This window comes from Homarus americanus, unplaced genomic scaffold (genome assembly GCF_018991925.1).
Source record: "Homarus americanus isolate GMGI-L3 unplaced genomic scaffold, GMGI_Hamer_2.0 scaffold21823, whole genome shotgun sequence".
In the NCBI taxonomy this organism is placed as follows: domain Eukaryota; kingdom Metazoa; phylum Arthropoda; class Malacostraca; order Decapoda; family Nephropidae; genus Homarus; species Homarus americanus.
The window spans coordinates 1-52,500 of NW_024735317.1; the positions used below are offsets into that span (position 1 = coordinate 1).

The 52,500-nt window shown below is 43.1% G+C and overlaps 1 protein-coding gene across 1 annotated transcript; it reads left to right on the forward strand.

The window, feature by feature from the left end:
• Nucleotides 1–4,282: 4,282 nt before the first annotated feature.
• LOC121870845 (vegetative cell wall protein gp1-like) lies at nt 4,283–29,421 on the forward strand. Its single transcript, XM_042372814.1, has 2 exons — nt 4,283–4,776; nt 21,770–29,421. The coding sequence occupies exons 1-2, from the start codon at nt 4,772–4,774 to the stop codon at nt 23,196–23,198; spliced, it is 1,434 nt and encodes a 477-aa protein (XP_042228748.1). The 5' UTR covers nt 4,283–4,771; the 3' UTR covers nt 23,199–29,421.
• The last annotated feature ends 23,079 nt before the right edge of the window (nt 29,422–52,500 follow it).

Sequence of the window (52,500 nt, forward strand, 5' to 3'; positions counted from 1 at the left end):
TCGGAACGTGATTCCATGGTTGGTTTAGATTTTGATGTAACCAGGTCGGACACTTCTGCCACCAGCACCACATATATACACACTACCCCACACAAACTCACATACACCACAGTCTTCGCCCACCTCAAGACGAATTCTGTATTTTGCGCTCAACTTCAAACTTAAAGGTAAAATACAGATTTCGAGGGATTGAGTCGGACGCCGCCCCCACCACCACCAGACACACACAGTCAGCGTTGACAGGAATTCTGTATTTTTCCTCAAAATCAAAATTTAAACCAGCCATGGAATCACGTTCCGATGCGCTCATTAGATGCGGCATATGCAAAAGCCCTTTCTTTGGTAAAGGTTTCTCTGCTCTTAATTAATTTCAGGTAGATCAGAGCAATATTAAGTGAGATATGGAGCATTTACCCTTCAGCACTCGCTTCGTTAAAGGTGAATAAAACCGTGGTTGTTATTGCTCTAAGGTGATGTTGATTTGTCAATTAGATAGAATATTCATTGTTAATACAAATGGATTGCCCAAAGTTGGTACCTCTCATCACTCTTCGAGACGGTATACCAGTCAAAATTCTACTACATCGGCAAACCTACATTTCGAAATGAAATTTGGGGGTATTATTTACTTCCGAGATCAAGAAAATATATCCTGAGGCCTGTAATAGCAATATTATGAGATGACACTTCCTGGAAAGTAATGTAGTTGTTATTCCTTTAATATTTCTCTAATCGCTCTGAAATTTATTTAGTTTAGGTTAGATTAGGTTAGGTTAGGTAAGATAATGACTTTCCACTCGAAAATATCGAAATTATGACTTACTCCAAGACATACCCTTCTCGCCATCACTGGACGATATAGACTGCACTTTGACTGATCTGCGTGACCGACCAATACGAAACTAATTTTAACCCTTATAATCCATTTGTAGGCACTCCGCTGTAGTCGAACTGGATTACCTGACTTGTATGGATATTCTTGTGTGATTTTTAACCTCTTTTAAGCCTTCCAGCTCACAGGACATGAATACCAATACTTTCTTATGAGGTGACATCTGTGTGCGGCCGTGTTTACAGCGGGCAGACAACTGAACGATGCATTGTTGTATAAGTCCCACGAAGCAGTGATCTATATACCTAGTGATGACAACGCAGCCTAGAATCACTCATGCAAATCTGAAAACAAAAGATAAACAAATTGCGGATATTCTGGCGGATCATATGAAGATTAGACACCCCAGCTTATTTTACCTGGTGTAATTAATTTAAACATCTTAACGCTACCTAAGAGGGTTGAATTAGATCAGGTTAGATTAGGCTAGATTGTTAGGTTAGGTTAGGCTAGGTTAGCATTGGAAAGTTTAATCAAAAGGTGAGAAATAAGAATCTTCAGGTTAAGAAATAATACACCATGATAAGAACTTCAAGATGGTTATAGTGTTATAATTTGTTGCTTTAACTTGTGTTTTTGTTGTTAACTTAGAGAATTAAGAAACCACTGTAGCAGAACAATGGCCGCACCTAAAAGAAATACAAAAAATAACTACTACATCAATAACTAAAGTACATACATTAGGCAAAAAAAATACCCTACAAAAATTAATTAAACAAAATTAAATAAATACACAAATATAAGTAAAATTAATCAAAAACAAAATGTAATGGGGGGGATTTTTTTGTGTATGATAGAATATTTAGTTGTAGGATGTAAAGTGAGGAAGCTCTTAGGGGAAATCTTTTTCTAAACACCGCTTTCAATACAACTATTTATTATTCACTCAATGACACAGACACATTAATAGAACATTATGTAATGAGACATAACACAATAAGAAGCTTACATATATAAGTAAGAATAGAGAGTAGGAATGTAAAGATAGGAACTTGGTAGCGTGGCCGGGATGTTATTTACTCAGCGTCAATAAGCTTATCTTATCTCGTATGTCAATACCCATATATTCCTTCTTAAAGGGACAACTTGTTAAACACCTCTCCGATACAACTATTTATTAATTCACTCAATGACATGGACACATTAATAACGCTATTATATCGGGGTACTAACACATTATATTTTACGTTACTCGACACTGACTCTTGGACACACCTGAATGAATACACTTCCCACAGTAGGTAACTCACCCTAGGAATCGTTCTGACAAGACTCACGTGTACCCTGACGTAGGCCCAGTGAGTGCTGGCTGGGCTGCCTCCTATGGAAGAATCTGCTTAGCTGGCGATGCCGTGGTCTGGTCGGGAAGTCTCCCTCCCGACTTGGGGAGGGGACGTGCGTGACTCTGCTTAGTGAACCGAGTGACGACTCGAACGGGAGAGAGATGACAGCAACCAGAATGAGAATCAGTATGACCAGAATAAGAATGAATAATGCCCGTGGACGGGACTGTAGGGCCTTTATATGGGGTCGGCCCAGCCGGCTTCTGACCTCTGACCAATTATCACTAAACTGGTTTGATCTGGATAGCTGTGTGCAGGTGTGGTCCTGCCCAGGTGTCTTGGTTAGGTGAGGTTGTAGGTCACCCGGCTAACTCACGTCATTAGCGGGCGAGGTCAAGTCCCTAGGGTCGACCTGAGGTGTGTCAACCCGGAATGTGGTGGTACCACGAGGTCTGTAGTGTACTTGCTGTTATATGTGACATAATTCTGGGCTGTAAGCTTTGGTCTGACAATCAATCATTACAATTATATCGCAGTTACTAGACACTGACTCTCGGACACAAATATAAAATGGATACACTTCCCACCGTAAGTTTCTCTCCCTAATGGATCGCCCTGACAATGATCAAGTGTGACCTGAGGGAGGCCCACCAGCTGGGGGCTCTGACTGTAGGGCCTGTTACTCCCGGCGGGCGCTGGGCTCTGTCTCCTGTGGCTAGGGACTCGGTGCTGGGAAGGGAAGTCACCCTCCCGACCTCGACTTGACGAGTGTGACTCTGTCCCCTGGGTTCTGTCTCTCACTCCTGGAAGGAACTGTAGGGCCCTTTTATTGAAGTGTCAGGTCGGCAGGTGTCGTCTCCTAATTATCACTAATCTTGGTGTGTCTGGCCAGGTGTGTTTTATCAGGTGTCGGTTTGCTGACTGGAGGGCCATTTCTTGAATTAACAAAATCATGTCGCCTGGTCTCACTCCTTTTCCCTTCGTGACCAAGGCCTTTGTTGGATCAGGTCTTACTCGCATTTAATTACTGTAGGGTGGGTCGACTGACGTGGGTGTACACCTGCTCATCTAGTTACTGCTGTATGTGCTGTTGTTCTCTGGGCTGTATGCTATGGTCTGATAGACAATCATTACACTATGTATACATGCCTATATTCATACATACACACCCACAACTATGTATAGACGTATACAGCCGAGTACTCACGCCTACAGCTATGTATACACGCTTTAAATAATGTATGGATGACTAAAATTGTGTATATACAAGACTACAACTATGAATATACACACCTACGAATATGTATACACGCCTACAACTACGCACAATATTACCATAACTTTTCCTATCATTTACAACTACTAAATATCTTGCACACACACACACACACACACACACACACACACACTCACACACACACACACACACACACACACACACACACACACACACACACACACACACACACACACACACACACTCCCAGTCAATCTTACTTCTTGCACTGTCACTATGTTGAGATGCCCTGTAGTTTGAGCTTCTCCCCACCTAGTTATTATATATCATATTTGTATCACTTATGTTACTTGTATATTATTTGTAAATCAAGTGACCCATTCCCCAATTATGTAACTGAATATTTTCAACCTTCCGGCTGCCATGCTCTTCCAATTAACTGTTAATTATTATTATTTATTATTATTATTATTATTACACAGTATCATTGTGTCGTGGTAACATGGTAACATATATTACATGGTCTGAAGATGTCTTAACCGTGTTACCTACCACGACTTATGGCTTCTAATTACATCATGTCTTAATGTCTCTTCTTCTTCTTCTTCTTCTCAAATTGTAGTCGCCATAACTCACATAAGGACAAAACAAATAAACACACACACACACACACACACACATCTAAAAGCCAAGCATCATCACCAAACAATCACACACACACGAAGGGTTTATCACGTACGTACACACCAACACACACACACACCAACACACACACACACACACACACACACACACACACACCTCCCCAGCCTCCCTCCCTCCCTCCCTCCCTCCCTCACAACACACACAGTCACACCGCCGCCAACAAGCCCCTGTGTAACATCTACCAGTTCTCACACAGACTTGAGCGAGGGTGGACGTGCTCATCTGCTAGTCCGCTCCACCATCACTGGACGGCCCATTTGCCATACACTCTCACGGAGATCGCTCGATTTTCCGACGCAATCCGCCCCTCATACATGGATTATAAACGTGTATACATAATCCCAGTGGTGTATACATGATCTCTGTGGTGTATATCCTAACCCTAGTGATGATAAATCTAGGTATATTGTATATTTATGGTGTATAAGTGATAATTTAATACACCTATCAACAGCATTGATTCTAAAGTGATGTTAGTTGTGACCTAAGTGTTGAAATCCCACAAGCATCCCTAATCTGTAATCCAAATCCTTCGACACCTCCCTCATGTGCCGGGAGTCTCGCCAGGATTATGGTGGTGCTTAAATCCCTGGAGGGGATTAATGGGATGTGTTTACATCTGGTGCGCTGACTCTGCTGACTACCCACAGAAAAATGAGGTGAGGATTAATTACGGGGTGTTATTGAGTCCTTGTGGTGATGGGATTTACCTTAATTATAAATGGTAGTGTAATCCCGAGTTGGGTTATTGATTTGGTGATTTATTCAGTAATGGGATTTATCTTAATTATAAATTGTAATATAATCCCGTGTTGGGTTATTGGTTTGGTGATTTATTCAGTAATTATGATTTAAATCCTAAAAGCGGTGATTTATCCACATTTAATCGATAATTTTGAAGAGTAATTAATTCCAATTAAATTTGTGTGATGATTATTAAGTAATTAACTACCGAGGATTTAAAATCTAATTCAAAAGCGGTGATTTATCTAATTAGAAACAACGAGGGATTAATATAACAATCTACCTTAAGGATTTACCTGTGGAAATATAAGTGACGCAATTAATCACATTTGAGGGGATTAATTAATAAACTATGAAATTAATGCGGATTTATATATACTGACGCCATGAATTAAATAGAATTAAATATATTAGCGAGTTTGAATGTTTTTCCGATTAGTTTTATCAAACCTGAAAAATATAGCTAAAGAAGGATTTCTTTCATACCAAAATAATCCACCGTCACTGTCTTATGAAAAGGTAATTAGCGATAATAAATGTAATTAAAGGGAAAGAAAGGTTAAAGTAATTCAGGGGGAGAAAGTGCTAAAAGTAATTTATCGGACGAAAGATAAAATAAGGTAACTAACGGGAATAAAGTTTTAAGCTAATCTATGGGAATAAAGTGTTTAAAAAGATAATTTATAGGAAGTAAGTGAGAAAGAAATAGAATTCACGGGAAGAATATGTTAAGTCACGCGTGAAATCGGTCAAAAGATAATTTGGTTCGGGTAAGAATAATTAGATCCTTAAGGGGAAATATAAATTGATATATAAAAATTATGTAAATCTGCCACCATGTGCTTACAGATTATAATGTAAATCAATCATTGTGTAAATAGGAAGAAAGTGTAAATTAGGTATATGATTTACAGGGTGTAAATCTGTAAAAAAAAAAGGCGATTTCTTGTTATAATCTACAGGCGTAAATAAAAAATAACGGTGATTTACAGGTGAAAATTGGACAAAGATGGTCATATGGACGTCACAAATGTAATCCACTACTAATAGAATGACAATCACACAAATACAAAATAACTCACAACTTAAAACCAGTCACCAGTTACCTTACGCAAATTACAAAAATATAATCAACCCTAAACTCAAAATATAATCACAATTACATTCAGAAAAGGGAATTAATGGTGGTAAGAAAAGGGGAATTATTAACCGTGGGAACGAAAGGGTTAACTGAATGAGTCACCTTTTCATCACCATTAAAAAAGGTGTTTATGAGGTAACGAAATATGTCTGTATTGATGACACCTGTTAGTTGTTAATGAGGTCTGGGGTGAGTTTAATAATAACAATAACAGCACCACTTCTACTACAGCAATAACAACAAAAACTAAGGTACTACTACTACTACTACTACTACTACTAATGATAATAATAATAATCATAATAATAATTCCACCAATTATTATCATGGAAGTGAATCATCAGACAGGCATATTAATAATCAAATCAAAACTAAAAAAACAATCCCTAATTAAACATCACCATTAATTAAATCAGAGACACACCTGTTAATCACCTGCGTTCAATCACACCTGTTGATAGTAAAAAGTCATCCTCAGATAAGAAAAACAGATCCGTCATATCAGAACTGGACGGCGATGGGCTGACTCAAACCAACTCAGATGAAATAATAAGTAGTTGCTATTTTTTTTATCTAAACTACGTCAATACTTATACTTTTTTGAGTCTTATTTACTTATACTTCAACTTCTCATTACTTAAGTGGCCTATGTATATGTTAAGTAGATTTACAGATACTTTAAGTGACTAAGTTTATGTTTATAAGTAAATAAGTTAATAGATTGGATGTTTTTTCGGGGTTAATAGTTATGTGTTGTCCGCCCGCCTATACTGACCTAACTGGAGCTGTAAGACCCCGTTGAGTTTTTTTGGGGGTCGAGTCTTGGTATATTCCAGACGGCACTTTGTTCGGCATCTTTTAATTTGATGTCGGGAATAGAAAGACGACGTATTACCATCATAAACAGTCCACAAGTAACGCCCGATACCTACATCAACTCATACGCATCAAAACAAACTATGGCACATCCCGTAACGCATCTCAAACTACGCATCCACACGTACATGCACTAATTAGAGAGCCCACTTATCGATAATTACCCACACGCTTCACGGACATGTGCACACTGGAAAACTCACATACACACACATACATACAGACGATTATACTCATATACACGTTTTGAGAAGGATTCATACGCCAATGTGTAGGTGTGTACTGTAAACGCACACAGACGTAAACACACACACACACACACACACACAGGCGCTAACAGACATGTGTACGCGTCTATTAGTGACCGGGAAAGGTTTCTGGCCAATCTTTCATCCTGGGTTAAATATTTAGTAAATACATCTCTCTCTCTCTCTCTCTCTCTCTCTCTCTCTCTCTCTCTCTCTCTTTCTTTCAGCCCCATACACACCTGTTAAACACACCCAAACGCATTGATTATTTCCACACCTGTACAAGAATAACTTTGAACGCATTAACTAATTGCTTACCTTAACGGAACACATGGCCACACCTTCCATACCTGCAGAAACTCACTCCACACCTGTCTGAGAATGCTGTAATCCTCCCCAACCCTTCCATACCTGCAGAAAAACAAGAATTCCTCACAGCATTGCAATTCCTTCTTCCGGTCTCGCCTCATTTGCATACAGCGAATGAAAATCCCTTCTTTTTATGCGTACACCTGTGCTGGAGGGGTGGCTGGTTAGATGCCCTCTGTTCTATTAGACCCCAGTCCTAATAGGCCCCAATGCTAAGGGGGTCTGTTCTAATAGGCTACAGTCCTAATAGGGTCTTGCTCTAATAGGCCCCAGTTCTTTGGGTTTTAGTTCTAATCAGTTCTAAAATGGGATAAGAGAGAGAGAGAGAGAGAGAGAGTCAATCTTGCCTTCACTAAACCTTCATTACAATTAACAACATTAATGAATTAACCCCAATTACTTAACTCCATCAAAAACGAATATAATTAATCACACAAAAGAATTAAATAAACACATTTCACAAGACGTAAATGTATACAAAATTTACCATTAATTTTTTTATTCACTTTTTTTATGCATTTTTTACCCGTTTTCTATAAAGTGAAGTTACAAGAGGGGAGACTAATCACTTTTTTTGATCCAACTGGTGATTTTTTTTTTATGGAACGATTGGATTAGTTAATTAATGATTGGTATATATAATCGTTGTTTGGGAGAGTATAATTAAATGTTGTTCAGGTTTTTCTGCTAATTATCAGTAGTGAGAATTTTTTTTTAAACAGGTAAGTTAGTGGTATTGTGGTAAGGTTTGTGGTACGAGGGTGGTAGATGAGGGACAGTTGTGTTGTGGTAGTGTGGGTGTGGTTGTGGTTGAAATGGTGAATACAAAACACAGACTCAGGGAGAACACATGATATAGTTATGAATGGTAGTTGATGGTGGTAGCGGAAGTGGCGTAGTGATTGTGGTCAATGACTGGTGGGATGGCGTAATAGTGGTTGATAATGGTAGTTGTTGTTTTTTAGTGAAGTGGTGGTAGTAGTAGTGGCTATTGGGGGAGGATGGAGGCCACGTTAAGAGAAAAAAATAGTAGTAGTAGTAGTAATGATGATTGTGGTTATACTGGTTATTGTAACGATAGTGGTAGTCGACAGTAGTGGTAGAAATAATCAACGGCAATGGTGGCTGTGATAGTACTGTTAATAATGGTGGTAGCAAAACAATTTAATAGTAGCGATGGTGGTAGTTCAAGAGGAATCGTGGTAGGTCGAGACAGTGGTGGTGGTGGTAATTGTGGTAGGCGGCGACAGTAGCGATGGTGGTAGACAGGAAGTTAACGGGGGGTGTTGTCCTGTCCTGATAGATAGAACCCCTCCCTCCTCTCCCTTCCCTCCTCTCCCTTTCCTCCCTCCTCTCCCTTTCCTCCCTCCTCTCTCCATTCCCATTCATTAACCCTCACCCTTCACATCCCTTTCCCTTCCGTCATCAATCCCCTTTCCTCTGTCTATCTATTTATCTATTCCAAAGTCACCCCCCGCAATCACACGCTTAAAATCATTTCCCTCCCTCAATCACCTTCTCAAATCACCCCTCTTTCAATCACTCCCTGCAATTAACCCCTCTCCCTCAATCACCCACCCCCGCAATTACCCACCAAACCCTCTCCTCAGTGATGGAAGGGGAACTTACTACCTGTGTTTTTTAACGTTACGTCACCAAGGTAATTTAAATAACAAAAACCATTCCTCAAGATTCCCAGGAGTGTTACGGTGAGATGGCTTCCGTAACACCGTAACATCTTGGAGGAGTGGATCGTGTTCGTGACGTGAAGTACTGACTCTGTGACGTGTTATTTTAGGGAGGGGAGTAACGTAACGCTTTGTTTTCGTTGTCTGTTTTTGTTTGTATTGTGACTTGTCTTAAATGTAACGTAATGAAGGATGGAAGGTCTCCGTAACGCATTGCTTACCGTAACGCATTATCCCTGTAACGCATTGCCTCCGTAACGCATTGTCACCGTAACGCATTATCACCGTAACGCATCGTGTTCATAATCTCAAGCCAACGTAACACCGAAGGAGTAATCATCACTGCGTTACCCATTACTGCGCATGCGTAACGCCTCACAGGTAAACATTTATAGCGTAACGTGATATTTTTTTTTAGTTATTGGGAGGGGAGGGGAGAGAAGTGGTGAGGGAAGGGGTTGAAGTGAAGGGGAGGAGGGTTAAAGTGATGGTCAATTCCCCCCCCCCCCCCATTCTTTGTTGATGGTGCGACGTGGGGAATAGTGTACAAGAGAGTTGAATGCATGTTTCTTGTATAATTGGGAAAATGGAATAGGGAAGGTGTAAGGAAGGTGTAATTGGGATATATATATATAATAGGGAACAGGTGTAGATAGAAAGTATTTTATTATCGTTACATATCTACCAATAGCTACCACAACTACCACGATCATTACCACAATTATCTGGATCATTATAATTATTACCATCACATTACTACCACTACCACAAAACATCACTACCACCATCACCAATTTAAACAACACCACCACCACCACTACCATCCCTACCAACCACCACTACTACCACCCCTACCAACCACCACTACTACCACCCACATCACCACCAGCATCCGTCATCTGGCTTACTTTCACACAATAAAGCTATCTCACTCCCTTTCTCACCCCGCCCCTCCTATCATCCATCTCACCCTCACCCGACCTCTCATCTTTCAACACAAGATATATATAGAGACACTCACAATGAATATATCTTTCAATCTCTACTCATCACCATTAACTATTCCCTGTGTTATTATCTATTTCCATGAGTAATATCGTCGTAGAGAGGGAGAGAGGGAGGGAAGGAGAGGGAGAGAGGGAGGGAAGGAGAGGGAGAGAAGGAGAGGGAAGAAGGAGAAGTGGATGTTTATATTGGTAATCATTTTCGTTTTTATGAGAGGGAGTGAGACTATCCAACCCGCTTCCTCTAGTATTTCCCTGGATGAGTGAGTTTTAATTAGCACGCAAACCCTCATTCCCACGCCGACGTTACTTTTACAATCTTCTTGGACCAGGTTGTGTAATTATGTAATGTCGAGGAGTAATGTTTATTTCCTTTGGGTTAATTATCGGTTGAAATTAACGCAAAATTGAGCGATTTCCCGGAGGAGTTTGCGGTTTGGGCGCCAATGGACGTGGGAAGGGTAGTTTGTCAACATCGGGGTTGTGTCACAGAGATTAATATAATTTTCTCGTTTAAGTAATTATTATCTTGATTATCTTGTGTCTATAATTCATTAATGTACGGTAATTATTACTTAGATGGAACATAAGTAATTTAGAAACAGACAAAAAGTGATTCTCATTTAAATATTAGCTACTATGTGATACGGAATTAAGAGTCATTTCTTATAGTACTTATCTTAATCTGAATTCAAAAGCATCTGTATATATCTGGTCTAATGGGACTGGCGCCTATTAAGACTGGAACCTATTTGAACAAGCCCGTATAAGAATCCATCAAGACTGGGGCCTACTAGAACAAGCCCCGATAAGACCCTATCAAGACTGGGGCCTACCAACTAAAATAAAACACCTCAAAACTGGGGCCTATAAGTACTAGAACCCATCAATACCTATTCAAATTAGGGCCCATGAGGACAGGGGCCCAACTGACCATAGGCAAATTGAAGTACTCTCTTTCAACACAGCGCCAACAGTAGACAAAGCTCAAGTACTTTGGTGGTGAAGAGATGAAGTGTTTTAGTGGGTGATCGCTGGGGTGTAACCTGTGGCCATGATAGATAAAGTACATGTTTGATAAAGAATGCGGGTGAGAGAGAGAGAGAGAGAGAGAGAGAGAGAGAGAGAGAGAGAGAGAGTCTAACACAGTCTTACACAATCGCTCAAACACCAAATTCCTACCACCCCCTTAGCCTCCTCATCCACCCCACCCACCCCACCCCACCCACCCCACCCACCCACCCACCCACTCATCCCCTTAACAGATGTCGAAACGCAGCGCCTAAACTTCCCACGAAAATTAATATCACCTGAAATATATCTAATAATAATTTCAATATCTCCTCAATATATATCGATCGTTTGTCACCCAGGAGCTCCAATTTATGTGAAATATATCCCGGTATTAAACGCATTGAAGCAGATATCTTAAAGGCTCTATGAGAATTTCCACTCTCTTGGGGGAAACGAAATTGTTAACGTTGGTGGAAATTGTTGAGGGTAAGAAATTTTGATTTGTGAGGAAATATTTGGATCGTAATGGATTTTCAATTTTTCAGGATGTAAGATTGAGGAGGGAAGAGGAGAGTGGGTGGAGAAGGAGATGAAGGAATGCATAGAGAGAGATAAAAGAAGGAGACGAGATAGAGAGAAAGTGGATCGGTAACTTTGCTAATCGGACGAGAGAGAGAGAGAGAGAGATCCCTTGCCTCTATCTTCCCATCTCTACGCTTCATGTAACCCTCCTCCCCCCCATCCCCAAGAAACACACACACATCAACCCTATATTTACCTATTCCTCACTTCACTTTAACCACGACAAAAATAACCACAACAAAACAAAAAAACATTCACCTATTTTTGACTCTATTAGGAAAAATTACTCACCTCTTCCTCTGTTGCTTCTTAATTCACGCTCACACACACACAGGCGACCAAATATGGCGTCTTCTCTCGCTATAAAACATCTTTCGGTCCAATATTGACTCGTATTTAAGCAAAACATCGCCTCGTAACCCCAAGCGCCATCGTGAGAATGAAAAAAAAAGACTTGTTAAAAAGAGAAGACGAAGGGGAAGACTCGAAGCCATTATCATAAACACACAGAGAAGTATAGACTCCAGGAAAAAAAGAGTATAGACGCCAGAAAAACAGTGATAGTTTTACCATTAAGTTCCTGGGATAAAACAAAAGAGGATCTGGAAAAGCCATTTTGATCTCAATGGCAAAACAAAAACACGTTGAAAACTATAAACGCCAGAAAAAAAAACTTCATTTCACAATTTAATTCCCTGGGATAAAACAAAAGACGAACAGGGAAAGCAACAACGGCGCCATAAAATCATAAATCCCTAAAACCATCATTTATAATCAACACAGGAGAGAGTATAGACGCCGGAAACCTTTGATACATATTCAGAAATAAGTTCACGTGGTTGAAACAAGGAAGCATCGGAGTCGGTGACCACTTGGGGACGTAAGGGAGGGCGCCAGGCTGATGGTGGGAAGGGGGTTTATGGACTCTGCTCCCGGGGTTCGACTCTCCTCTTGCAGACTCCAGCCAGAGATCACAGCTCGTGTTTGACCAGGTGACGCGGCAGTCTCTCGTGCACACACACATACACACACACACACACACACACGAACACATACACGCACACACACGTAATCACCAACGCTCAAAGAAACTTAGAGTGACTTGGAGGAGAGGTGGGGGGGAAGAGGAGTAGCAATAGGGGGGAGGGAGGAGAGGTAGGGGTGAGGAAAGGGCATGGGGACGTGGGGTAGGGGAGCCGGGGGGAGTTTAACCCTTATGGTCTATTTACCTGTTACTGTTTGCATTTCGTATCTCACACTCACCACACCTGAAATTCCTCTTTCTCTTCCACCCTCACCACACCTGTTATCCCTACCTCCTCACACACCTGTCATTCTTCCCCTCCTCACATACCTGCCGTTCTTCCTCTCCTCACACACCTGCCATTCTTCCCCTTCCTCTCCTCACACACCTGTCATTCCTCCCCTCCTCGCCACACCAGTTATTCCTCCCCCTACCCCTCCCATTTCCCCCTCACACACCTGCTGTAGACTTAACAACTGTCGATAATTAGGGGTCAGTGTTGAGAACTGCTGAGCTAATTAGTGAGTGTTTTGATAGGTTTGGATGTACTCTCTCTAATTCATTTACATTATTTACTGAGTAACTTTTAATTTCATTCGACATTATTATTTTACATTATATGGTTGACGTTTATTCTCAATTATTAGTCTCTAAACGTGACCTTAAATCAGTGACGTCACGTGACACGATCAGCTGATACGAATAAACACGTGCCTCAATGACGTCACGTGACAATCAGCTGATACGAATAAACACGTGCCTCAATGACGTCACGTGACAATCAGCTGATATAGGTAAACACAACCGCTTAGCTTCCGCCTCAGTTTTTCTTGTTTTTTTTCTTGTTGTTTTGTCTCATTTTTTGCGGTTAACCAAAAGTGCTTGAGACGCGAGAGTTCCTGGAAAACCATCGAGGAAAAATTGTGGTCGGAGGAGGCTGAGAATATCGGTAATTCTGACGTTTTTTTTTTTATGATTACCTTATCGCCCGTGTGTGTGTGTTTGTGTGTGTTTGACTTTTAATTTGTTTAGGTTTTTTGCTGTTTGTCTATCTGTTTCATATCTTTTAATCTTTTTTTTTTATTATTATTATTGTTTGAAAGATTACCGCTATCACCACCACCACCACTACTACTACTACTACTACTACTACTACTACTACTACTACTACTACTACTACCGCCATCACCACTACCACCACCACCATTATCACCACCACTACCACCATCATCACCCCAGTCATCACCACTCACCACACTACTACTACCGCCATCACCACCAATCACTACCACCACCACTTCACCACCACCACCAACCACCACCACCGCCACTCACCACCAACCACCACCATCATCATTATCAACTCCACCACCACCACCACCACCACCACCACACTACACCACACCACCACCACTACACCACCACCACCACCACCACCCCACTACCACCATCACCACCACCATCACCCACCACCACTACTACCACCATCACCACTACACCACTACCACCACCACCACCACTACCACCATCACCACCATCACCACCACCACCACCACCACCACCCACCACCACTACTACCACCATCACCACCACCACCATTAACTATTCATGTCTCTTCCCCACAACATTATTCTGACTTTTCTCTTACTTACACAAATTTAAAAGTTTATTATAGTTGTAATGGCGGACAACTAGTACACTTATGTCCATCAGTGGTGATAGAAGTGTACAGTACATGAATTGGTTTATTTTTTCTTTTAATGTTTCTTTCTCGTGTGTTCAGGTGAATGTTCTAGAGGAGGGAGAGATGATGGTGGTGAATAATGTATAAGAGGAGGAGGGAGGAGGGTCGTGGTCATGATGAGAGAGAGAGAGAGGTGATTGATGTATTGAAATCACTTACTACAACTACTGATAACTCTCTCTCTCTCTCTCTCTCTCTCTCCCCGGCGCCTCCTGACCACACCCTCCACGTCCGCGCCCCCCAGCAGGCATAACGGTGTACTGGGGAGGGCGTGGGAGGGACCACACCCTACCCGCGACCTCACGCCTTCTGCTGGAGACACCTGTTTACGTTACCTGCTCGTCCCTGATTGGTGCCGTACCTGATGACGTAGCGATGACGTATCTTTTATGCCGTTACATGATTGGTAGCGTAGGTTGTAAAGTATTTTAGCGGGTTTGACGTAATTGGTGATGTATTGTTCGTACTGAAATTTGATTGATGGCGTGTATAGTGACGTATATTTCAACCTGTTAGGTGATTGGGGCGTGCCAATGACGTATCTATCAAACTGTAACGTGATTGGTGGCGTACTGATGACATATTTCCTAGTTTTAAGCTGATTGGTTGAGAGATTGGTGACGATTATTCCCAACTGTGACGAAATCAATGACGTCTTTTCATATCTGTAACGTGATTGGTGGCGTAGGTGATGACGTTGTGGTATGTTAATGTTTATTTTGTAGAATAAATGTATGGTATTGTGTAGCCCTTACTTCATTTCTCATACCTCTCTCCCTTCATTATCTCTATCCCTCTCGTCCTTCTTCCTTGTTTATTAATCTATCCCCTCCCTATCCCCCTGTGCTTTATTAACACTCTTTCTTCTCTCCCTGCTTTTCCCTCCTTCATTATTTCCCTCTCCTTCTACCCTTCATTATTTGCCTCTACAATGCTCTCCTTCTCTCACTCATTCTACCCTCCATTATCACTCTCTCTTCTCCCTCTTCTCTCCCTCTCTTCCACACTTCTCCGCTCCCTCTTCTCTACTCCCTCACCTCTTCCACTTCTCTCCCTCTCTACTTTACTGCCTCCCCTTTCCATACGCCTATCCTTACCCCTCTCTACATTTCCCATTCTCTTATACTCTAATGCCACCCTTCCTATCTCCCCATTCCTTTACGTTTCCACCTCTTCCCCCTTTCGTTATTGGCTTCCATCTCCTTCTTTCGTAACACCTATTCCACCTTATTCTTCCTCTTTATCATAAAAAGGTGGGTGTAGAAGAGGGTGTAGAAGAGGGTGTAGGACGGGGTGTAGAAGAGGGTGTAGAAGAGGGTGTAGGACAGGGTGTAGAAGAGGGTGTAGGACGGGGTGTAGAAGAGGGTGTAGGAGAGGGTGTAGGAGAGGGTGTAGAAGAGGGTGTAGGAGAGGGTGTAGAAGAGGGTGTAGAAGAGGGTGTAGGACGGGGTGTAGGAGAGGGTGTAGGAAGAGGGTGTAGAGAGGGTGGAGAGGGTGTAGGACGGTGTAGGGAGAGGGTGAGACGGGGTGTAGACAGGAGGGTGTAGGAGAGGGTGTAGGACGGGGTGTAGACAGGAGGGTGTAGGCTGGGGCTCGCGTTACACCTGACGCCTGCGGGTGTTGTCTGTCTTCAGCAACAACGGCTCCTTGACACCCCAGGCGCCGCCCTGTCCACGGCTGGGGGGTGGGGAGAGGGGAGACGGAGGGGGGGAGGGGAGGTGAGGGGAGGTATCTGGGCACCGCAGGAGAGTAAGCCGGTGGGGAGGGTAGGCGGGGAGGGTAGGGGAGGGAGAAGATCAACCAGTAGCAACAGTGGGGAGAGAGCGGGAAGGGGGGGAGGAAAGGGTAGAAGGAGGAGGGAGTTAAGGCGTCGTATCAAATTAATGTAGAGTTGTAGTGTGATTTTGACGCCATGTTGGATGTTGTTTTTATGGCTATAAGATGAGTGTTTGTCTGTCGTGTTTAAATGATGCTACTGTATGACAACAACAACAACAATAATAATAATACTGTATAATAGCTATTCACCTGTTTATTCATATATACCTGTAAATTTACCTGTAATCTGTATCTCTACCTGTAACCTTACCTGTAGCTGTACCTTTCTATACACCTGTACTAATTACACTCAGGTATATGTAATTAGTTAGTAAATGATAACAAAAACGCCAATTAGATGTAAGTTATGTGGACTATGTTTATTAAGTGAGAGAGAGAGAGAGAGACAGAGAGAGAGGATGAAATTTTGTCCGATAGCTAAACCTTAGAGAGACCGATACACTCACTGAGCGGTCGATAGGAAGGCGGTGAAGGGGAAACACAGGGGTAGGTGTTGTTATGAGCTGCGAGGGGAATTAATCTCCATGAGGGGACCGCAAGAGGGGAGGAGAGAGAAAGAGAGTAGTGAGGGGGAAAAGGAGGAGGGATAAACGATAGAAGGATAAGAGAGAGAGAATGAGTGAGAGTGGTTGAGGGAGGTAGTATTAAAGCCACCTTGTTTTAACACTGTTCCTCACTTTGCCGTCTGTTTACAAAATTAACCAACCCAATAATTTCACATCGTTAATACAGTTTTATTTCTACAAAACCGTACAGTAAATATGTAACCCCGAAGTAGTTTACAGTTATTCTTGTAGTACTCAAGCTATTATTCCCACTTGTACTCTAGCTGAACTCTTGTTTCACACAGTTCGCGGTTACCATCTGTTTACTTAAGAGTCTGACGATTATCTTACACTGTTCTCACTTTGCGATCTACTTAAAGGGAGACATTTTTTATTCCCGGCGCTTCCTGTGTTGTATATCTTAAACTATTCTCGTTTTACTTTTCCGCCTATTTACAAAACAGTTCACCACTTTTATGTTCTTCCGTTTCCGTGCTGTCGCTTAATTCAAACAGTTCTCACTTCACCGTCTGTTTGTCAAGAGTTTGCCGTCCGTGTCACGTAACATCTACAGGTCTCGTCTTTCGACTAAACGCCAGGCAGGCGCTCATGTTCGCCATCCCCTCCCCCATCCCCTTATTCTACAGTCTGTTTACAATGAGTGGAACCTTCCCCGTCACAGTTCCGAGTTTGACACTAACTTGTAAAGGGAATGTAGAAGTCAATATGAATCCCTCACTGTTTACTTTCCTTCATTTACTTACAAATCTCTTACCTCTTTATCATAGTTTTTGCCATCTTCCTCTTCCTTATTATCCCCGCTTTCTTCTTTCACCGACGAAGAAGAAGAACAGAAGACGAAGATGAAGAATTATCCTGTTAACCTGCTCTGTTTATCCACACATAGTAATCCTAACACACACCCACTAAAAATCATAGCACAGTTGAGACTTTCCCGCGTATTTACAAAATATTGACCCACAACATACCTTATACAGTTCGCACTTCACCGCATGTTTACGAAAGAAGATATATAGCCTTTTCATTCACAAAAAAATTGATTAAATAGCTCGTATCCACATCACTATCCACATTTAGGTTAAAGTACTATTATTACAACGTATATAAATAGTTAGTAGGTTAAAGAACTATTATTCCAACGTATATAAATAACTAGTAGGTTAAAGAACTATTATTACTATGCTTATATAGCTACTTAAGACGGATTTTTTTTATGCGTGACAATTCGGCTTCTGGGTTGAGACACTACGAGACCGTTACCTGGTGTAAATTACTATACAGGTGAATCTCTATCACGGCAGAGAGAGAGAGAGAGAGAGAGAGAGAGAGAGAGAGAGAGAGAGAGAGAGAGAGCATTACCCTCACCTGTGCTTACTTAGAGAAGAAGGTAAACAAAGAGAAAAAGATAAATGAAGAAATAGAAAACAAGAATAATATCAACAAAAATACAATATATGAGTGGAAAACGGGAAGAGATGAGAGAAGAGGGAGAGGAGATGGGAGGAGGAAGGATGGGAGAGAAGGAAGTGGGAGGGGAGATAGGAAGGAGGAAAAGAATAATGAAGGAATGGGAGTAGGAGATGGAAGGGGGGAAAGGAGGGAGGGAGGAGATGGGAGGAGGAAGGATGGGAGAGAAGGAAGTGGGAGGGGAGATAGGAAGGAGGAAAAGAATAATGAAGGAATGGGAGTAGGAGATGGAAGGGGGGAAAGGAGGGAGGGAGGAGGGAGAGAGGGAGAAAAGTGTCGTGAGGGAGGGAGGTAAGGGAGGGAGGGAGGTGAGGTAGAATGCATGACGGGAGGGAGAGAATGAGACAGAGACCAAATAATACACACGAGTGAGTTCTTCCCACGACGATGGTGGTGATGCAGGTAGTAGTGGTAGATTGTGGTAGTAGTGGTGGTGGTAGATCGTGATGAAGATGTGGTGGTAGTAGCGTTAGTAGTGGTAGATTGTGGTGGTGGTGATAAATTGTGGGGTAGTAGTGGTGGCAGAGCTTTCACCTTCGTTAAAAAACAAATATAAAATGACACTATAAAAACAACGCCACTCCAGGCATACGTGTGTCTGGCGTAGTTACCTTAAGGCTGTGACTGAAGGGGTTGGTGGTGACGATCGCCAGGCCCTGTTGATTGCCCGCTCTGGCGATGATTACATGTGATTTACCACCAACTAGGAAGTGTTTCGCCAGGGTCGGTTCTTAACACCATCTGTAAATTATTATTATTATTATTATTACTACGACTACTACTACTACTACTACTACCATCACCACCATCATCACTGTAAACAACAACACATCAATCACCATAACACAGCTTACATACTCATGACCAAACACACACACACACACACACACTCACACACACGCACACACACACACACACGCACATACATACATACACAGTAGCCCCTGCCCCCTCCCCCACCCCCCTCGTGTTTATGTAGCGGTCTGCTGGTCGGTCACTCACTATAGTCTGGTGATATAGCCCCGGGACTATTTCTGGGGGCTGAAGATTAATCACGCTAATGCTAACCTAACCTAACCTAATACTAACCAAACCTAACCTAAACTTTCCTAATACGAACCAAACTTAAGCTAATGCTAACCAAACCTAACGTAATCCTAACCTAATACTAACCAAACCTAGCCTGAACCTAACCTAACCAAACCTAATAAATATACGAATGAAATATAACAATAATACGACAAAATAAGAAGAAATACGACAAAAATACGAGGGAAAATAAGGAGCAAAAACAGACGAATTTTAACAGGTAGCTGAAGGCACTGTCAGGCCCGTAAACGCTCTCATTCACCTACCTGTCCACCTATAACCTAACCTAACCTACCTCTCCACACCTCTCTGCACCGTACACTATTTGTGGACTTTGTCTCTACTTCCTGAAACTGTCTCTCTCTCTCTCTCTCTCTCTCTCTCTCTCTCTCTTCCACTTCCTTTATATCTTCCTTTGATGCTTCCTATCCTTTCCCTACCCTCTCCTCCTCCTTCCTTCCTTCTCTCTCCTACTTCCGCCTCCTCTACTGCCTAGTCTTTCCTCTCACCTTCCCTACCCTCCTTCCTTCCCCCCCTCCCCCCTTCCCTTGATTATGGCCAATGTCCGGTTAGCTGTAGAACGCAAGGCCCTCAAGGAAGGTTATGATTGGCTGGAGGAACCGCTACACGAGTTTCAATTGGTTCGTTCAGACAGTTGACTTGGATCGCCTAAATAATTCTTCTGGTCTGCCTTTTATATAACGGGGTTTTGGACATTCAGTTTCCATGCTTCAAAAAAATCAGGAAAATCAGACTAAAAATGAGGAAAATTCGACTTAAATCAGGTAAATCAGACTAAAATCAATAAATCAATCTAAAAATCAGGAAAATCTGACTCTAAATGAGGAAAATTCGACTAAAATCAGGAAATCAGACAAAAATTCAGGAAAATCAGGCGAAAAATCAGGAAAATCAGGTGCCCAACAGATCTTTACCTCAGAACCATCTTTCCTACAGGTGCTTAACACATCCTTACAAAAAGGACGGTAAATTATACACGAGAATCTTTTACGCGTGACCAAGGATGTGGGATACGCCAGACTTAGGCTTTTTTTTTACGCTTTTTTGTTATTATTAAACAGATTCTCAGGATTTTTACACGCATTCACCTGGGGTAGTGGAGGAAGAGAATACGCTATATAGTTTTGTGTTACCTCAATATTAGTCCACCCCGCCCCAGCCATGGTCTTGTTACACCTGGTGATTAAATGCTCTGTTATATGGTATGGTCTGGTTAGGTTACCGTTGGGTTGGGTTTGGTTTGGTTAGGTTAGGTTAGGTTAACATTTTGGTTTTTACATGCGTATTTCTGTTCTTATCTCTCTCTCTCTCTCTCTCTCCTCTTATTTTCCTCCTCCAACAATCTCTTCTTCCTTCCCTCATCTCTCTATGCCTCCTCCTCCCTTCCTCCCTCTACCCCTCCTCTTCCCTCCCACCTTTCCTCTCCTCTCTATTCCTCACTCCTTCTATCCACCCTAGTCCTCCCCGTCGCAATCTTTTCTCCTTCCCTCCCTCCCAGTCTTCCAAATTCTTCTCCCTCCCTCCCTCCCTCCCTCCCTCCACCACTAAACACAAGCACTTCAAGCGCTTCCAGAACACCTCAAAGCACAAGGCACAAGAACTACTCACAAAAGCACTTTACTCACTTGTGTATAACGATAATAACGTGGGAAATAGTCGTCCAATTTACCTCAGATGTCTATGGTTTTGGGGCACATATGAAATTAACACGAATATAAACGTTCTAGATTATGCGTGGTGTGACGTCGTTTTACGGGTGTGGGTGCAGGGTTGAGGGGGGCGGGGATCGTGGTTGCGTGTCTGTGTTCGTGGTTTTTTTTTACGGTTCAAAGCCCCGGTTTTACGAGCGACTCAGCCCCGTGTTTTTACGTATTTTAGAGGGACTACCGTTGTGTGTTATAAGTACGTGTGTTCTAGGCTACCATGGCTGTTATTTATGCTGTGTCAGGTTACCGTTGAATGTATACTGTTTATAAGTTACCGTTGTCAAGTTTACTGTTAAGATTTCTATTATTATTATTATTATTTGTAGTATAAAATTATAAAATAAAATTTAAGTTCAATATTTGATCATATAATCTAAGGAAGAGAATGGGTGAGATATATATATATATATATATATATATATATATATATATATATATATATATATATATATATATATATATATATATATATATATATATATATAAAGAGAGAGAGAGAGAGATATAGTAACTCGTGTTGTCGTCCACAGGAGCATGGAGGAGGAGGTGGAGGTGGGAGGGCCGCGATACGACTGTCTCAGTGAGGACGATCACTCCCCGACCGACGCCTCCGAGGACAGTGTGGAGGTGAGAGTGAAGCCCATCCGTGCCCCCACCCGCCCGCCCACACGCCCGCCCACGCCGCCCACACACCACAAGTTCCACAAGTTCCGCAAGCACTACTCAGCCCTGCGGCAGGAGTACACCACCTCGCCCGCCGCCCGGGCATCCCCCGGGGTGGGTAGCCCACCTAGCCCTGCCGTCCAGTCCCGTCCCAGCCCCCCCGCCAGCCCCCTGGAGCCGCCCATGGGCGCGGCGCCGCTGTCGCCTGGGACACGCGCCGCAGCCCGCAGCCGCCGCAAGCCCGCAGAGCCCCGCAGGTTGTGTCATGACCCCGCCAACAAGCGGTCACACAGCCCTGACCCTCCCAGGTCCTCCAAGACGCTGCGGGCGGAGCACCAGACTGATGTAGGGGACAAGAGCGCCCCTTCCTCCCCCTCCCCCGGGGCGCCGCCCCTACTGGCCCACCACCCGTTGTTAGGGACCCTAGGGCGGCCCCCTATGGGTGCCTTTCCACCCCTTCTGCTGCCGCCCGCCTGGCCGCCTGTGGCCGCCCAGTGGGGGTACCCGCGCATGGTGACGCCGTTAGGGTGGGCGGGTCTGACCCCTGGCCTGACCCCACACCCATACCCCATGTTGCTACCCCACCACTACCCTTTGCACCGCCCACCCCTCCACCCACACCTCCAGCCCGCCTCCCCACCGCCCAAATCACCACCGCCGCCCAGGTCCCCGACGGAGGAACGTGTGGTGCGGGAGGACCTGCCACTGCCGCTGGTGACCCGAGTGTCGGCACCGGAGGTGGCCGCCCCCAGCCCCGCCCACCACTTACACCACCACCCGCCCCGGGGTACCGAGGTCAGCGTCGTCCGCAAGACCGGTAAGGCCTCGTCCAAGTTCCTCAGCGTAGAATCTCTGATCGCGTCCGACAGTCCGTCCCGCGAGGCGCACGACCTGGACGACGATATACCGTCCAGCGTGCAGGGCGACCCAGGCCCCGCCGACGACGACGACACCATCCACTCGCTTCTTCAACCTAACAAACACAAACAACGTAACTACAAGAACATGACGCGAGAACGACGCATCGAGGCCAACGCCAGAGAGAGGAACCGCGTCCACACCATCAGCGCCGCCTTCGAGAAGTTACGGACGTCTGTGCCAGCGTACAGTCACAACCAGAAGCTGTCGAAGCTCTCGGTATTGAGAATAGCCTGTTCGTATATCCTGTCGCTGTCACGGCTGGCGGGTCACGACTACAGCGAGGGAGGAACGGAACCTTCCTTCAGCGAGTGTGTCGACTTGACCACCAGGACCATTCAGGTGGAGGGGAAGGCGAAGAAGAAGAGAGACGAGTGAATAATGCAGGTCATACCGTGACCTTGTCTGACCTGAGATATCCGTCTTCTCAAGTGACCTTTTCCTCTCCACACACAGTGATCTTTTTTTAGTACCCAGTGTTCCTATGACCATCTCCTTATCCCCTCTACGACTCCCAAGTGACTCATCGAAACCCAGTGTTCCTACGACCCCACCCACGACCCCCAAGTGAGCCCTCAAAACCCATTGTTCCTACGACCCCTTCCCCCACGACCCCCAAGTGACTCATCCAAACCCAGTGTTCCTACGACTGAATTTACACCAGTGACACCCTCTACCCCCTCTTCCCCCAAAAGAAACAGTGCTTCCAGTGAACGCCACCGTGCAGTGAGAGGTGCCGTCCTTACAGTGAGCGCCTCGTTATATGCGCCCCGAGTGAACGCCCCTACTCAAGGGGTCCCCACCCAAACACACTCCACAGACACCAAGTGACAGTGTGCGATGTCTTCAGTCCCACCGAGTGCCCGACTCACATATTTATTTAGTGTATCGCAGAACTCATCTTTAGTAATAATAACAACAAAAGACCTGTGACGTAATAGTCTACGTGGAAATCCAAAAGACAAGTTTGATATTTTATAATTGAATCATTTATTCTAGTCTATGAGGGAGAGGGATGGGCGCCCCCTCCACGCCAGCCCAGCGTTATGGGCTTCGCTGTCGTCGTCAGCTTCACCACGTCAAGACAACGCCGTGGAAAGCTGTCGACACAAGCCTGTCCACGCCAAGACAACGCCGTGGATGAGGCTGTCGTTGTCAGCTCTTCCGCGTCAAGACAACGCCGTGGATGTGGCTGACGTTGAGATAAACTGCCCAGAAACACATTAAACGCCGTCCACCTGTCCTTCACACGTCATTTGCTTCTGTGTGTTTCAAGTGTTTGACTGTCAGCCCTCGTGACTGTCAGCCCCCTCAAGACCGTCAACTCTGGTGTCTGTCAGCCTTCGTGACTGTCAGCCCCCTCATGACTGTCAACTCTGGTCTGTCAGCACTCGCGACTGCCAGCCTGTCAGCAATCACGGGTGTCTGACAGTTATTATGAAACCCTTAATGTGTTATGCAATACTTCAAGTGTATCAATTTATTCCTATGTGTCATAAACATCAATATTTCGTCTGTTTACTTTATCATCATCACTTTGTCCTTGTCTATAGTAATGTTGTCTTTGTTTGTCCTTTGTTTACAGAAATACGGTCGTTGTTCCTGTGTTTACAACCATACGGTCTTCCTATTGTCTTCCTGTTTACACCAATACGATATTCTGCCATATTGTTTACGATCTCTACTTGGTCTCGCCGTCTTTATTTTGTGCTCATATGTACTGAGGTGCTAGTTAAGAGTGCACACATTGATGTTAGGTGAATATTGTCAAGCGAGACTTAGTGATATAATGGCATACTGCTCGCTCGGGAGATATAGTTCAATATGTCCATAAATATACTTGTTAATGAAATAAGTATGTTAAATAAGTATACTCATATATGACTCATTTCCTGTAATGAAATAAGCGAATTGGATTTTGTTTTTTGCATCTGAATAAAAATAATTATATATATTTTTTTTTATCAATGTTTTGTATTTGTGTAAATTAATTTCGAAATTCCTTAGATTGATAATTCTTTCAAAATCAAATTAAATAAACCTTAAGACTAGTGAATTTTAACCTGGTATCAAAATCTAATTCTAAATATGTAAAAAATTTCGGAAAATTTTGAGTGTTTCCGAGTCGCTTATTTTAACCAGATATATACCAGAGGTCTGTTCATTCTCTCCTCTGGTCAATTGTCTCTTATTTATCACATTTTCTCTCTTATTCCCCCATTTATTCACCATCCATTGCCCTCTATGCTTTGCGGTGTTGTCAAGTATTGTGATCTGTATAATGTTGTTTGCTATGGCTTAATTTAGTGGAATTATTAATATTTTTCTCACAAAAGACGTGTACTGTAGACTTGGCAACAACGCCCTCTTCCTCCCCTCATGATGATGTGAGACTTGGCACCACCGCATTTGTTTTGGTTGTCGCCGCTGCCAAAACAAAGTTCAAATTTCCCCCGCCAGATGGCAGCGACGACAGCCAATCAGGTGACAGGACGGGTCTTACGCTTGTATGTCTTTGATAGTTCTTACTGATATTGAATTAGAAGTTTGAATTAGAGGCGTACGGCAACCTTGACACTTTAACACTTGAATCAGAAGTGATGAGTTTGAATCTCCTGTCTTTGAAATTTGTATTAGACATTAATTTTGAAGACTACTTTGAATTTGCATAAGACATGATATACAGGTAGGCTACTGTCAAGTAAGAGTTCAATAATGTATAAAAATAAAACATTCTTAGATTTTGTCATTGAATATGAAGTTCCTCCATTGAACTTTGCATAAGATAACACATACTGTCAACTGAGAGCTCTAAATACTTTAAAATTCTAAGTTAAAAAATATGGTAAAATTATTGTAATAAAAGTCTATTGTAAGAACCATTATAGGTGCATGGGACAATCTTCTCCACAATCATTAAATTTTTTAATGTAAAAATTTGTGATATTTTTTATAATTATTAAAAAAAATATTTTAAAATTTTATGATTTTTTGTGAATTGATTTTGTTAATGTTTTAAAATTCTAACATAATTTATTTGTGAGTTTCTTATAGGTTTAAAAATTCTGTAATGTTTTTTTATTTGAATTTATTAAATAAATCCTAAAAACTTTATCCCTTATTTAAGTATTGAAGGAAAATACTGATTTAAATACGATGTTCGAGACTTAATTATTATATAAAAATTTTTAGCTACTCAGTTGAAAATATATAATAGGTATTCCTGAGACAAAATTGGGCAATATAATTTATACGTATGTTATTACTTAATGTTTTTATGACCTTTTTCGGTTTGTTTTTATTATTATTTTTTTATTTCTTGTTTATTAATTATCGTATCTTTTTTTGCCTCTTTCTATTATTATCCTCCCTTCCGTTTCCTCTCCTTATTCGCCTCTTACCATCCCCCTTTCTCCTCCTCCTCTTCCCCCATCATCTCGGCAGATGTGAGAACACCAGCACGTGCGGAAGGGAAACTCGTTCGAAACATTGCACGCAGCAGTGACTTCGTGAACTCAAACACCATCCACCAAACACTCTCTTATCCCTCTAACTACATCCACAAACTACCCCCCCCCCCCTTACGCAGCCACACAAACAACAAACAAACTCTATTAGTCCCGAAAAATAAAGTTAGAATTTATGGAAAGTTTTTGAAGTACGATATTGAGGTTTATCAATGCAGGGTTTAGGAGAGGTTTGGCGCGCGCGGGAAAGTACATGTTGACACTAACTGCCTCCTGACAGCTTCTCTCAGGATTCCGAAAGTAAACAAACCCGGAACACAGCCAATGAAAGGGGGAACCAGCTGACGACGACCACCACGCCCCTACACCCCCCGTAGAAGTAGAGAGGGTGGATGAGGGGGGAAAAGGGAAAGGCGGTGAGGGGAGAAGAGGGGAAAATGTGATTATAGGGGCGTTAACCCAAAATTTGGCGTGAAATTCTCATTCCAGAATTTGGCGGGAAGTTAAAGGTAAACAAACTGCGTAGGAATTTCAACAAATTATTATAGGAAATAATTTAAGTCTGTTATCCCCAATATCTCGCCCCCCCCCCTCAGCTACCTAAAACAATAACGACAAACAGACAAACACCACCGGTGATCTCATTAGCCTCCCACCTCCACGTGTGTGTGTGTGTGTGTGTGTGTGTGTGTGTGTCAGTCTGGCTACGACACGCCCTCAGCTTCCTCCTGTGTTTATACAAAGGGTCCCTCAACATCCCCTACAAAACAATCCCCCCCGCCCCTCCTACAAGCCCCTCACGAGTGCTGTTGTCTAGGAAAAGAGGGGAGACGAGGAGGAGGGGATGGGGTGGGGGGGTGGACAACTGCTGTGTCTGATGGGCCAATTTAAAGTGAGGGGTAAGAGGGGGAGACAAAAGGGGACGTGTTGTTGACGTGAGGGGAGGTGAGGGGAGAGGAGTGACGGAAGACGGCGGAATGAGGGGAGAGGGATGAGAGTAGATGGCAGCACGAGGGGAGAGAGGAGGGTGAGGGGAGGGGAGAGAGAAAACTCCTGGTGCTGTTGTCATTCTGAGAAAGTCCGTAAAATTATTTGTGTTCCCCTCTCGTGTATGTGTGTGTGTGTTTGACTTAAGAGCTAAAATTACTCTAGAAACTGAGGTAATTAGGTGATTAATTACATTTACATGACACCTTAAAAGTAACAAAGGTATTCATTGAGGAAATTACGTCAGAATTACAATTAACGTAATTATTAAATAAAAAAAATACCTGTACCAATTAGTTAATTTGTATTACCACCTTTTAATCATCACACATATTTCCCTTCCTAATTATCTTCTTTTAATTCCTTTTTCACCTTTTCCTGTTATTCGAGTTTGTTCATAAATGTTAGAATGCATTTTCCTCTTATCTTATACAGTAGTTTTATTTTTTATTACTTTTACTTTTTTATATTTTGATTTTTACTTTCAATAGCTTTCTAGATCCAATAATTTTTTTAAACTGATTTATTTCACTTCTTAAAAATAATTTGATTTTTTTTTGGGGGGGGTGGTGTAAAAAATCTCATAAATCAAGGAAAAAATTAAGGAATTATATTTACGCCCAGTTTTGTTTGAGGATTATCTCGTAAAAAACACACTGACATAAGCTGTAAAAGAGGAAGGAGTAGGACACCCGAGTGCAAATGTAAACGATTTACACCAAAAAAACGTAGTGCCTTATGTCTGTGGTCCAAGTGAGATTAATTTACAACTTTTTTTGTACAACTCGTATGTAAAAGTGCTATAGGACGCCCGATGATAATTTACAATTATTCATTTACACGTTTCTTTTTTTACATAATAGTGGAACCTATTCTTCATTGACAAGACTTTATTACAAGGTAGTTTAATGATAAAGTCAGTGATATTTTTCATTTACACATCAGTTCGGTTGTAAATGATCGTTTTCATTTACAAAACTTGTTCTTTACAAAATAATCGAGATACTAAGTGGCTTCCTGTCCTTCATTTACAAATAAGAATTTTTTTTACACGAAAGTCCAATGACAAATGGGCTCTATATCCCTCATTTACACATTTACTTTTTTATACAAGCCAAAAACTAAAAATGGTTTCCTGTTCATTTACAAATCTGCTTTCCTCATTTTTACACAATAGTTCAATACCGACTCGTTCACAACTTACAATAAGGCATTTCTCTCAATTGTTTTCCTAGTATGCGATAGGTAATCGTGCTAAGGCGATGTTGATAATCCTATAAAAAATATTGAAAAAAATCATCCGGGAGGCCCCATTATATCAACGCCTCGTATAGTTTTTCATATATCGAAATGTATATAATGTATATAGATTTTTATGATAATTAAGCTTATAGAAAAATAAAAATTGTACAGTTTTCGTACTCAGTTTGTACAGAAGAAATATTAATAATTGAAAAAAAGTTTTTTTTTGTGTATATTTTGGTCACTAATTGTGGCTATTATATTTTTGGGCTAGTCAGGAGGTTCAGCAGACTTTAGAAATAGAATTTGATACAAAATGAACTAAATCACAGAGGATCAAATAGCCTCAACTCTTATGTATTTTTATAGTTATTTTTTAACACATATGACATTGAAATTCTAATCCATACATTTTAAATTTTATTGTAAAATTTATAGTTTAATTTTAACGAAAAATTTAAATGGAACTCCAAAATGCAATCCATAATGGTTTCAGATTTTCAGTGTAAATTAATGTAATATTAGTTTGTAAATTTTTTTTTTAATTTCAGAATATTTATGTAATTAAATTTATTGTCTGTTACGTGATTCTGGTCCTAAATTCTCAAAATATCGTAAATTAACAAAAAAATCCCTTAAAATATACAAAAGATAATTCTCTAAACTGGCTCACTTAAGGTAAAAAATAATTCTGACGTATGTGAGAATTTCTGACTTTACCGTAACTACAAGCGCTTAAGTTAGAGTTAAGGGGAAAGTCTTAACTTACGTGTTATTGAGAATTGGACTTGAATCCAAATAGCTGCTGACCCGGGGTTCTCACACTGCTTGTATATACTATGACAGACATATTGTACGGACACCTGTTGGTTATGATATATGAATATATTTTGTTGGCATTTAAATACATGTTTCATTTACTCAACCTTTAAATAGATACACACTATTTATACATACATGGATAGATTATAACACGATTTTAAAGAGAAAAAAAAATGATATGACAAAATTAATCAAAGTTATAGAAATACAAAGAAAAGAAAATTAAAAATATTAAATGAATAAACAAACAAAGAAAGAAAACGGTTAAAAAATCAAAGTAAATAAATAATGTTACGGAAACTGAGTAATCAAGAAGGCAAACGTCTTAAGTTACTTTACTTATATCTAAAAATTTAAAGGATGTGTGTGTGTCTAGGGTCTTTTTGGTTGAAGTAATTTAGTTATAGTACCTTATAACTCTTGCCCAATTACGTAACAAATGACAAACTTTGTATTGTAAACTTTCCTAGTTGCCTTTTACTGAAGGCTTAGTTATACAGCATTACTTGGCTTAGTTGAGATAGTAGATACCTCACTCATGGTTCATATGACATTACCCAACACATTATAAGTAACAGAACATGAAAAATATGCAAGAGATTATTAAATATGATATACAGTACTTATCCTTAATAAACACCAAAAAACATATATACAAGGGTGAACAAATAATGTACTCAGCTGTACTAAGACGTTATACCAGATGACCAGTAGAGTCCTCGTGTACAGTAGATCACTCCACGACAGAGCAACAGGGAGGGACAAGTAGCCGCTGGTGGTGTTGAGAGCTGAACTGGCTGGGTATGGTGCCCAGAAGAGACATCATCTGCCCCTCAAAAGCCGGCAAGGTTTTCCGCCAATCAGAAACCAACTCCTGTCTCTGTTTTGACTTCGTTGGTAACTAGTAGTTTGGGTGGTTGTGGAGTAAGCCGTGCAGGTAGAGGTGAAGACTCCGCGTATTTTCAGGGAAGTGTGACCCTTCTATGTTACACCTCCCCCTCGAAGTCCACCGTAGTCGTAGAAGGAGACCAGCAGCCGACAAGTAGAAGGGGTCACAAGTGCAGTGCAAAAAGATGGTCAATGAGGTAGGTCAGCCTCCCGGGATAACGTATCTGCCAAGATGTTTTCTCCTCTGATGTGGTTGATCTTGACACGAAAAGGCTGGATCAGGAAGGCCCATTGCAGAATACATCGATTACTGCGTCTTGCCTTTTCGATGAAGATGAGTGGATTATGGTCTGTAAAGACGTGAACATCATGAATAGGATGTTGGAGATAACACTCAAAGGACAGACACCAGGGCTAATCCTTTCTCAACTGTACTATAGTTACGTTGGTGAGGTTTCTGCCAAGTCAAGAAATAATTGGCTGGATGAACTACCTCATCAGAATCCTCCAGTTGTAGAAGGACAGCACCTTAGCCCTCACCCGAGGCGTCCACATGTAAGGTAAAGGGCTTATTGAGGTCTGGAGACTTGAGAACAGGATCACTTGCTAGCAACTTTAGTTGGTGAAAGGCTTCTTGTCAAGCTTGTTCCCACTGGTATGGGACTTTCCCGCTGGTAATAGAGGTCAGCGGAGCAGCTACAGAGGAGAAATTCTCGCAGTACCTCCCATAATACCCTGTCATTCCAAAGAATCTCGTAAGGGACTTGCAGGTTGTGGGTACTGCAAAGTTGAGGATGGTATCGACGTTGGCAGTTTTGGGTCGACATCGTCCTTGACCTACGATGTGTCCAAGGTGTGTGATGGTGGCATGACTGAATTGGGATTTCGCCAGGTTGATAGTCAGGCCTGCCTCGTCCAAGCGCTGTAGGAGAGCTCGAAGGCAGGCGACGTGAACACCGCATTTATCTGAAATAACCAAACCATCTCGGTATGAATAAGTGGCATCAAGACTTTATATTATGTTTATACAGCGCTGAAATGTGGCAGGAGGAGCGTTAGCCACCACAAACGGTATAACCTCATACTGAAAGTGTCCGAATGGCTTACAGAAGGTGGACATTATTTTAGCTCTCTTAATCCAATTTGGCAATATTCTTTCTGTAGGTCGATCTCAGTAACATACTTGGCTTGGCCTACGGTATCAACAAGATCGTCAATTAATGGGAGAGGATAAGAGTCTGGCACAGTTAATGAATTTAATTTACGATAGTCTGTACAAAACATAAATCCGCCTCCCTCTCTTGGAACCAGTAGGGAAGGAGAAGCCCGTGGGGAGGAGCTGGGTACCATCAGATCCTGCTCCAACAGGTAGTCAACTTCGTCCTTCATCTTGGCCTTCTTCTCTGGATGGAGTTGGTAAGGATTCTGTTGTATAGGAGTGGCGTTAGAATTCAATACTGTATCATGAAGAACATTATGGCATCTACCAGGACCATCCCTGCACACTTAAATTTTCCTGTCTGCTTCCTACAATAGGACTATCCTTTCCTATGTCCTAAGCAGATAACGCCTGGTCTCACCCGAGTCACCCTGAGGATTCCTTCTGCGATAGAATTTCATTAAGTTAAGATGTACTAGTTGAGAGTCCTTTCTACGGTCAGGAGTTAGAACACTGTAATTTAATTTAATTGAGGAGATACTTTATAAGGGCCTTGGTATTTACATTTGAGGGGTGAGCCTGAATACTCAAACACAGTAATACTTCATCTCTTGAATTGACTTTACGGATTTTAACCTTTCCATCATTAAAACTTATCTTACTTTGATTTATTTTTTATCAAGTGCAATTTGTCTTCACTTAATTTTGATTCAAGACTATCAAGGTCATGACCAACAGTCTGATTGGGAATTTCTGCAACTTTACTGAACCATTGTTCTTTATAACTTTAAGGGGTCCTCTTACTTGACGACCATACAACATTCCAAAAGGTGAGAATACAAGTGATTCTTGTCGGTATTCTCTAGTTGCAATGAGCATGAAATTAATCCCTTCGTTCCAAATAGCTTTTGATTCTAAACAAAATCTGTCAAGCATTGATTTTACGGTTTGATGGTTCAGTCTCGTTCAAGATTCTTCGAACACTGCTGGAGACAGCTGGCAACTTGTATTTTCATACCCGGCCAGAAAAAAACTGGACTAAGTTTGTTGCAAGTTTTACATATCCCCAAGTGACCATTTAAGGCATCATGAGCCAGTTCTATGAGCTGTACTCTTAACACAATAGGGTACCACTATGTGATGGACGTCACCCCAGGAGACCTAATCCTTTAAATATTTTGGACGATATTTTCTAAAACATCATCTTGATAGTAAGAACAAGGGACTTTAACGATGTCTGACTTGGGTACTCATATGTGATGAAAGTTGGCAACTGAAGTATTTATTTCAGAGCTTTAATCAAATTGTCCCTGGTCATAACCTGGCTGGGTCGAAGCATCAGCACTAGGGTCAAGTAAAGTTTGAGATCTAGTGACGGAACAAAGAGGAAATAATTGTGGGTGTTCATTGTCCAGTAAAACTGAAGTAAAAAATATAAAAACCTAAATAATTAAACCTAAATAAACACCAAAAAACACATATACAAGAGTGAACAAATAATGTACTCAGCTGTACTAAGACGTTATACCAGATGACCAGTAGAGTCCTCGTGTACAGTAGATCACTCCACGACAGAGCAACAGGGAGGGACAAGTACCCGCTGGTGGTGTTGAGAGCTGAACTGGCTGGGTATGGTGCCCAGAAGAGACATCATCTGCCCCTCAAAAGCCGGCAAGGTTTTCCGCCAATCAGGAACCAACTCCTGTCTCTGTTTTGACTTCGTTGGCTTGTTGGTAACGAGGAGTTTGAGTGGTCGGTGTGACCCTTTTATGTTATAATAAATAAATAAATAAATAAACTAAAATAAAGAGAAAATACGTAAAAAATAATTAAAAAGGAAAAAAATCAACCCCCCCCCAAAAAAAAAATATATTGACTAAAAGAAAAAAACAAAAATAATGTAAAATCCCCCAAAAATATAAATAAACAAAATAAACAAAGAAAAATCAAGATAATAAATAAAGAAAAAGAAAATCAAGAAAAAAATATTAATGAATAAAAATATAAATAAAAAAAACAAATAAAAATAACACGAAGAAACACAAAATTATTCCAGAAAAATTCAAGAAATTAAAATATAATAAAAATGAACATAAAGAAAATAAGAGATAAACGAGAAATAAGTTAAACATATAAATACAGTCAATGCACAGTCACTAACAGTCATGCACACTCAAAAACAGTCATGCACACTCAAAAACAGTCATACACACTCAAAAACAGTCATACACACTCAAAAAACAGTCATACACACTCAAAAACAGTCATGCATGCCCAATAAAAATTAATAACAACAACACCTACAAACACACCCACTGGCAGTCGATACACAGTCATGCACACCCTCCTCCTACACCCACCCCCCATTAACCCATGCACACCCATTGTCAGACACACTCCCATTAACTAATTCATACACACCCATTGTCATGCACACCCATTACCGTCTACTCTGTCACCCTCACTTACACACCATCTGGAGATGTCATGCACAGTCAAAAACAACTACCACCTCCCGTTAACAGTCATGCAGACCAACTGTCATGCATTCATTATCATTCACAACAATTTACAGTCATGCACAGTCAGTTACAGTCATGCACAGTCAGTAACAGTCATGCACTGTCAGTAACAGTCACGCACAGTCAGTAACAGTCATGCACAGTCAGTAACAGTCAGTAACAGCCACGCACAGTCAGTAACAGTCACGCACAGTCAGTAACAGTCACGCACAGTCAGTAACAGTCATGCACAGTCAGTAACAGTCATGCACTATCAGTAACAGTCATGCACAGTCAGTAACAGTCATGCACAGCCAGTAACAGTCAGTAACAGCCACGCACAGTCAGTAACAGTCACGCACAGTCAGTAACAGTCACGCACAGTCAGTAACAGTCATGCACAGTCAGTAACAGTCATGCACTGTCAGTAACAGTCATGCACAATCAATAACAGTCATGCACAATCAGTAACAGTCAGTAACAGTCATGCACTCTCAGTAACAGTCATGCACAGTCAGTAACAGTCATAAACAGTCATAAACACTCACTGAAAGTCATGCATACTTACTAACAGTCATGTAAACTTACTAACAGTCATGCACACTTATCAACAACCAGTCAAAATCACAGTTACACACACATACACACAATAAAAGTCACCACAACACATACATACACACACTGTCATAAGTGTCATGTCATGCACTGGGAGGTTGAGTACCGTAATAACGTGTACCTGATTCTCTCTGCCCACTCACCATGTACACCACGCCATGCACGATCTTCTTCCTCCTCCTCCTCCTCCTTCTCATCATCTTCCTCTTCCACCTCCTCCTCTTCCTCCACTTTCTCCTCCACCTCTTCAAGCTCCTCCTACTCCACCACTTCCTCCACCTCCCTTTCCCAGACAGACACACACACACACTAAAGATAAGCAGGTAAAATGGCGTCACTTTTACACCGAGACTCTACCATTCTACAACACCGTCACGTATCTAAAGAATGTTCAATTTTTTTCATTAATTCAATACCCAATTTATACAGGTGATACTAAGCTGATGACAGTAATTGTGGCGACGAAATTGCCCTGAGACTATACTGCATCGTGTTACATGTTTTGATTTCTGGTTAAGAATTTGAGGTACAATTTTTAACCTTACGAGAATCTGTGCAATTACGAGGTGCGAAAATGACAATATTGAAGAGGAAAATTTGGCAACATTACAGTGAAGAATGACCTTGAGTGTAGACACGTGTGTGAATGTCTGAGGTATGATACTGTAAATGTGTGTGTGTGTGTGTGTGTGTGTGTGTGTGTGTGTGTGTGTGTTTTGTTATTCATCTCATAAGTAAAAGTAAAAGAAATTATCTACTTTTAGGAGGGTGAAATTTAGGTGTTTTTCTATAATTTTTTGGGGGGTAAAAGTATTTAATTTTTTCTTAAATAATAAAAGTAGGGAAGATATATATACCTTCGGGGAGGCACAGGTATTAGTTTGAAAAGTATTAAAATCATTAGAAAGTTAGAGATAGGGGAGGAGTATATTTTCTCTAGTGTGAAAGTATTAAAAAAATAGTTATAATAATCCAAAGTTATATTTACTGGTACGACAAACTTTGTACACCGTGAAAGTAGTAAAAAATATCTAAACTTTAGGAGAAAAAAATTAGTTGTTACATATGCTTTTTACAGTGTGGGAGTATACAAATTATATACTTTTAGGAGGCAAAAAGCGTAAAGTATAAACCGTTTTTTATGAACGGTGAAAGTAGGAAATTTTTTGTATTTTTAGAATCTTAGAGACAGACAGATTCTCACCTTCGTATTTTTATTCTAATTCTCACTGAAGTTCCATCTTCTTTACACCTGTCAGATCAAGGTTAAGAGTGAGAGGGAGGGAGGGTAAAGAGGGGGAAGTTAACCACCAGGTAAGTACACGTGTCACCTTTAATTAGCCCATATACAGGTGAGACACGCCTAGTACCTAAATCACAAGGTAGAGTCCTAGTGTTAATTTTGTCTCCTAACTGGTGCTAAGTGAAAGTATCCAGTTAAGGTAGTCTCAGTATTAATTTTGTCTCCTAACTGGTGCTAAGTGAAAGTATCTAGTTAAGGTAGAGTCTCAGTGTAAATTTGACGCCATATGGAATGGGTTTTTTTTTTAATGTTGTAGGCAGTCAGACACGCTCACACACATCTCCACTCACGAGGAAAATTAAACGTAAGAGCATTTGAGATTCAAGGTGGCGGCTCTCCTTGTTCTGGGGGCTGGTAGTGCGTAACTTAACTCATAAAACTCTGAACGATGGTGGAGGTGGTGAGATGGGGAGGGTGGGGGAGGTGGTGTGGTAGAAGAGGGATGTGGGAGGATGGAAGAGGTGGTTGGGGTGGGAAAGGGTGGAAGAAGGATGTGGGAGGTGTGGTTGGGGTGGCAATAGTGGGAGGGTGGAAAAGGGGTGGAAGAATGTGGAAGAGATGGACGAGGATGAGAAGACAACAACAATAAAAAAAGGAAATTCTTACTCTCTCAGCATCTCTCCATTTTCTCTTCCTACTAATCTTCCTCCTCCTTCCCCTCTCTTCCTACCCCTCTTCCTCCTTCACCCTACCTTCCTACTCCTTTTCCTCCCTCATTCTCTCTCTTCTCCTGTTCCGATTTCTCTCTCCCACCTATTCTTTCACCCTCTTACCCTTCTCTCTCCTTATATTTCCTTCTTCCCCCTCCTCTTCCTCCTCTCCTTCACTCTCCTCCTCTCTTCACTCCCTCCACTCCTCCTCTCCACCCCCCCTCATCAGGTATGCCCACGATTCTCCCATATTTGGTCCATCACAAAAACAGCGAACAAAGTGATTTTCTCGTGGAAGGCAAGAGAACCTGGGGAGGGGTAGGAGGAGGTAGGGGAGGGAGGGGTAGGAGGAAGGGGAGTAGGTAGGGCAGGTGCAAGGAAGAAGGAAGGATAATTAAAGAGGAGGAGAAAGGAAGGGACAAGAAGGAGGAGGAGAGAGAGAGGTAAGGGGAAGGAGATGAAGAAGTGTGGATGAGGAAGAGGTTAAGCAGGGGAGTGGGGAGGACTGGGGGGATAAGGGAGGGGAGTTAGGGGTCAAGGGAGGTGAGCTGGACTCTAGCTGGACCCTCTGGGGCACCTAAAAGACGGGTGAACATGTAATTAAAGAGCCTCCTGCCCTGACCTCTCTAGAGCCTCCCCTGCCCCCAGAGCCCCCAGAGCTCCCCTCACTGGACCCCCAGAGCCTCCCCGCCCTGGGATCCCAGAGCCTCACAGACTGACCTGGACCCCAGAGCCTAGCTGCCCCGGGAAAACAAGAGAACCTCCCTGCCCAGAACCCCCCATATTTTCTCTTGGCCATCACTGAACCCCCCAGAACCTCCCTGCCCCGGACCCCCAGAGCCTTGCTACCCCGGCCCCCAAAGCCAACCTGCCCCGGAAAAGGGTAAGGAGACAGTATTGTATGTTCCAGGTGGAGGTGTTCTAATAATAATAATAATAATAATAATAATAATAATAATAATAATAATAATAATAATAATACATGTGTGTAAGTATTTACCTGTCTATTTATTTTTTTTAGACGGTAGACAGACAGACATTGAGATAGACAGATAAACAAACAGATACACTGAAGGGGGAGGGGGGCGGTAATCTTCAGGTCATCCGAAATCTGAGAGAACAAAGAAAATGGAAGAAGAAAATAAGAAATAAATCTAAGACTGACAAAGAATCTCGATATGTCTCCTCTTCCCTCCCTCCCTCTTCCTTATTTGTAACTGAGACACACAAGGAACTGAGAAACACTGAGACAAAGCTCCTGAGAGAGGTGGGAGGGGAGGCAAGAGTGGGGGGAAGTAGGGGTGAGTGGGGTGAGGGGAGGTAATAGTGGGGAAGTGTGGGGATGAGAGGAGGGTAGAGAGGGTGAGTGTGGGGGAGAATGGAGGGGAAGGGAGGCTAAAAGGGAGAGTTGGGAAGAGGGAGATTGAGGAAGAGAGGGAGTGAGATTGAGGAAGAGAGGGAGGGAGATAGAGGTAGAGGGAGAGTAAAGAAGGTTGAGGGAGATTGAGGTAAAGGGAGAGGGAGGGAGATTGAGGAAGAGAGGGATAGGGAGGGAGAGGGAGAGAGAGAGCGATAGAGGGAGGGAGAGTAGTAATGGTCCATAAACACGTATTAACTCCCTCATAAGCTTCCACCAGTCGCTCTTTAGCCGTATATGGCGGAGTCACCTCTACTCTCGAGGTTGGTGAGAAGGGTGAAGAGAGAGGAAGTGGGGAGAGAGGGGGAAGAGAAGGAGGAGAGGAGAGGGAGGAAGTGGGGAAACGTATGGGGAAGAGAACGAGATGGGGTGGGGAGGGGTGGGGAGAGAGGGAAGAGGTGGGGAGATCTTGTCATAGGTGGGAAGATATTGTGTGTAAGAGAGAGAGAGAGTTTTACAATTTATTAAACTGGTAATATCTTAAAATTAAATCAAGACAATCAAAGAACTCTCTCTCTCTCTCTCTCTCTCTCTCTCTCTCTCTTTCTCTAATGTATACCAGTCCCTCAAAGAAACAATAATTACTTGAACACAATAAAAACAACAAAACAAACGAACAAGACCATCAACCCACGGGATTTTTGGCGCGCACTGGAAGTTTTCGCGCCAAAACCTGAACCAAAATAAAGAAAAAAGCGCGGGAAACGGAAGGCGCCGTTTGTGAGCAATAAACCCATGATAGCGGACACGAGGCAGGGGGGCCCAGTCTCCCTTGCCTCTCCCCTCACTCTCCCCTCCCTCTCTTCCTCTCCCTGACGTCCCTCACCTCCTCTCCCTGTCCCTCTCACTCTTTTCCTTCCTCTTGCTGGCACCTCGTAATTCTCTCTCTCTCTCTCTCTCTCTCTCTCTCTCTCTCTCTCTCTCTCTTGAAACATTTTACTCATCTCCTTTCAAATGTTACTCCAACCTTTCCTTCTCTCCACCACTACCCATCACCACCATTATCAGCACCACGAGCTTCACTATCACCAACACTACTACTACCACCATCACCATCAACACCCCCGCACCCATCACCATCATCACTATCACCACCCAACAACGTATATTTCCCTTCACACACACACACACACACACACACACACATGCACACACACACACACACACACACACACCATCCTTGTATCACATGACCCGCGAGTATGAATGAATGAACAATGAATGGTGAGTGAATGAATGGAGCCGCAGAGGAATGTAATAATGATCGATAAAATATAAAGGAAGAATAATAGAAAATAAATAGATAATAAAATAATAAAATAAAATAGATAAATAATAATGGTATAATAAAATACTCTAATGTAACAATGTAATAATGGTAAATGTGTGTGTGGTGGTGGTGGTAGTGGTGGTGGTGGTGGTGGGGTAATAATAATAATAATAATAATAATAATAATAATAATAATAATAATAATAATAATAATAATCCACACATCATATCTAAAAAAAAACAACAACCAACAAAAAACTAATCAAATTCAGTAGATGTGAGATAACTCTAAAAAAAACAAGATAATTAAAGACAAATTAGAGCAAGCAGACAGGGGGCGGGGGAGGTGACCGTACAAACAGACATACTGTAGAGATTACTTAATTAAAGAGGGGGTTAAAAAGATGGTGATTTAACGTGGACAGCTGGTAAAGTGAGGGGAGGTAGATGGTGGGGAGACGAGGGGGAAAAGTTGGTGTGTGTTTGGAGTGAGGGGAAATATTTATACCCAGGTGATTTAACACACGAAGGGAATGAGGGGGAAGACAGCTGGTTCATTAAAGATAAGAGAGAGAGAATGTGAGGGGAAAACAGATGGCACAGAATACCTCAGCTGGTGGAGAGGGGACAGAGTGGGGGGGGGGTGTACCTAGTTGGAGGGTAATTAAGCACAGGTATGAGGGGAAGGCAGGTGGTTCATTAAACAGAGGGGGAGAGAGAGAGGAGACAGAGGGGAGACAGGTGCCGTGTGAGAGTCAGGGGAGTACAGAATGAGGGGAAAATGTGTAACCAGGTGAGATAATTAAGAGCAGGTAAACAGGTAAAAAAAAAGTGAGGTGGAGAGTGATATTAATTGGAGGTGTGTGAAAGAGGGGAAAAGCTGAGGTGTTACCAATGAGGCGAGAGAGAGAGAGAGAGAGAGAGAGAGAGAGAGAGGTGGTAGTAGTAGTAGTCTCATTGTTCTTCCCATCTATCTCTCTCTTCCCTCAATCATCACACTTCCTACTACCTACAATCTATAGTTCCTCTAATTATATAAAATCATCACCATTATCTTCTTCTTCCCCTCTTCTACACATATCTTCAGTAATAATTGTTTTATGTCCACAAATTATTCTCCCCTTCTTCCTATGCCTCTAATTTATCAAGACTTATTTCCCCTTCCCTGTTTTATTCGTCATTTATTAGGTTCTCCCCTTGTCTGTCAGTCTGTCTCTTACCATTATCATTCCCCTTCTCTCTGCCTTGTTTGCTATCTCTCTCTTTCTCTTCGTATTTTCGTACTACCGTAAGTTTGTTTCTTTATAAATATGTTCACTACTCTAACTACTTACCATTATCATCATCCATCACCATTTTTCCACTACCACCACCACCACCAACAGCTAACTACCACAATTCACCATCACCACTATCAATCATCACCATTTTTCCACTACCACCACCACCACCACCACCAACAACAATTAACTACCACAATCCATCACCATCACTAATAGCCAACCACAATACACCACTATCTACCTATCCACCACAGTAAAGTTCCCCACCTACCCTCCACATCCGTCCTCGCCATCCGCTCTATCCACCCGGCGGATGACAAGCACACTGTCCCTCTCACCTGACAGTCAGTTGTATCCCGCCGTCATCCGCCTCTATCCTTCCCATCCGCCATCCTCATCCCCCTAGAGTTTAGTCTATCCCTTCTGCTAGTGATCTATCCTGCTAAAAGATGGGTTTCGCGATTAATTATGTTGCCTATTCGACGTCAAAGCTAAGTTTCATCTATCTATTTAGCTTTCACTTGGACGTATGGTTAGGGTAGAGTAGGGGGTAGGTAGCAAGGAGGGTAAAGGTAGAGGTAGGGTAGGGGGGGGTAGGGTAGGGGTAAGGGGTAGGGTAGGGGTAGGGTAGGGTAGGGTAGGGTAGGGTAGGGTAGGGTAGGGTTGGTTTGGTTTGGTTAGGTTACACATTAAAAGCCAAATTCACCTCTCCATACCTTCAGCTACATCCTACTATCCATCTATCCTTGCCGTGGGCGTGTGGATAGGTTGCAAGACTCCCGGGGATAGAAACCGTTGTAATCTTAAACTAAACGACAAGGCGACTGACAGCTGAACGACGGCTGGGTTTAATTACTGAGGCCATTCGCTTTTAAGATAATCTGGGTGTGGAGAGAGAGAGAGAGATTCGCTATCTTAATTTGGTCTCCTAACTGGTGCTAAGTGAAAGCATCTAGTTACGGTAGAGTCTCAGTGTTAATTTTGTCTCCTAACTGGTGCTAAGTGAACGTATCTAGTTGAGCCATATAAAGATTAACCCTCAGCTTATTTCACCTGATGATTAAACACTCTAATGATATCAGGTTAGGTTAGGTTAGGTAGTACTTTCCTACTTAATTATATACTCGTACTATATTGCCACTTACCAATTGCTTTCCAAGACTCTCACCACGGGCAGGCGATAAGACTTGTAGAGAGAGAGAGACAGAGAGAGAGAGAGAGAGAGAGGGCGAGCAAGTGTTGATGTCCAAACCCAGCTGACGGCCGCCATGTTCCCCTACATACGTCACTTCCGCTACCACAACGACTCGCTTCCTTGTTGACCAATCAGAAGCCGTCCTCGTCCTCCGCGTGGGGAAGTAGCTCCCAAAACATTGTGTAACTCTACGCGGGGTCATGTTTCGCTGAGGTTCGTACAAGAGTGTTTGCTTTTTTGTGCACTGGAGACGAATTCTGAAAAGAGTAATGTACGGTGAAATGACAGGAGCAGTGAAATGAGAGGGGAGGAGAGTCAACTAGGCGTAGAAGGAATGTAATAGACGACGTACAGATGAGAGAGCCAGACAGGAGAATGTTATTGTGGATGTAGTCTCTTGTGCACTCGTGCCTAAGAGTACAAAATTATAACCTGTACGAGGGGTGTTAGAGAGAGAGAGAGAGAGAGAGAGAGAGAGAGAGAGAGAGAGAGAGACCAAAAAAATATATCCTGATTCCCTTCATTAACTGTAAGTATAACGAGAAAAATAGTTCTTAAAGTCTTCGGATTCAGAAAGTCCGTAAATCAGAGGGATTTTTTTAAAACTTTATCCGGACATACGAGAAAGCCTTTAACAGAATCACCTAACATGAGACACAGAGACAGATCCTATAAAAAATGGCTTTCTTGAAGGTGCATTTTCCAGATCTCTTGAAGATTATGCATTCCAACTTATTTGACCTGATGATTAAGTACCCTTACGTTATCTGAAGCCAGGGGTTAGGTTAGGTTAGATTATGTTAGGTTAAGTTAGCATTAGGGTGGTTTATAATCAGGTGATATAAACTAGGGTGCCTAATATGCAGGTGCTCTCAATTTCCTTGTAACTGGAGATGATCAGTTTTAATCTCACTTCTTCACTTAAAGCTATGACACGATAATGAATTCTCAGAGGTGCGTAAGCTAAATGATGGTGTGAGACCGCATCTATCTTTCTCATTTATACTAAGACAAAAAATCAATTCTCATAATGGTGCCCAACTAACCTCGAGACTGTACTGTATATTGAAACTTATAAAAATATTTGAATTCCGAATTTTTTGTTTTTGTTTCAGTTGTGAATGTTTAAGAATCCGAACTATAGATTACGGTAACCGTTGAGGCTTTAGTGAGTCCGGATTATCGACGTCTATGTCAGTCAAGTCTTAATTGAGTCCGAACTATCAATCTCCGTGTCAAGGAAGACTTAGTTGAGTCCGGATTATCGATCTCTGTGTCCGGACTATCGATGTCTACGTCAGTCAAGTCTTAATTGAGACCGAACTATCGATATCCGTGTCAAGGAAGACTGATTTGAGTTCGGAATATCGATCTCTGTGTCCAGACTATCGATGTCTATGTCAGTTAAGTCTTAATTGAGTCCGAACTATCGATATCAAAGTCCAGTGTGGGTGAAATTGATTTAACAGGACGTGTAGTACGGACTTGGTGGTCGGTGGTGAAGGTCTCGCCCGCGGCTTGTTTGTCCCCATCATCCAGGCTGTCATCCTGCGCCCATACCTCACCCACGCCTGCCTCCCGCGCCCTCTGTGCCACGCCTCCCATACCCCTCTATCTATCGTGCCTTCTGTGCCACGCCTTCCCTCCCTCCCCCTAGCTCTCATTTCACCCCCCTTTTCTATCTGTATCTCTTTCTCCTTTCCTCCATTATTCCTCCCTCCCCCTTCTTCCCTCCCTCCATACTTCCCTCCTTCCCCCCATGGCTTGCGCAAGAACATAACAGGACAATGTGATGTACTGTAGTCGTGACCAGAATTGGGCTAGGATACAGACACATCTGGCAAGTTAGTGAAGCTGTACCTATACCGGAACACTCAGCATGTAAACTTTGTGACAAACCTTTAAAGCATACACTTGCACATTATATTATAGATTGTAACACGATCAAAGACTTCACACCACCTGGTAACTATGACACCTGGTCCTTGAACATATCCAGTTGTTTATCCTACATTTGAAAGGCCAAACTGATTTGTATTCAATCTACGAGACTAATGACTACGACTTATCTTATTATTTCCTCTTGTGTATGAATCTCTGTCCTGTGTGGCAGTGAACAGTGATAACGCCTCCAGAGCCAACACCTGACTTCACTACTCAGACTTGGTAAAATTCTAACTCTAATCTTGACAAAAAAGTTGTAAAGCTAGACTAATCCTTCTCCTAACACTCTTTCCCTTCCCTTCACCTACCTCATTCTCCCCCCACCCCCATCTCTCTTCCACTCCACCCCCCCCCATCCTTTCCTCTTCCTCACATTAGATAGGAATAATTTGAACTTATAAACACTCTCACCTAAACCTTCAATCCGATGAGTTGTGGGTCTTTACTTACGAGAGAGAGAGAGAGATCAAACCGTGACACAGGAAGGAAGCAACAATAAGAGCAGGTCATATTCCACCTCCACCACATCCTCTCTCTCTCTCCCTCTCTCTCTCTCTCGTTACTCTATAAATCTTTTTTCTCTCTTCTGTAACGGTCTCTATCTTTAGTTCTCTTTTCCTTTATCTCTCCTTCTCTCTGCCTCTCTGCTTGTCTGTCTGTCTATTTGTCGGTCTGTCAGTCTGTCTGTTAGTCTATCAGTCAGTATGATAGTCTGTCTGTTTCCTTCTCTCTGTCAGTCTGTCAATCTTTGTCTTTTCCGTTTAGTGAGATTAGAGAGAGAGAGAGAGAGAGAGAGAGAGAGAGAGAGAGAGAGAGAGAGAGAGAGAGTTGGTGGTAGGGGTTGAAGGTGAGGTGGGTGGAGGTGTGGACGAGATGGGCGGCCAGAGTTAAGGTAGTGGGCGGAGGTCGGCAGTGAGGATAGTGGTAGGTGGAAAGGTGAGGATAGTGGTAGGTGGTGGGGTGAGGAGTGGTAGGTGGTGGGGTGGTGGTAGGTGGAGGGGTGGATAGTGGTAGGTGGAGGGGTGATGATAGTGGTAGGTGGTGGGTGGTGGTAGGTGAGAGGTGAGGATAGTGGTAGGTGGTGAGGTGATGATAGTGGTAGGTGGTGGGGTGATGATAGTGGTAGGTGGTGGGTGATGTGGTAGTAGGTGGAGGGGTGATGATAGTGGTAGGTGGAGGGGTGAGGATAGTGGTAGGTGGTGGGGTGATGATAGTGGTAGGTAGGTGAGGGAGGGTGAGGTGGATAGTGGTAGGTGGTGGTGATGATAGTGGTAGGTGGTGGGGTGATGATAGTGGTAGGTGGTGGGTGATAATAGTGGTAGGTGGTGGAGTGATGATAGTGGTAGGTGGTGGGTGATGATAGTGGTAGGTGGAGGTGATGATAGTGGTAGGTAGGTGGTGATGATGTGGTAGTGGTGGGTGATGATAGTGGTAGGTAGGGTGATGATAGTGGTAGGTGGAGGTGATGATAGTGGTAGGTGAGGATGATAGTGGTAGGTGGTGGGTGATGATAGTGGGTGGTGGGGTGATGATAGTGGTAGGTGGTGATGATAGTGGTAGGTGGGGGTGGGTGGTGGGTGATGATAGTGGTAGGTGGTGGGGTGATGATAGGTGGTGGGGTGATGATAGTGGTAGGTGGTGGGTGATGATAGTGGTAGGTAGGTGGTGATGATAGTGGTAGGTGGTGGGTGATGATAGTGGTAGGTGGTGGGGGATGATAGTGGTAGGTGGTGGGTGATGATAGTGGTAGGTGGTGGGTGATGATAGTGGTGGTGGGGTGATGATAGTGGTAGGTGGTGGGTGATGATAGTGGTAGGTGGTGGGGTGATGATAGTGGTAGGTGGAGGTGATGTAGGTAGTGATGATAGTGGTAGGTGGGGTGATGATAGTGGTGGTGGGGGTGATGATAGTGGTAGGTGGGAGGGTGGAGGGTGTGTAGGTGGTGGGGTGATGATAGTGGTAGATGGTGGGTGATGATAGTGTAGGTGATGATAGTGGTAGGTGGAGGGGGGTAGTGTAGGTGGGGTGATAGGTGGTGTGAGGTGGTGGGGTGGTGGTAGGTGGAGAGGTGAGGATAGTGGTAGGTGGTGAGGTGATGATAGTGGTAGTGGTGGGGTGATGATAGTGGTAGGTGGAGGGTGATATAGTGGTAGGTGTGTGGTGGGTGATGATAGTGGTGGGTGATGATAGTGGTGGTAGGTGGTGTGGGTGATGATAGTGGTAGTGATGATAGTGGTAGGTGTGTGTGTGTGTGTGTGTGAGGGAGAGTGTGTGATAGGGGGGGGAGGAGGGTATACGGGCGGGCGGGGCAAGGTGGCTGGGGTGACCCTGGGCAGAACGACAGGAGGGTGAGGGAGGAGAGAGGAGGAGGAGGAGGAGGAGGAGGAGAGGAGGAGGAGGAGGAGGAGGAGGGTACCCGGCAGATGGCGACGAGGAGGCGACAAGCCACACTGAGTCAACCTCCCCACAGCTCTCAGTAACAAGTGGCCAATTAAATCGCTATCTCGGCCTGCTTCTTGACCAATCAGCGGCCGCGAGGTGACTTAACCAACTACTCTCATAATATTCGTGACATGAGAGAGAGAGAGAGAGAGAGAGAGAGAGAAATTCGACACTGCCAGGAAAACTCAGAACTCGTGTTTATATACTGTAGGTCAGCTGATCAGTGACGTCACACGGTTTGTTGTGTTCTTGTAAGCGTCTTCTGGCAGATTCATTAATGCGTAGAGATCCGGCTGTCGGTCGAGCGTGAGAGTACATATGGCGGGTTTCTCATGATGCGAACGCAGTGTTATGAGTGCAACAACATAATCCTCTCTCTCTCTCTCTCAATAGGGTACTGTGTGAACGCGACAAGATAGTTACTTCACTTATCACACTTAAACGCAAGTAGCCTGTAAGTAAACGCGATAAGTCCATCTTCTGTGTCCACTTATCTACTACTAACAAGTGTATAGTATATAATAACACCACGGAGAGAATCTGTGGTCCCTGTACTTATACTTAGGCGTTTGAATGTCTACTTAAAGGGTTTGTAAGTGGATAATTATGTTCGTTATTACTTTATAGAGGTTCTACTTATTAAAGGGTGTCACTATTCACACTTAAATATTTTTCTAAGTGAATAAATCAACCCTAAGTATGCATGAGGCTTTACTTACAAACACACATGAGTATCCACACTTAAATACTTTTTTTAAGTAGGATACGTCGACAGTGTTGATTAGCCAAATATCGTGAAGGTGTGTGTGTGTGTGTGTGTGTGTGTGTGTGTGTGTGCGTATGTGTGCGTATGTGTGCATGTGTGTGTGTGTGTGTGTGTGTGTGTAGAGCCACCATGAGGTTCAAACACACTCAATAACAGAGTCAATTGGATAAGATCGATTCACTGATGGTACTCAAGTCCTCTGGAGAGAGAGAGAGAGAGAGAGAGAGAGAGAGAGAGACCTGAATTACCTGAATTAAGATAAATAACACCACACTAATGATTTTAATTACAACACATACCTAAAAAGGGTTCAGCAGGTGACTTAATTTCCTTTATACAGATGGCTAATTTAACACTAATTACCGACACGTAAGCACACCGGCCAAGGAGTTAACCAGCTGACTGTATTGGTCTTATACAGGTGGTAGATGGAGCCGGTTAACAGGTGGTGAATTTATTATGAGGACAGGTGTGTGTGTGTGTGTGTGTGTGTGTGTGTGTGTGTGTGTGTGTGTACTGAAGAGATTGGATTTAGCCGCACACACTCACACACACACATATACAAGCCATCATCATCATCAATTCATCATCATCATCATCATCATCATCATCATCATCTCAGTCTATTTTTACTGGCTGGGATATACCCGTCGTAAGTGTGGGTAGAAGGCGTGGTTAGAAGGCGTAGGTAAGAGGCGTGGTTAGGATGGCGTGGGTAGGAGGCGTGGTTAGTAGGGCAAGAATCAAAGTACATTATATAGACAGTTACGTAGTTTGAGGTAAAGGTAGGAAGCTTTATAGTGTCAGAGAGAAGGAGAGGGCGAGGGCAGGAGGCGTGGGCAGGAGGGGTGGGCAGGAGGCGTGGGCAGGAGGCGTAGGTGGCTGACAAGAGCGGAACACGAGAGTACAAAGGTAAACATTACATACGATAACTCACTGTTTTTGTACGATCCTCGCTTACTCTTTGTTTACTTTTGAGAATCGAAAGTAGATTACTCCTTCAGGATTACTTCTGCTAGTTATAAATGCACAAATCGCAGCTCAATACCCCTCTATCTCATTTACAAAAGCTAAAAATCTCTCTCTATAACCTTAAATATGCTGAAAATCGACCATTTATCCCTGCTACAGCTATAAATCCCTACTAATTTCCCTAAATAAGCAAGAAATCTTCCCAATGTATTAATAACAGCTACATTATGTCCCTAAAACAGCTAAAAATCCTGTTTATTTCCCCTACAACAGTTTTAATCCAAACACCTCCACCTCTCCCAAACACCACCACCCCTCAAAATTTCCCACAAACACTCCCCAAACACGTCCCACCACCCGCAAACACCCCAAACACCCACCAAAACACTCCCCAAACACGACCAAACACCACAGCAGTCGACATACCATCTCCATAAGCGACTCCGGGGTGATTTACGGCCCAATACCATTAACATAGGACAAAGAAGAACAAATGAGCATCGGGGACCTACACCTTGTGGGATTCAGTCGTTTATACCTACAGGTGACCGTGTTAGGTGGTCTTAGATGTTGGGATAATTAAGGCTTATCACCTCTCACTCTTGATCGACGTGTGTATATGTGTGTGTGTGTGTTTGCGTGTGTGTTTGTATGTGTGTGTGTGTGTGTGTGTGTGTGTGTGTGTGTCGAGAGAGAGAGGGGGGGGGGGGAGTTTTACGATCGTACACTATTAACACGGGGTCGAGTGAAGACAAATTAGCATCATGTCTGACCCCGTAAGACCGATGGTGAGTGGGATTCGACCCCTTTAACCACCTACACGGGTTCGAATCCACCTACCTGAATCATGTGTGTGGATGGGGGGGGGGGAGGGGGTAGAATCAGTGTGGAAGATGTTGGCAACGTGGGAACCAACCAAACACTTGTATGTGAGAACGATGCTTCGAAACTATGTGTAGAATCGTGTATAAGGGATTAGGAGGATGTGAAGAAGATTCGATCCCCTTTTTTGTAGGATTAGAATCGATTTTACAGGATTGGAGAGTCTGTGATTGGGAATTGATTTTTGTGATGTTATCTAAACCAACCCTAACCCACCTGTCACCCACCTACCCACCCCAACCAATCTCAAGTTACCCACCTGCCCACCATAACCCATCATCACCACCTGGCTACCAGCCCACCTTACTACCACCTACCCCCCCAACCCATTCACCCACCCTCACCCCCCAACCCACCCACCTATTAACCCCTTCATACACTCTACACCCACTCACCCTCACCCCAATCCTCCTAACCACCCACCCACCACCTCACCACCAGCCCACCTCACCCACCCAACCCCTCCCAACTCGCAGTATTAGAAACAAAGAAACGATCTCTCGCCCTATGTGAACCAAACCCTTCCCCTCTCCACCTGTTTCAATTCTCGCCTCTTTTATCACACATTTCCCTATCTCCAAGGTTTATCAAGTCTTCCTAGGTATAGTTTTTAGTTAACTTGATACGGGATTAAAGTCTTAAGGGTAATAAATTAGATTATTTGATCAAAAGGAGTGAAATTAATGATGAGCTGCATTTCGTATATTCTGCCAGATGCGATAATTCCTAACGTGTCTTACTTGCCTCGTTTATCACATATTTTCTTATCTCCGAGCGTTATCAGGGCACCCTAGGTATCCGTTTTGGTAGTATGAATCCAAATTAACATCCAAGGAATGCCATAACTTAGACAATCTAATCAAAACAGTAAATTTAACCTTATCTTGTATTTGAAATATTTTGCTCGATAAGAACTACTGTACTGGCGCGTGTTGCAAGTTTCTCCCCGTGTATCGCATATTTTCTTATTTACATGCGTTATCAGGCCATCCCAGGTACCTGTTTTGGTAGAATGATACCAAATTAAAGTCCTGAGGTGGTAATAATTTAGATAAATAAGGAAGAAGAGGTGAATTAAAGTCATGTTGTGTTTTGAAGTCTTTTGCCAGATATGAAGGAAGGGTTTAGTCTCTTTGTTTGGTAGTGGCCATGTTTGTTTACTTAAGGTGCACGACACACGACCTGACCTAACCTAATCACCTTTATTAACGAGAGAGAGAGAGAGAGAGAGAGAGAGAGAGAGAGAGAGACAGTGATAGAGATGCTACATGCAAACTTAATTAACAAACTACCAAACACACACACACACACACACACACACACACACACACACACTACCATCATCACAGCTACCATTAGATAGTATACAGCTACCATTTGAGTACATCCATTACATATCAGAATAAGTACTACTGAGGTATTTAAAGTAACCAGCATCTACCACAATTGACTAAGTACCACAATCCATCAAACATCTAGGTACCACAATCCAGCAAGTACCACAAACCACCAGCTACCACGATCCATTAGCCCACCAGCTGCCACAATCTACCTAACCAGCTACCACCATCCACTAATCAGCTACCACCGTCCACTAACCAGCTACCACCGTCCACTAATCAGCTACCACCGTCCACTAACCAGCTCCCACCATCCACTAACCAGGTACCACAAACCACATACCAGAGCCTACCTGTAAGAGGTTACCTGGTCACTACCTGGGGCTCAAGAGGTACCAAGTAAATACTTGGTGAACACACTGAGCCACATAACTGAGGGAAATGGGGAAGGAAGGGGGGAGGGAGGGAGGGAGGGAGGGAGGGGAGGAGGGGGAGGAGGGAGGAAAGAAATGGGAAGGGGAAGAGGACGAGGGAAAGAATAGGAAGAGGGAGAAAGGAAGATGGGAAGAGGAAGGGAAAGAGGGAGAGAGAAACAGGAAGGGAGAGAGAAACAGGAAGGGAGAGAGGAAGAGGAAGGGAGGTAAAAAAAGAAAATGGCTGGGAGAGGAAGGAAAGGAAAAATTAGGGAAAGTAAGAGGGAAGGCAGTGAGAGAGAGAGAGAGAGAGAGAGAGAGAGAGAGAGAGAGAGAGAGAGAGAGAGAGACTATATAACAACGCATTGTCTTTTGTATTCCGTAAGATATTTTTAGCTGAACTGTAGCATTTATTATTATTATTATTATTATTATCATTATTATTATTATTATTGTTATTATTATTATTATTATTATTATTGTTATTATTATTATTATTATTATTATTATTATAGCCTCAGTGGTAATGCTTTCAATCCTAATCATTAGGTGAGGTTAGGGGCTATTATTACCAGGGGCCCATTAGGACTAGGGTCCACTGAAATGGGGGCTTATTAGATCAAGGACTTATTGGGACGAGTTCCTATTAAACCGGAGTCTTTTAGTGCTGGGGTCAACTTACCTTGGGGTCTACTACGTGTGGGGCTCACTGGGACTGGGGCCTACTGAGACTGGGGCCCACTTGACCCTTATCCCCAAAATACATCACACGAGAGAGAGAGAGAGAGAGAGAGAGAGAGAGAGAGAGAGAGAGAGAGAACAATGACGGCGCGTGACGGGTCCAGACAGGAGCGTGACGTCAGCGTTACGCCACGCTGACGCACCTCCTACCTCGCATGACGTCACACCAGGGGGTCAAATCTAGGGTAAGTAAGAACTGCATAGAAAAAGAATAGGAGGGGGTGTTGATGGTGGTTGGCGATGGTGGTTGGTGGTGGTGGTTGGTGATGGTCGTTCGTGATGATAGTGGTGGTGATATTAATAGTAAGGATTGTGGTAATGGTGATGGTGGGATGGTGGTGGTCATGAGGAGGAGGGGGAGGAGGAGGAGGCTGCAGACTACCCTCTTACCTCCTCCTCCCAGGACGAACAATAAAACCAACGAGGGAGCACACACACACCCACCCTCCATCACCTCCCTATCCCTCTCTCCCTCCAACTTCCATCCCACAACGAGAAAATCCCCTTCCTCCTCCTCAAAAACAAGATGGTAAAAATCCCCCATAGATAATCCAGAAACGGTGAAATAAATCGCTGGAAAATCGCACCAAGAGTCCAGTCGTTTTAAGCCCATGGGTAGAGAGGCCGAGAGGGTGACGCACTGGTGTGAACTGGCGCCTCGGTGACGGGACAACGCGCCTTCTCCTCCTCCTCTTCTCCACCGCCTTCAATTTCAATCGTATTTTATCCCCTTAATCCTCTACGCGATTTAAATCCTCTCTTCGCCGATTAATTCATTATTTATCCAACTAAATGGGGAATAGGTCATAAAATCCGATAATACCCTCAAACACGTAGAATTTGGGTGATTAATGAAAGAATATGGTGAAAGATGGTAAGACGACCCCATCTCACCTCACACACACACACACACACATGCCACTCACACACACACACACACACACACATACACCATGTTTTTATTATAGGTTTTTTTATCTGGTGAGAGAAATGAAGCCTTGGCATTTAGCCAGGCCCACAGGTAGACTCACTCAGCTATGTATGGATGTGACCAGGAGACGAAGAGGTCCAGAGGGTGGCAGGGAGAGGTGAGATGAGAGAGGTGAGGGGAGGTGTGAGGAGGTGAGGAGGTGAGAGATGAGGAGGTGGGAGGTGGGGGGAGGTGGGAGGTGAGGAGGTGAGGAGGTGAGGAGGTGAGATGAGGGGTGAGGAGGTGGGGGTGAGGGAGGTGAGGGGTGAGGAGGTGGGAGGTGAGAGGTTGGGGAGGGCTGAGAATCTGGGAGGTGTGAGGTGGGGGGGGTGAGGTGAGGTGGTGAGGGGGGAGGGTGGGGGGTGGGAGGTGGGGTGGGGGGGGGTGGGGGTGGGGAGGTGGGAGGTGAGG